We start from the raw sequence: 72,089 nt of genomic DNA, 5'->3' as shown, positions 1-72,089 counted from the left end.
CTTTACTTAAAGGAGACTAGAGTGGTAAATGTGTGTTATACAAGGCAGAATACCATTGAAATAGAGAAAGAAACACGTTCGGCATCTTTGGAAAGCCTTACACTTCACTGAAATGTAGTAATACACTCTATAACACAGTTGAGAGACAATGTTCAATAGCTGCCTCAGTACTTAACAGTGTGTAGGAAGTTGTTTGATAAAGTGGGCAAAGCTGATACTTGGACCAGAAGGCAGAATATAGGAAACTACATGAAAACATGATTAATTCAGTGAAAATGACTGTAAACAGATGTGAACTTGTTTAGAACAGCTGAAAGAGATTCTCCAAGTCAGTTCTTAGTGTAGAAAAGGTAGCTAAGATCTGGGAAATCCTTAATTCGAGTTAAGATTACATGAAACACTGTATGAATCCTATATTCTTTACTTAAAGGAGACTAGAGTGGTAAATGTGTGTTATACAAGGCAGAATACCATTGAAATAGAGAAAGAAACACGTTCGGCAGCTTTGGAAAGCCTTACACTTCACTGAAATGTAGTACTACACTCTATAACACAGTTGAGAGACAATGTTCAATAGCTGCCTCAGTACTTAACAGTGTGTAGGAAGTTGTTTGATAAAGTGGGCAAAGCTTATACTTGGACCAGAAGGCAGAATATAGGAAACTACATGAAAACATGATTAATTCAGTGAAAATGACTGTAAACAGATGAGAACTTGTTTAGAACAGCTGAAAGAGAATCTCCAAGTCAGTTCTTAGTGTAGAAAAGGTAGCTAAGAGAAGGAAAATCCTTAATTCCAGTTAAGATCACATGAAACACTGTATGAATCCTATATTCTTTACTTAAAGGAGACTAGAGTGGTAAATGTGTGTTATACAAGGCAGAATACCATTGAAATAGAGAAAGAAACACGTTCGGCAGCTTTGGAAAGCCTTACACTTCACTGAAATGTAGTACTACACTCTATAACACAGTTGAGAGACAATGTTCAATAGCTGCCTCAGTACTTAACAGTGTGTAGGAAGTTGTTTGATAAAGTGGGCAAAGCTGATACTTGGACCAGAAGGCAGAATATAGGAAACTACATGAAAACATGATTAATTCAGTGAAAATGACTGTAAACAGATGTGAACTTGTTTAGAACAGCTGAAAGAGATTCTCCAAGTCAGTTCTTAGTGTAGAAAAGGTAGCTAAGATCTGGGAAATCCTTAATTCGAGTTAAGATTAAATGAAACACTGTATGAATCCTATATTCTTTACTTAAAGGAGACTAGAGTGGTAAATGTGTGTTATACAAGGCAGAATACCATTGAAATAGAGAAAGAAACACGTTCGGCAGCTTTGGAAAGCCTTACACTTCACTGAAATGTAGTACTACACTCTATAACACAGTTGAGAGACAATGTTCAATAGCTGCCTCAGTACTTAACAGTGTGTAGGAAGTTGTTTGATAAAGTGGGCAAAGCTGATACTTGGACCAGAAGGCAGAATATAGGAAACTACATGAAAACATGATTAATTCAGTGAAAATGACTGTAAACAGATGTGAACTTGTTTAGAACAGCTGAAAGAGATTCTCCAAGTCAGTTCTTAGTGTAGAAAAGGTAGCTAAGATCTGGGAAATCCTTAATTCGAGTTAAGATTACATGAAACACTGTATGAATCCTATATTCTTTACTTAAAAGAGACTAGAGTGGTAAATGTGTGTTATACAAGGCAGAATACCATTGAAATAGAGAAAGAAACACGTTCGGCAGCTTTGGAAAGCCTTACACTTCACTGAAATGTAGTACTACACTCTATAACACAGTTGAGAGACAATGTTCAATAGCTGCCTCAGTACTTAACAGTGTGTAGGAAGTTGTTTGATAAAGTGGGCAAAGCTGATACTTGGACCAGAAGGCAGAATATAGGAAACTACATGAAAACATGATTAATTCAGTGAAAATGACTGTAAACAGATGTGAACTTGTTTAGAACAGCTGAAAGAGATTCTCCAAGTCAGTTCTTAGTGTAGAAAAGGTAGCTAATATCCGGGAAATCCTTAATTCGAGTTAAGATCACATGAAACACTGTATGAATCCTATATTCTTTACTTAAAGGAGACTAGAGTGGTAAATGTGTGTTATACAAGGCAGAATACCATTGAAATAGAGAAAGAAACACGTTCGGCAGCTTTGGAAAGCCTTACACTTCACTGAAATGTAGTAATACACTCTATAACACAGTTGAGAGACAATGTTCCCGAGCTGCCTCAGTTCATAACAGTGTGTAGGAAGTTGTTTGATAAAGTGGGCAAAGCTTATACTTGGACCAGAAGGCAGAATATAGGAAACTACATGAAAACATGATTAATTCAGTGAAAATGACTGTAAACAGATGTGAACTTGTTTAGAACAGCTGAAAGAGATTCTCCAAGTCAGTTCTTAGTGTAGAAAAGGTAGCTAATATCCGGGAAATCCTTAATTCGAGTTAAGATTACATGAAACACTGTATGAATCCTATATTCTTTACTTAAAGGAGACTAGAGTGGTAAATGTGTGTTATACAAGGCAGAATACCATTGAAATAGAGAAAGAAACACGTTCGGCAGCTTTGGAAAGCCTTACACTTCACTGAAATGTAGTACTACACTTTATATAACACAGTTGAGAGACAATGTTCCCTAGCTCCCTCAGTTCATAACAGTGTGTAGGAAGTTGTTTGATAAAGTGGGCAAAGCTTATACTTGGACCAGAAGGCAGAATATAGGAAACTACATGAAAACATGATTAATTCAGTGAAAATGACTGTAAACAGATGTGAACTTGTTTAGAACAGCTGAAAGAGATTCTCCAAGTCAGTTCTTAGTGTAGAAAAGGTAGCTAATATCCGGGAAATCCTTAATTCGAGTTAAGATTACATGAAACACTGTATGAATCCTATATTCTTTACTTAAAGGAGACTAGAGTGGTAAATGTGTGTTATACAAGGCAGAATACCATTGAAATAGAGAAAGAAACACGTTCGGCAGCTTTGGAAAGCCTTACACTTCACTGAAATGTAGTACTACACTTTATATAACACAGTTGAGAGACAATGTTCCCTAGCTCCCTCAGTTCATAACAGTGTGTAGGAAGTTGTTTGATAAAGTGGGCAAAGCTTATACTTGGGCCAGAAGGCAGAATATAGGAAACTACATGAAAACATGAATAATTCAGTGAAAATGACTGTAAACAGATGAGAACTTGTTTAGAACAGCTGAAAGAGAATCTCCAAGTCAGTTCTTAGTGTAGAAAAGGTAGGTAAGATAAGGAAAATCCTTAATTCCAGTTAAGATCACATGAAACACTGTATGAATCCTATATTCTTTACTTAAAGGAGACTAGAGTGGTAAATGTGTGTTATACAAGGCAGAATACCATTGAAATAGAGAAAGAAACACGTTCGGCAGCTTTGGAAAGCCTTAAACTTCACTGAAATGTAGTACTACACTCTATAACACAGTTGAGAGACAATGTTCAATAGCTGCCTCAGTACTTAACAGTGTGTAGGAAGTTGTTTGATAAAGTGGGCAAAGCTTATACTTGGACCAGAAGGCAGAATATAGGAAACTACATGAAAACATGATTAATTCAGTGAAAATGACTGTAAACAGATGTGAACTTGTTTAGAACAGCTGAAAGAGATTCTCCAAGTCAGTTCTTAGTGTAGAAAAGGTAGCTAAGATCTGGGAAATCCTTAATTCGAGTTAAGATTACATGAAACACTGTATGAATCCTATATTATTTACTTAAAGGAGACTAGAGTGGTAAATGTGTGTTATACAAGGCAGAATACCATTGAAATAGAGAAAGAAACACGTTCGGCAGCTTTGGAAAGCCTTACACTTCACTGAAATGTAGTACTACACTCTATAACACAGTTGAGAGACAATGTTCAATAGCTGCCTCAGTACTTAACAGTGTGTAGGAAGTTGTTTGATAAAGTGGGCAAAGCTTATACTTGGACCAGAAGGCAGAATATAGGAAACTACATGAAAACATGATTAATTCAGTGAAAATGACTGTAAACAGATGTGAACTTGTTTAGAACAGCTGAAAGAGATTCTCCAAGTCAGTTCTTAGTGTAGAAAAGGTAGCTAATATCCGGGAAATCCTTAATTCGAGTTAAGATTACATGAAACACTGTATGAATCCTATATTCTTTACTTAAAGGAGACTAGAGTGGTAAATGTGTGTTATACAAGGCAGAATACCATTGAAATAGAGAAAGAAACACGTTCGGCAGCTTTGGAAAGCCTTACACTTCACTGAAATGTAGTACTACACTTTATATAACACAGTTGAGAGACAATGTTCCCTAGCTCCCTCAGTTCATAACAGTGTGTAGGAAGTTGTTTGATAAAGTGGGCAAAGCTTATACTTGGGCCAGAAGGCAGAATATAGGAAACTACATGAAAACATGAATAATTCAGTGAAAATGACTGTAAACAGATGAGAACTTGTTTAGAACAGCTGAAAGAGATTCTCCAAGTCAGTTCTTAGTGTAGAAAAGGTAGCTAAGATCTGGGAAATCCTTAATTCGAGTTAAGATTACATGAAACACTGTATGAATCCTATATTCTTTACTTAAAGGAGACTAGAGTGGTAAATGTGTGTTATACAAGGCAGAATACCATTGAAATAGAGAAAGAAACACGTTCGGCAGCTTTGGAAAGCCTTACACTTCACTGAAATGTAGTACTACACTCTATAACACAGTTGAGAGAAAATGTTCAATAGCTGCCTCAGTACTTAACAGTGTGTAGGAAGTTGTTTGATAAAGTGGGCAAAGCTTATACTTGGACCAGAAGGCAGAATATAGGAAACTACATGAAAACATGATTAATTCAGTGAAAATGACTGTAAACAGATGAGAACTTGTTTAGAACAGCTGAAAGAGAATCTCCAAGTCAGTTCTTAGTGTAGAAAAGGTAGCTAAGATAAGGAAAATCCTTAATTCCAGTTAAGATCACATGAAACACTGTATGAATCCTATATTCTTTACTTAAAGGAGACTAGAGTGGTAAATGTGTGTTATACAAGGCAGAATACCATTGAAATAGAGAAAGAAACACGTTCGGCAGCTTTGGAAAGCCTTACACTTCACTGAAATGTAGTACTTCACTTTATATAACACAGTTGAGAGACAATGTTCCCTAGCTCCCTCAGTTCATAACAGTGTGTAGGAAGTTGTTTGATAAAGTGGGCAAAGCTTATACTTGGACCAGAAGGCAGAATATAGGAAACTACATGAAAACATGATTAATTCAGTGAAAATGACTGTAAACAGATGTGAACTTGTTTAGAACAGCTGAAAGAGATTCTCCAAGTCAGTTCTTAGTGTAGAAAAGGTAGCTAATATCCGGGAAATCCTTAATTCGAGTTAAGATTACATGAAACACTGTATGAATCCTATATTCTTTACTTAAAGGAGACTAGAGTGGTAAATGTGTGTTATACAAGGCAGAATACCATTGAAATAGAGAAAGAAACACGTTCGGCAGCTTTGGAAAGCCTTACACTTCACTGAAATGTAGTACTACACTTTATATAACACAGTTGAGAGACATTGTTCCCTAGCTCCCTCAGTTCATAACAGTGTGTAGGAAGTTGTTTGATAAAGTGGGCAAAGCTTATACTTGGACCAGAAGGCAGAATATAGGAAACTACATGAAAACATGATTAATTCAGTGAAAATGACTGTAAACAGATGTGAACTTGTTTAGAACAGCTGAAAGAGATTCTCCAAGTCAGTTCTTAGTGTAGAAAAGGTAGCTAATATCCGGGAAATCCTTAATTCGAGTTAAGATTACATGAAACACTGTATGAATCCTATATTCTTTACTTAAAGGAGACTAGAGTGGTAAATGTGTGTTATACAAGGCAGAATACCATTGAAATAGAGAAAGAAACACGTTCGGCAGCTTTGGAAAGCCTTACACTTCACTGAAATGTAGTACTACACTTTATATAACACAGTTGAGAGACAATGTTCCCTAGCTCCCTCAGTTCATAACAGTGTGTAGGAAGTTGTTTGATAAAGTGGGCAAAGCTTATACTTGGGCCAGAAGGCAGAATATAGGAAACTACATGAAAACATGAATAATTCAGTGAAAATGACTGTAAACAGATGAGAACTTGTTTAGAACAGCTGAAAGAGATTCTCCAAGTCAGTTCTTAGTGTAGAAAAGGTAGCTAATATCCGGGAAATCCTTAATTCGAGTTAAGATTACGTGAAACACTGTATGAATCCTATATTCTTTACTTAAAGGAGACTAGAGTGGTAAATGTGTGTTATACAAGGCAGAATACCATTGAAATAGAGAAAGAAACACGTTCGGCAGCTTTGGAAAGCCTTACACTTCACTGAAATGTAGTACTACACTTTATATAACACAGTTGAGAGACAATGTTCCCTAGCTCCCTCAGTTCATAACAGTGTGTAGGAAGTTGTTTGATAAAGTGGGCAAAGCTTATACTTGGACCAGAAGGCAGAATATAGGAAACTACATGAAAACATGATTAATTCAGTGAAAATGACTGTAAACAGATGTGAACTTGTTTAGAACAGCTGAAAGAGATTCTCCAAGTCAGTTCTTAGTGTAGAAAAGGTAGCTAATATCCGGGAAATCCTTAATTCGAGTTAAGATTACATGAAACACTGTATGAATCCTATATTCTTTACTTAAAGGAGACTAGAGTGGTAAATGTGTGTTATACAAGGCAGAATACCATTGAAATAGAGAAAGAAACACGTTCGGCAGCTTTGGAAAGCCTTACACTTCACTGAAATGTAGTACTACACTTTATATAACACAGTTGAGAGACAATGTTCCCTAGCTCCCTCAGTTCATAACAGTGTGTAGGAAGTTGTTTGATAAAGTGGGCAAAGCTTATACTTGGGCCAGAAGGCACAATATAGGAAACTACATGAAAACATGAATAATTCAGTGAAAATGACTGTAAACAGATGAGAACTTGTTTAGAACAGCTGAAAGAGAATCTCCAAGTCAGTTCTTAGTGTAGAAAAGGTAGCTAAGATAAGGAAAATCCTTAATTCCAGTTAAGATCACATGAAACACTGTATGAATCCTATATTCTTTACTTAAAGGAGACTAGAGTGGTAAATGTGTGTTATACAAGGCAGAATACCATTGAAATAGAGAAAGAAACACGTTCGGCAGCTTTGGAAAGCCTTACACTTCACTGAAATGTAGTACTACACTCTATAACACAGTTGAGAGACAATGTTCAATAGCTGCCTCAGTACTTAACAGTGTGTAGGAAGTTGTTTGATAAAGTGGGCAAAGCTTATACTTGGACCAGAAGGCAGAATATAGGAAACTACATGAAAACATGATTAATTCAGTGAAAATGACTGTAAACAGATGTGAACTTGTTTAGAACAGCTGAAAGAGATTCTCCAAGTCAGTTCTTAGTGTAGAAAAGGTAGCTAATATCCGGGAAATCCTTAATTCGAGTTAAGATTACGTGAAACACTGTATGAATCCTATATTCTTTACTTAAAGGAGACTAGAGTGGTAAATGTGTGTTATACAAGGCAGAATACCATTGAAATAGAGAAAGAAACACGTTCGGCAGCTTTGGAAAGCCTTACACTTCACTGAAATGTAGTACTACACTCTATAACACAGTTGAGAGACAATGTTCAATAGCTGCCTCAGTACTTAACAGTGTGTAGGAAGTTGTTTGATAAAGTGGGCAAAGCTTATACTTGGACCAGAAGGCAGAATATAGGAAACTACATGAAAACATGATTAATTCAGTGAAAATGACTGTAAACAGATGAGAACTTGTTTAGAACAGCTGAAAGAGAATCTCCAAGTCAGTTCTTAGTGTAGAAAAGGTAGCTAAGAGAAGGAAAATCCTTAATTCCAGTTAAGATCACATGAAACACTGTATGAATCCTATATTCTTTACTTAAAGGAGACTAGAGTGGTAAATGTGTGTTATACAAGGCAGAATACCATTGAAATAGAGAAAGAAACACGTTCGGCAGCTTTGGAAAGCCTTACACTTCACTGAAATGTAGTACTACACTCTATAACACAGTTGAGAGACAATGTTCAATAGCTGCCTCAGTACTTAACAGTGTGTAGGAAGTTGTTTGATAAAGTGGGCAAAGCTGATACTTGGACCAGAAGGCAGAATATAGGAAACTACATGAAAACATGATTAATTCAGTGAAAATGAATGTAAACAGATGTGAACTTGTTTAGAACAGCTGAAAGAGATTCTCCAAGTCAGTTCTTAGTGTAGAAAAGGTAGCTAAGATCTGGGAAATCCTTAATTCGAGTTAAGATTACATGAAACACTGTATGAATCCTATATTCTTTACTTAAAGGAGACTAGAGTGGTAAATGTGTGTTATACAAGGCAGAATACCATTGAAATAGAGAAAGAAACACGTTCGGCAGCTTTGGAAAGCCTTACACTTCACTGAAATGTAGTACTACACTCTATAACACAGTTGAGAGACAATGTTCAATAGCTGCCTCAGTACTTAACAGTGTGTAGGAAGTTGTTTGATAAAGTGGGCAAAGCTTATACTTGGACCAGAAGGCAGAATATAGGAAACTACATGAAAACATGATTAATTCAGTGAAAATGACTGTAAACAGATGAGAACTTGTTTAGAACAGCTGAAAGAGAATCTCCAAGTCAGTTCTTAGTGTAGAAAAGGTAGCTAAGAGAAGGAAAATCCTTAATTCCAGTTAAGATCACATGAAACACTGTATGAATCCTATATTCTTTACTTAAAGGAGACTAGAGTGGTAAATGTGTGTTATACAAGGCAGAATACCATTGAAATAGAGAAAGAAACACGTTCGGCAGCTTTGGAAAGCCTTACACTTCACTGAAATGTAGTACTACACTCTATAACACAGTTGAGAGACAATGTTCAATAGCTGCCTCAGTACTTAACAGTGTGTAGGAAGTTGTTTGATAAAGTGGGCAAAGCTGATACTTGGACCAGAAGGCAGAATATAGGAAACTACATGAAAACATGATTAATTCAGTGAAAATGACTGTAAACAGATGTGAACTTGTTTAGAACAGCTGAAAGAGATTCTCCAAGTCAGTTCTTAGTGTAGAAAAGGTAGCTAAGATCTGGGAAATCCTTAATTCGAGTTAAGATTACATGAAACACTGTATGAATCCTATATTCTTTACTTAAAGGAGACTAGAGTGGTAAATGTGTGTTATACAAGGCAGAATACCATTGAAATAGAGAAAGAAACACGTTCGGCAGCTTTGGAAAGCCTTACACTTCACTGAAATGTAGTACTACACTCTATAACACAGTTGAGAGACAATGTTCAATAGCTGCCTCAGTACTTAACAGTGTGTAGGAAGTTGTTTGATAAAGTGGGCAAAGCTGATACTTGGACCAGAAGGCAGAATATAGGAAACTACATGAAAATATGATTAATTCAGTGAAAATGACTGTAAACAGATGTGAACTTGTTTAGAACAGCTGAAAGAGATTCTCCAAGTCAGTTCTTAGTGTAGAAAAGGTAGCTAAGATCTGGGAAATCCTTAATTCGAGTTAAGATTACATGAAACACTGTATGAATCCTATATTCTTTACTTAAAAGAGACTAGAGTGGTAAATGTGTGTTATACAAGGCAGAATACCATTGAAATAGAGAAAGAAACACGTTCGGCAGCTTTGGAAAGCCTTACACTTCACTGAAATGTAGTACTACACTCTATAACACAGTTGAGAGACAATGTTCAATAGCTGCCTCAGTACTTAACAGTGTGTAGGAAGTTGTTTGATAAAGTGGGCAAAGCTGATACTTGGACCAGAAGGCAGAATATAGGAAACTACATGAAAACATGATTAATTCAGTGAAAATGACTGTAAACAGATGTGAACTTGTTTAGAACAGCTGAAAGAGGTTCTCCAAGTCAGTTCTTAGTGTAGAAAAGGTAGCTAAGATCTGGGAAATCCTTAATTCGAGTTAAGATTACATGAAACACTGTATGAATCCTATATTCTTTACTTAAAAGAGACTAGAGTGGTAAATGTGTGTTATACAAGGCAGAATACCATTGAAATAGAGAAAGAAACACGTTCGGCAGCTTTGGAAAGCCTTACACTTCACTGAAATGTAGTAATACACTCTATAACACAGTTGAGAGACAATGTTCCCGAGCTGCCTCAGTTCATAACAGTGTGTAGGAAGTTGTTTGATAAAGTGGGCAAAGCTTATACTTGGACCAGAAGGCACAATATAGGAAACTACATGAAAACATGATTAATTCAGTGAAAATGACTGTAAACAGATGTGAACTTGTTTAGAACAGCTGAAAGAGATTCTCCAAGTCAGTTCTTAGTGTAGAAAAGGTAGCTAATATCCGGGAAATCCTTAATTGGAGTTAAGATTACATGAAACACTGTATGAATCCTATATTCTTTACTTAAAGGAGACTAGAGTGATAAATGTGTGTTATACAAGGCAGAATACCATTGAAATAGAGAAAGAGACACGTTCGGTAGCTTTGGAAAGCCTTACACTTCACTGAAATGTAGTACTACACTTTATATAACACAGTTGAGAGACAATGTTCCCTAGCTCCCTCAGTTCATAACAGTGTGTAGGAAGTTGTTTGATAAAGTGGGCAAAGCTTATACTTGGGCCAGAAGGCAGAATATAGGAAACTACATGAAAACATGAATAATTCAGTGAAAATGACTGTAAACAGATGAGAACTTGTTTAGAACAGCTGAAAGAGAATCTCCAAGTCAGTTCTTAGTGTAGAAAAGGTAGCTAAGATAAGGAAAATCCTTAATTCCAGTTAAGATCACATGAAACACTGTATGAATCCTATATTCTTTACTTAAAGGAGACTAGAGTGGTAAATGTGTGTTATACAAGGCAGAATACCATTGAAATAGAGAAAGAAACACGTTCGGCAGCTTTGGAAAGCCTTACACTTCACTGAAATGTAGTACTACACTCTATAACACAGTTGAGAGACAATGTTCAATAGCTGCCTCAGTACTTAACAGTGTGTAGGAAGTTGTTTGATAAAGTGGGCAAAGCTGATACTTGGACCAGAAGGCAGAATATAGGAAACTACATGAAAACATGATTAATTCAGTGAAAATGACTGTAAACAGATGTGAACTTGTTTAGAACAGCTGAAAGAGATTCTCCAAGTCAGTTCTTAGTGTAGAAAAGGTAGCTAAGATCTGGGAAATCCTTAATTCGAGTTAAGATTACATGAAACACTGTATGAATCCTATATTCTTTACTTAAAGGAGACTAGAGTGGTAAATGTGTGTTATACAAGGCAGAATACCATTGAAATAGAGAAAGAAACACGTTCGGCAGCTTTGGAAAGCCTTACACTTCACTGAAATGTAGTACTACACTCTATAACACAGTTGAGAGACAATGTTCAATAGCTGCCTCAGTACTTAACAGTGTGTAGGAAGTTGTTTGATAAAGTGGGCAAAGCTTATACTTGGACCAGAAGGCAGAATATAGGAAACTACATGAAAACATGATTAATTCAGTGAAAATGACTGTAAACAGATGAGAACTTGTTTAGAACAGCTGAAAGAGAATCTCCAAGTCAGTTCTTAGTGTAGAAAAGGTAGCTAAGAGAAGGAAAATCCTTAATTCCAGTTAAGATCACATGAAACACTGTATGAATCCTATATTCTTTACTTAAAGGAGACTAGAGTGGTAAATGTGTGTTATACAAGGCAGAATACCATTGAAATAGAGAAAGAAACACGTTCGGCATCTTTGGAAAGCCTTACACTTCACTGAAATGTAGTACTACACTCTATAACACAGTTGAGAGACAATGTTCAATAGCTGCCTCAGTACTTAACAGTGTGTAGGAAGTTGTTTGATAAAGTGGGCAAAGCTGATACTTGGACCAGAAGGCAGAATATAGGAAACTACATGAAAACATGATTAATTCAGTGAAAATGACTGTAAACAGATGTGCACTTGTTTAGAACAGCTGAAAGAGATTCTCCAAGTCAGTTCTTAGTGTAGAAAAGGTAGCTAAGATCTGGGAAATCCTTAATTCGAGTTAAGATTACATGAAACACTGTATGAATCCTATATTCTTTACTTAAAGGAGACTAGAGTGGTAAATGTGTGTTATACAAGGCAGAATACCATTGAAATAGAGAAAGAAACACGTTCGGCAGCTTTGGAAAGCCTTACACTTCACTGAAATGTAGTACTACACTCTATAACACAGTTGAGAGACAATGTTCAATAGCTGCCTCAGTACTTAACAGTGTGTAGGAAGTTGTTTGATAAAGTGGGCAAAGCTTATACTTGGACCAGAAGGCAGAATATAGGAAACTACATGAAAACATGATTAATTCAGTGAAAATGACTGTAAACAGATGAGAACTTGTTTAGAACAGCTGAAAGAGAATCTCCAAGTCAGTTCTTAGTGTAGAAAAGGTAGCTAAGAGAAGGAAAATCCTTAATTCCAGTTAAGATCACATGAAACACTGTATGAATCCTATATTCTTTACTTAAAGGAGACTAGAGTGGTAAATGTGTGTTATACAAGGCAGAATACCATTGAAATAGAGAAAGAAACACGTTCGGCAGCTTTGGAAAGCCTTACACTTCACTGAAATGTAGTACTACACTCTATAACACAGTTGAGAGACAATGTTCAATAGCTGCCTCAGTACTTAACAGTGTGTAGGAAGTTGTTTGATAAAGTGGGCAAAGCTGATACTTGGACCAGAAGGCAGAATATAGGAAACTACATGAAAACATGATTAATTCAGTGAAAATGACTGTAAACAGATGTGAACTTGTTTAGAACAGCTGAAAGAGATTCTCCAAGTCAGTTCTTAGTGTAGAAAAGGTAGCTAAGATCTGGGAAATCCTTAATTCGAGTTAAGATTACATGAAACACTGTATGAATCCTATATTCTTTACTTAAAGGAGACTAGAGTGGTAAATGTGTGTTATACAAGGCAGAATACCATTGAAATAGAGAAAGAAACACGTTCGGCAGCTTTGGAAAGCCTTACACTTCACTGAAATGTAGTACTACACTCTATAACACAGTTGAGAGACAATGTTCAATAGCTGCCTCAGTACTTAACAGTGTGTAGGAAGTTGTTTGATAAAGTGGGCAAAGCTGATACTTGGACCAGAAGGCAGAATATAGGAAACTACATGAAAACATGATTAATTCAGTGAAAATGACTGTAAACAGATGTGAACTTGTTTAGAACAGCTGAAAGAGATTCTCCAAGTCAGTTCTTAGTGTAGAAAAGGTAGCTAAGATCTGGGAAATCCTTAATTCGAGTTAAGATTACATGAAACACTGTATGAATCCTATATTCTTTACTTAAAAGAGACTAGAGTGGTAAATGTGTGTTATACAAGGCAGAATACCATTGAAATAGAGAAAGAAACACGTTCGGCAGCTTTGGAAAGCCTTACACTTCACTGAAATGTAGTACTACACTTTATATAACACAGTTGAGAGACAATGTTCCCTAGCTCCCTCAGTTCATAACAGTGTGTAGGAAGTTGTTTGATAAAGTGGGCAAAGCTTATACTTGGGCCAGAAGGCAGAATATAGGAAACTACATGAAAACATGAATAATTCAGTGAAAATGACTGTAAACAGATGAGAACTTGTTTAGAACAGCTGAAAGAGATTCTCCAAGTCAGTTCTTAGTGTAGAAAAGGTAGCTAATATCCGGGAAATCCTTAATTCGAGTTAAGATTACGTGAAACACTGTATGAATCCTATATTCTTTACTTAAAGGAGACTAGAGTGGTAAATGTGTGTTATACAAGGCAGAATACCATTGAAATAGAGAAAGAAACACGTTCGGCAGCTTTGGAAAGCCTTACACTTCACTGAAATGTAGTACTACACTTTATATAACACAGTTGAGAGACAATGTTCCCTAGCTCCCTCAGTTCATAACAGTGTGTAGGAAGTTGTTTGATAAAGTGGGCAAAGCTTATACTTGGACCAGAAGGCAGAATATAGGAAACTACATGAAAACATGATTAATTCAGTGAAAATGACTGTAAACAGATGTGAACTTGTTTAGAACAGCTGAAAGAGATTCTCCAAGTCAGTTCTTAGTGTAGAAAAGGTAGCTAATATCCGGGAAATCCTTAATTCGAGTTAAGATTACATGAAACACTGTATGAATCCTATATTCTTTACTTAAAGGAGACTAGAGTGGTAAATGTGTGTTATACAAGGCAGAATACCATTGAAATAGAGAAAGAAACACGTTCGGCAGCTTTGGAAAGCCTTACACTTCACTGAAATGTAGTACTACACTTTATATAACACAGTTGAGAGACAATGTTCCCTAGCTCCCTCAGTTCATAACAGTGTGTAGGAAGTTGTTTGATAAAGTGGGCAAAGCTTATACTTGGGCCAGAAGGCACAATATAGGAAACTACATGAAAACATGAATAATTCAGTGAAAATGACTGTAAACAGATGAGAACTTGTTTAGAACAGCTGAAAGAGAATCTCCAAGTCAGTTCTTAGTGTAGAAAAGGTAGCTAAGATAAGGAAAATCCTTAATTCCAGTTAAGATCACATGAAACACTGTATGAATCCTATATTCTTTACTTAAAGGAGACTAGAGTGGTAAATGTGTGTTATACAAGGCAGAATACCATTGAAATAGAGAAAGAAACACGTTCGGCAGCTTTGGAAAGCCTTACACTTCACTGAAATGTAGTACTACACTCTATAACACAGTTGAGAGACAATGTTCAATAGCTGCCTCAGTACTTAACAGTGTGTAGGAAGTTGTTTGATAAAGTGGGCAAAGCTTATACTTGGACCAGAAGGCAGAATATAGGAAACTACATGAAAACATGATTAATTCAGTGAAAATGACTGTAAACAGATGTGAACTTGTTTAGAACAGCTGAAAGAGATTCTCCAAGTCAGTTCTTAGTGTAGAAAAGGTAGCTAATATCCGGGAAATCCTTAATTCGAGTTAAGATTACGTGAAACACTGTATGAATCCTATATTCTTTACTTAAAGGAGACTAGAGTGGTAAATGTGTGTTATACAAGGCAGAATACCATTGAAATAGAGAAAGAAACACGTTCGGCAGCTTTGGAAAGCCTTACACTTCACTGAAATGTAGTACTACACTCTATAACACAGTTGAGAGACAATGTTCAATAGCTGCCTCAGTACTTAACAGTGTGTAGGAAGTTGTTTGATAAAGTGGGCAAAGCTTATACTTGGACCAGAAGGCAGAATATAGGAAACTACATGAAAACATGATTAATTCAGTGAAAATGACTGTAAACAGATGAGAACTTGTTTAGAACAGCTGAAAGAGAATCTCCAAGTCAGTTCTTAGTGTAGAAAAGGTAGCTCAGAGAAGGAAAATCCTTAATTCCAGTTAAGATCACATGAAACACTGTATGAATCCTATATTCTTTACTTAAAGGAGACTAGAGTGGTAAATGTGTGTTATACAAGGCAGAATACCATTGAAATAGAGAAAGAAACACGTTCGGCAGCTTTGGAAAGCCTTACACTTCACTGAAATGTAGTACTACACTCTATAACACAGTTGAGAGACAATGTTCAATAGCTGCCTCAGTACTTAACAGTGTGTAGGAAGTTGTTTGATAAAGTGGGCAAAGCTGATACTTGGACCAGAAGGCAGAATATAGGAAACTACATGAAAACATGATTAATTCAGTGAAAATGACTGTAAACAGATGTGAACTTGTTTAGAACAGCTGAAAGAGATTCTCCAAGTCAGTTCTTAGTGTAGAAAAGGTAGCTAAGATCTGGGAAATCCTTAATTCGAGTTAAGATTACATGAAACACTGTATGAATCCTATATTCTTTACTTAAAGGAGACTAGAGTGGTAAATGTGTGTTATACAAGGCAGAATACCATTGAAATAGAGAAAGAAACACGTTCGGCAGCTTTGGAAAGCCTTACACTTCACTGAAATGTAGTACTACACTCTATAACACAGTTGAGAGACAATGTTCAATAGCTGCCTCAGTACTTAACAGTGTGTAGGAAGTTGTTTGATAAAGTGGGCAAAGCTTATACTTGGACCAGAAGGCAGAATATAGGAAACTACATGAAAACATGATTAATTCAGTGAAAATGACTGTAAACAGATGAGAACTTGTTTAGAACAGCTGAAAGAGAATCTCCAAGTCAGTTCTTAGTGTAGAAAAGGTAGCTAAGAGAAGGAAAATCCTTAATTCCAGTTAAGATCACATGAAACACTGTATGAATCCTATATTCTTTACTTAAAGGAGACTAGAGTGGTAAATGTGTGTTATACAAGGCAGAATACCATTGAAATAGAGAAAGAAACACGTTCGGCAGCTTTGGAAAGCCTTACACTTCACTGAAATGTAGTACTACACTCTATAACACAGTTGAGAGACAATGTTCAATAGCTGCCTCAGTACTTAACAGTGTGTAGGAAGTTGTTTGATAAAGTGGGCAAAGCTGATACTTGGACCAGAAGGCAGAATATAGGAAACTACATGAAAACATGATTAATTCAGTGAAAATGACTGTAAACAGATGTGAACTTGTTTAGAACAGCTGAAAGAGATTCTCCAAGTCAGTTCTTAGTGTAGAAAAGGTAGCTAAGATCTGGGAAATCCTTAATTCGAGTTAAGATTACATGAAACACTGTATGAATCCTATATTCTTTACTTAAAGGAGACTAGAGTGGTAAATGTGTGTTATACAAGGCAGAATACCATTGAAATAGAGAAAGAAACACGTTCGGCAGCTTTGGAAAGCCTTACACTTCACTGAAATGTAGTACTACACTCTATAACACAGTTGAGAGACAATGTTCAATAGCTGCCTCAGTACTTAACAGTGTGTAGGAAGTTGTTTGATAAAGTGGGCAAAGCTGATACTTGGACCAGAAGGCAGAATATAGGAAACTACATGAAAATATGATTAATTCAGTGAAAATGACTGTAAACAGATGTGAACTTGTTTAGAACAGCTGAAAGAGATTCTCCAAGTCAGTTCTTAGTGTAGAAAAGGTAGCTAAGATCTGGGAAATCCTTAATTCGAGTTAAGATTACATGAAACACTGTATGAATCCTATATTCTTTACTTAAAAGAGACTAGAGTGGTAAATGTGTGTTATACAAGGCAGAATACCATTGAAATAGAGAAAGAAACACGTTCGGCAGCTTTGGAAAGCCTTACACTTCACTGAAATGTAGTACTACACTCTATAACACAGTTGAGAGACAATGTTCAATAGCTGCCTCAGTACTTAACAGTGTGTAGGAAGTTGTTTGATAAAGTGGGCAAAGCTGATACTTGGACCAGAAGGCAGAATATAGGAAACTACATGAAAACATGATTAATTCAGTGAAAATGACTGTAAACAGATGTGAACTTGTTTAGAACAGCTGAAAGAGGTTCTCCAAGTCAGTTCTTAGTGTAGAAAAGGTAGCTAAGATCTGGGAAATCCTTAATTCGAGTTAAGATTACATGAAACACTGTATGAATCCTATATTCTTTACTTAAAAGAGACTAGAGTGGTAAATGTGTGTTATACAAGGCAGAATACCATTGAAATAGAGAAAGAAACACGTTCGGCAGCTTTGGAAAGCCTTACACTTCACTGAAATGTAGTAATACACTCTATAACACAGTTGAGAGACAATGTTCCCGAGCTGCCTCAGTTCATAACAGTGTGTAGGAAGTTGTTTGATAAAGTGGGCAAAGCTTATACTTGGACCAGAAGGCACAATATAGGAAACTACATGAAAACATGATTAATTCAGTGAAAATGACTGTAAACAGATGTGAACTTGTTTAGAACAGCTGAAAGAGATTCTCCAAGTCAGTTCTTAGTGTAGAAAAGGTAGCTAATATCCGGGAAATCCTTAATTGGAGTTAAGATTACATGAAACACTGTATGAATCCTATATTCTTTACTTAAAGGAGACTAGAGTGGTAAATGTGTGTTATACAAGGCAGAATACCATTGAAATAGAGAAAGAAACACGTTCGGCAGCTTTGGAAAGCTTTACACTTCACTGAAATGTAGTAATACACTCTATAACACAGTTGAGAGACAATGTTCCCGAGCTGCCTCAGTTCATAACAGTGTGTAGGAAGTTGTTTGATAAAGTGGGCAAAGCTTATACTTGGACCAGAAGGCACAATATAGGAAACTACATGAAAACATGATTAATTCAGTGAAAATGACTGTAAACAGATGTGAACTTGTTTAGAACAGCTGAAAGAGATTCTCCAAGTCAGTTCTTAGTGTAGAAAAGGTAGCTAATATCCGGGAAATCCTTAATTCGAGTTAAGATTACATGAAACACTGTATGAATCCTATATTCTTTACTTAAAGGAGACTAGAGTGGTAAATGTGTGTTATACAAGGCAGAATACCATTGAAATAGAGAAAGAAACACGTTCGGCAGCTTTGGAAAGCCTTACACTTCACTGAAATGTAGTACTACACTTTATATAACACAGTTGAGAGACAATGTTCCCTAGCTCCCTCAGTTCATAACAGTGTGTAGGAAGTTGTTTGATAAAGTGGGCAAAGCTTATACTTGGACCAGAAGGCAGAATATAGGAAACTACATGAAAACATGATTAATTCAGTGAAAATGACTGTAAACAGATGTGAACTTGTTTAGAACAGCTGAAAGAGATTCTCCAAGTCAGTTCTTAGTGTAGAAAAGGTAGCTAATATCCGGGAAATCCTTAATTCGAGTTAAGATTACATGAAACACTGTATGAATCCTATATTCTTTACTTAAAGGAGACTAGAGTGGTAAATGTGTGTTATACAAGGCAGAATACCATTGAAATAGAGAAAGAAACACGTTCGGCAGCTTTGGAAAGCCTTACACTTCACTGAAATGTAGTACTACACTTTATATAACACAGTTGAGAGACATTGTTCCCTAGCTCCCTCAGTTCATAACAGTGTGTAGGAAGTTGTTTGATAAAGTGGGCAAAGCTTATACTTGGACCAGAAGGCAGAATATAAGAAACTACATGAAAACATGATTATTCAGTGAAAATGACTGTAAACAGATGTGAACTTGTTTAGAACAGCTGAAAGAGATTCTCCAAGTCAGTTCTTAGTGTAGAAAAGGTAGCTAATATCCGGGAAATCCTTAATTCGAGTTAAGATTACATGAAACACTGTATGAATCCTATATTCTTTACTTAAAGGAGACTAGAGTGGTAAATGTGTGTTATACAAGGCAGAATACCATTGAAATAGAGAAAGAAACACGTTCGGCAGCTTTGGAAAGCCTTACACTTCACTGAAATGTAGTACTACACTTTATATAACACAGTTGAGAGACAATGTTCCCTAGCTCCCTCAGTTCATAACAGTGTGTAGGAAGTTGTTTGATAAAGTGGGCAAAGCTTATACTTGGGCCAGAAGGCAGAATATAGGAAACTACATGAAAACATGATTAATTCAGTGAAAATGACTGTAAACAGATGTGAACTTGTTTAGAACAGCTGAAAGAGATTCTCCAAGTCAGTTCTTAGTGTAGAAAAGGTAGCTAAGATCTGGGAAATCCTTAATTCGAGTTAAGATTACATGAAACACTGTATGAATCCTATATTCTTTACTTAAAGGAGACTAGAGTGGTAAATGTGTGTTATACAAGGCAGAATACCATTGAAATAGAGAAAGAAACACGTTCGGCAGCTTTGGAAAGCCTTACACTTCACTGAAATGTAGTACTACACTCTATAACACAGTTGAGAGACAATGTTCAATAGCTGCCTCAGTACTTAACAGTGTGTAGGAAGTTGTTTGATAAAGTGGGCAAAGCTGATACTTGGACCAGAAGGCAGAATATAGGAAACTACATGAAAACATGATTAATTCAGTGAAAATGACTGTAAACAGATGTGAACTTGTTTAGAACAGCTGAAAGAGATTCTCCAAGTCAGTTCTTAGTGTAGAAAAGGTAGCTAATATCCGGGAAATCCTTAATTCGAGTTAAGATTACGTGAAACACTGTATGAATCCTATATTCTTTACTTAAAGGAGACTAGAGTGGTAAATGTGTGTTATACAAGGCAGAATACCATTGAAATAGAGAAAGAAACACGTTCGGCAGCTTTGGAAAGCCTTACACTTCACTGAAATGTAGTACTACACTCTATAACACAGTTGAGAGACAATGTTCAATAGCTGCCTCAGTACTTAACAGTGTGTAGGAAGTTGTTTGATAAAGTGGGCAAAGCTTATACTTGGACCAGAAGGCAGAATATAGGAAACTACATGAAAACATGATTAATTCAGTGAAAATGACTGTAAACAGATGAGAACTTGTTTAGAACAGCTGAAAGAGAATCTCCAAGTCAGTTCTTAGTGTAGAAAAGGTAGCTAAGAGAAGGAAAATCCTTAATTCCAGTTAAGATCACATGAAACACTGTATGAATCCTATATTCTTTACTTAAAGGAGACTAGAGTGGTAAATGTGTGTTATACAAGGCAGAATACCATTGAAATAGAGAAAGAAACACGTTCGGCAGCTTTGGAAAGCCTTACACTTCACTGAAATGTAGTACTACACTCTATAACACAGTTGAGAGACAATGTTCAATAGCTGCCTCAGTACTTAACAGTGTGTAGGAAGTTGTTTGATAAAGTGGGCAAAGCTGATACTTGGACCAGAAGGCAGAATATAGGAAACTACATGAAAACATGATTAATTCAGTGAAAATGACTGTAAACAGATGTGAACTTGTTTAGAACAGCTGAAAGAGATTCTCCAAGTCAGTTCTTAGTGTAGAAAAGGTAGCTAAGATCTGGGAAATCCTTAATTCGAGTTAAGATTACATGAAACACTGTATGAATCCTATATTCTTTACTTAAAGGAGACTAGAGTGGTAAATGTGTGTTATACAAGGCAGAATACCATTGAAATAGAGAAAGAAACACGTTCGGCAGCTTTGGAAAGCCTTACACTTCACTGAAATGTAGTACTACACTCTATAACACAGTTGAGAGACAATGTTCAATAGCTGCCTCAGTACTTAACAGTGTGTAGGAAGTTGTTTGATAAAGTGGGCAAAGCTTATACTTGGACCAGAAGGCAGAATATAGGAAACTACATGAAAACATGATTAATTCAGTGAAAATGACTGTAAACAGATGAGAACTTGTTTAGAACAGCTGAAAGAGAATCTCCAAGTCAGTTCTTAGTGTAGAAAAGGTAGCTAAGAGAAGGAAAATCCTTAATTCCAGTTAAGATCACATGAAACACTGTATGAATCCTATATTCTTTACTTAAAGGAGACTAGAGTGGTAAATGTGTGTTATACAAGGCAGAATACCATTGAAATAGAGAAAGAAACACGTTCGGCAGCTTTGGAAAGCCTTACACTTCACTGAAATGTAGTACTACACTCTATAACACAGTTGAGAGACAATGTTCAATAGCTGCCTCAGTACTTAACAGTGTGTAGGAAGTTGTTTGATAAAGTGGGCAAAGCTGATACTTGGACCAGAAGGCAGAATATAGGAAACTACATGAAAACATGATTAATTCAGTGAAAATGACTGTAAACAGATGTGAACTTGTTTAGAACAGCTGAAAGAGATTCTCCAAGTCAGTTCTTAGTGTAGAAAAGGTAGCTAATATCCGGGAAATCCTTAATTCGAGTTAAGATCACATGAAACACTGTATGAATCCTATATTCTTTACTTAAAGGAGACTAGAGTGGTAAATGTGTGTTATACAAGGCAGAATACCATTGAAATAGAGAAAGAAACACGTTCGGCAGCTTTGGAAAGCTTTACACTTCACTGAAATGTAGTAATACACTCTATAACACAGTTGAGAGACAATGTTCCCGAGCTGCCTCAGTTCATAACAGTGTGTAGGAAGTTGTTTGATAAAGTGGGCAAAGCTTATACTTGGACCAGAAGGCACAATATAGGAAACTACATGAAAACATGATTAATTCAGTGAAAATGACTGTAAACAGATGTGAACTTGTTTAGAACAGCTGAAAGAGATTCTCCAAGTCAGTTCTTAGTGTAGAAAAGGTAGCTAATATCCGGGAAATCCTTAATTCGAGTTAAGATTACATGAAACACTGTATGAATCCTATATTCTTTACTTAAAGGAGACTAGAGTGGTAAATGTGTGTTATACAAGGCAGAATACCATTGAAATAGAGAAAGAAACACGTTCGGCAGCTTTGGAAAGCCTTACACTTCACTGAAATGTAGTACTACACTTTATATAACACAGTTGAGAGACAATGTTCCCTAGCTCCCTCAGTTCATAACAGTGTGTAGGAAGTTGTTTGATAAAGTGGGCAAAGCTTATACTTGGACCAGAAGGCAGAATATAGGAAACTACATGAAAACATGATTAATTCAGTGAAAATGACTGTAAACAGATGTGAACTTGTTTAGAACAGCTGAAAGAGATTCTCCAAGTCAGTTCTTAGTGTAGAAAAGGTAGCTAATATCCGGGAAATCCTTAATTCGAGTTAAGATTACATGAAACACTGTATGAATCCTATATTCTTTACTTAAAGGAGACTAGAGTGGTAAATGTGTGTTATACAAGGCAGAATACCATTGAAATAGAGAAAGAAACACGTTCGGCAGCTTTGGAAAGCCTTACACTTCACTGAAATGTAGTACTACACTTTATATAACACAGTTGAGAGACATTGTTCCCTAGCTCCCTCAGTTCATAACAGTGTGTAGGAAGTTGTTTGATAAAGTGGGCAAAGCTTATACTTGGACCAGAAGGCAGAATATAAGAAACTACATGAAAACATGATTATTCAGTGAAAATGACTGTAAACAGATGTGAACTTGTTTAGAACAGCTGAAAGAGATTCTCCAAGTCAGTTCTTAGTGTAGAAAAGGTAGCTAATATCCGGGAAATCCTTAATTCGAGTTAAGATTACATGAAACACTGTATGAATCCTATATTCTTTACTTAAAGGAGACTAGAGTGGTAAATGTGTGTTATACAAGGCAGAATACCATTGAAATAGAGAAAGAAACACGTTCGGCAGCTTTGGAAAGCCTTACACTTCACTGAAATGTAGTACTACACTTTATATAACACAGTTGAGAGACAATGTTCCCTAGCTCCCTCAGTTCATAACAGTGTGTAGGAAGTTGTTTGATAAAGTGGGCAAAGCTTATACTTGGGCCAGAAGGCAGAATATAGGAAACTACATGAAAACATGATTAATTCAGTGAAAATGACTGTAAACAGATGTGAACTTGTTTAGAACAGCTGAAAGAGATTCTCCAAGTCAGTTCTTAGTGTAGAAAAGGTAGCTAAGATCTGGGAAATCCTTAATTCGAGTTAAGATTACATGAAACACTGTATGAATCCTATATTCTTTACTTAAAGGAGACTAGAGTGGTAAATGTGTGTTATACAAGGCAGAATACCATTGAAATAGAGAAAGAAACACGTTCGGCAGCTTTGGAAAGCCTTACACTTCACTGAAATGTAGTACTACACTCTATAACACAGTTGAGAGACAATGTTCAATAGCTGCCTCAGTACTTAACAGTGTGTAGGAAGTTGTTTGATAAAGTGGGCAAAGCTGATACTTGGACCAGAAGGCAGAATATAGGAAACTACATGAAAACATGATTAATTCAGTGAAAATGACTGTAAACAGATGTGAACTTGTTTAGAACAGCTGAAAGAGATTCTCCAAGTCAGTTCTTAGTGTAGAAAAGGTAGCTAATATCCGGGAAATCCTTAATTCGAGTTAAGATTACGTGAAACACTGTATGAATCCTATATTCTTTACTTAAAGGAGACTAGAGTGGTAAATGTGTGTTATACAAGGCAGAATACCATTGAAATAGAGAAAGAAACACGTTCGGCAGCTTTGGAAAGCCTTACACTTCACTGAAATGTAGTACTACACTCTATAACACAGTTGAGAGACAATGTTCAATAGCTGCCTCAGTACTTAACAGTGTGTAGGAAGTTGTTTGATAAAGTGGGCAAAGCTTATACTTGGACCAGAAGGCAGAATATAGGAAACTACATGAAAACATGATTAATTCAGTGAAAATGACTGTAAACAGATGAGAACTTGTTTAGAACAGCTGAAAGAGAATCTCCAAGTCAGTTCTTAGTGTAGAAAAGGTAGCTAAGAGAAGGAAAATCCTTAATTCCAGTTAAGATCACATGAAACACTGTATGAATCCTATATTCTTTACTTAAAGGAGACTAGAGTGGTAAATGTGTGTTATACAAGGCAGAATACCATTGAAATAGAGAAAGAAACACGTTCGGCAGCTTTGGAAAGCCTTACACTTCACTGAAATGTAGTACTACACTCTATAACACAGTTGAGAGACAATGTTCAATAGCTGCCTCAGTACTTAACAGTGTGTAGGAAGTTGTTTGATAAAGTGGGCAAAGCTGATACTTGGACCAGAAGGCAGAATATAGGAAACTACATGAAAACATGATTAATTCAGTGAAAATGACTGTAAACAGATGTGAACTTGTTTAGAACAGCTGAAAGAGATTCTCCAAGTCAGTTCTTAGTGTAGAAAAGGTAGCTAAGATCTGGGAAATCCTTAATTCGAGTTAAGATTACATGAAACACTGTATGAATCCTATATTCTTTACTTAAAGGAGACTAGAGTGGTAAATGTGTGTTATACAAGGCAGAATACCATTGAAATAGAGAAAGAAACACGTTCGGCAGCTTTGGAAAGCCTTACACTTCACTGAAATGTAGTACTACACTCTATAACACAGTTGAGAGACAATGTTCAATAGCTGCCTCAGTACTTAACAGTGTGTAGGAAGTTGTTTGATAAAGTGGGCAAAGCTTATACTTGGACCAGAAGGCAGAATATAGGAAACTACATGAAAACATGATTAATTCAGTGAAAATGACTGTAAACAGATGAGAACTTGTTTAGAACAGCTGAAAGAGAATCTCCAAGTCAGTTCTTAGTGTAGAAAAGGTAGCTAAGAGAAGGAAAATCCTTAATTCCAGTTAAGATCACATGAAACACTGTATGAATCCTATATTCTTTACTTAAAGGAGACTAGAGTGGTAAATGTGTGTTATACAAGGCAGAATACCATTGAAATAGAGAAAGAAACACGTTCGGCAGCTTTGGAAAGCCTTACACTTCACTGAAATGTAGTACTACACTCTATAACACAGTTGAGAGACAATGTTCAATAGCTGCCTCAGTACTTAACAGTGTGTAGGAAGTTGTTTGATAAAGTGGGCAAAGCTGATACTTGGACCAGAAGGCAGAATATAGGAAACTACATGAAAACATGATTAATTCAGTGAAAATGACTGTAAACAGATGTGAACTTGTTTAGAACAGCTGAAAGAGATTCTCCAAGTCAGTTCTTAGTGTAGAAAAGGTAGCTAATATCCGGGAAATCCTTAATTCGAGTTAAGATCACATGAAACACTGTATGAATCCTATATTCTTTACTTAAAGGAGACTAGAGTGGTAAATGTGTGTTATACAAGGCAGAATACCATTGAAATAGAGAAAGAAACACGTTCGGCAGCTTTGGAAAGCTTTACACTTCACTGAAATGTAGTAATACACTCTATAACACAGTTGAGAGACAATGTTCCCGAGCTGCCTCAGTTCATAACAGTGTGTAGGAAGTTGTTTGATAAAGTGGGCAAAGCTTATACTTGGACCAGAAGGCACAATATAGGAAACTACATGAAAACATGATTAATTCAGTGAAAATGACTGTAAACAGATGTGAACTTGTTTAGAACAGCTGAAAGAGATTCTCCAAGTCAGTTCTTAGTGTAGAAAAGGTAGCTAATATCCGGGAAATCCTTAATTCGAGTTAAGATTACATGAAACACTGTATGAATCCTATATTCTTTACTTAAAGGAGACTAGAGTGGTAAATGTGTGTTATACAAGGCAGAATACCATTGAAATAGAGAAAGAAACACGTTCGGCAGCTTTGGAAAGCCTTACACTTCACTGAAATGTAGTACTACACTTTATATAACACAGTTGAGAGACAATGTTCCCTAGCTCCCTCAGTTCATAACAGTGTGTAGGAAGTTGTTTGATAAAGTGGGCAAAGCTTATACTTGGACCAGAAGGCAGAATATAGGAAACTACATGAAAACATGATTAATTCAGTGAAAATGACTGTAAACAGATGTGAACTTGTTTAGAACAGCTGAAAGAGATTCTCCAAGTCAGTTCTTAGTGTAGAAAAGGTAGCTAATATCCGGGAAATCCTTAATTCGAGTTAAGATTACATGAAACACTGTATGAATCCTATATTCTTTACTTAAAGGAGACTAGAGTGGTAAATGTGTGTTATACAAGGCAGAATACCATTGAAATAGAGAAAGAAACACGTTCGGCAGCTTTGGAAAGCCTTACACTTCACTGAAATGTAGTACTACACTTTATATAACACAGTTGAGAGACATTGTTCCCTAGCTCCCTCAGTTCATAACAGTGTGTAGGAAGTTGTTTGATAAAGTGGGCAAAGCTTATACTTGGACCAGAAGGCAGAATATAAGAAACTACATGAAAACATGATTATTCAGTGAAAATGACTGTAAACAGATGTGAACTTGTTTAGAACAGCTGAAAGAGATTCTCCAAGTCAGTTCTTAGTGTAGAAAAGGTAGCTAATATCCGGGAAATCCTTAATTCGAGTTAAGATTACATGAAACACTGTATGAATCCTATATTCTTTACTTAAAGGAGACTAGAGTGGTAAATGTGTGTTATACAAGGCAGAATACCATTGAAATAGAGAAAGAAACACGTTCGGCAGCTTTGGAAAGCCTTACACTTCACTGAAATGTAGTACTACACTTTATATAACACAGTTGAGAGACAATGTTCCCTAGCTCCCTCAGTTCATAACAGTGTGTAGGAAGTTGTTTGATAAAGTGGGCAAAGCTTATACTTGGGCCAGAAGGCAGAATATAGGAAACTACATGAAAACATGATTAATTCAGTGAAAATGACTGTAAACAGATGTGAACTTGTTTAGAACAGCTGAAAGAGATTCTCCAAGTCAGTTCTTAGTGTAGAAAAGGTAGCTAAGATCTGGGAAATCCTTAATTCGAGTTAAGATTACATGAAACACTGTATGAATCCTATATTCTTTACTTAAAGGAGACTAGAGTGGTAAATGTGTGTTATACAAGGCAGAATACCATTGAAATAGAGAAAGAAACACGTTCGGCAGCTTTGGAAAGCCTTACACTTCACTGAAATGTAGTACTACACTCTATAACACAGTTGAGAGACAATGTTCAATAGCTGCCTCAGTACTTAACAGTGTGTAGGAAGTTGTTTGATAAAGTGGGCAAAGCTGATACTTGGACCAGAAGGCAGAATATAGGAAACTACATGAAAACATGATTAATTCAGTGAAAATGACTGTAAACAGATGTGAACTTGTTTAGAACAGCTGAAAGAGATTCTCCAAGTCAGTTCTTAGTGTAGAAAAGGTAGCTAATATCCGGGAAATCCTTAATTCGAGTTAAGATTACGTGAAACACTGTATGAATCCTATATTCTTTACTTAAAGGAGACTAGAGTGGTAAATGTGTGTTATACAAGGCAGAATACCATTGAAATAGAGAAAGAAACACGTTCGGCAGCTTTGGAAAGCCTTACACTTCACTGAAATGTAGTACTACACTCTATAACACAGTTGAGAGACAATGTTCAATAGCTGCCTCAGTACTTAACAGTGTGTAGGAAGTTGTTTGATAAAGTGGGCAAAGCTTATACTTGGACCAGAAGGCAGAATATAGGAAACTACATGAAAACATGATTAATTCAGTGAAAATGACTGTAAACAGATGAGAACTTGTTTAGAACAGCTGAAAGAGAATCTCCAAGTCAGTTCTTAGTGTAGAAAAGGTAGCTAAGAGAAGGAAAATCCTTAATTCCAGTTAAGATCACATGAAACACTGTATGAATCCTATATTCTTTACTTAAAGGAGACTAGAGTGGTAAATGTGTGTTATACAAGGCAGAATACCATTGAAATAGAGAAAGAAACACGTTCGGCAGCTTTGGAAAGCCTTACACTTCACTGAAATGTAGTACTACACTCTATAACACAGTTGAGAGACAATGTTCAATAGCTGCCTCAGTACTTAACAGTGTGTAGGAAGTTGTTTGATAAAGTGGGCAAAGCTGATACTTGGACCAGAAGGCAGAATATAGGAAACTACATGAAAACATGATTAATTCAGTGAAAATGACTGTAAACAGATGTGAACTTGTTTAGAACAGCTGAAAGAGATTCTCCAAGTCAGTTCTTAGTGTAGAAAAGGTAGCTAAGATCTGGGAAATCCTTAATTCGAGTTAAGATTACATGAAACACTGTATGAATCCTATATTCTTTACTTAAAGGAGACTAGAGTGGTAAATGTGTGTTATACAAGGCAGAATACCATTGAAATAGAGAAAGAAACACGTTCGGCAGCTTTGGAAAGCCTTACACTTCACTGAAATGTAGTACTACACTCTATAACACAGTTGAGAGACAATGTTCAATAGCTGCCTCAGTACTTAACAGTGTGTAGGAAGTTGTTTGATAAAGTGGGCAAAGCTTATACTTGGACCAGAAGGCAGAATATAGGAAACTACATGAAAACATGATTAATTCAGTGAAAATGACTGTAAACAGATGAGAACTTGTTTAGAACAGCTGAAAGAGAATCTCCAAGTCAGTTCTTAGTGTAGAAAAGGTAGCTAAGAGAAGGAAAATCCTTAATTCCAGTTAAGATCACATGAAACACTGTATGAATCCTATATTCTTTACTTAAAGGAGACTAGAGTGGTAAATGTGTGTTATACAAGGCAGAATACCATTGAAATAGAGAAAGAAACACGTTCGGCAGCTTTGGAAAGCCTTACACTTCACTGAAATGTAGTACTACACTCTATAACACAGTTGAGAGACAATGTTCAATAGCTGCCTCAGTACTTAACAGTGTGTAGGAAGTTGTTTGATAAAGTGGGCAAAGCTGATACTTGGACCAGAAGGCAGAATATAGGAAACTACATGAAAACATGATTAATTCAGTGAAAATGACTGTAAACAGATGTGAACTTGTTTAGAACAGCTGAAAGAGATTCTCCAAGTCAGTTCTTAGTGTAGAAAAGGTAGCTAAGATCTGGGAAATCCTTAATTCGAGTTAAGATTACATGAAACACTGTATGAATCCTATATTCTTTACTTAAAGGAGACTAGAGTGGTAAATGTGTGTTATACAAGGCAGAATACCATTGAAATAGAGAAAGAAACACGTTCGGCAGCTTTGGAAAGCCTTACACTTCACTGAAATGTAGTACTACACTCTATAACACAGTTGAGAGACAATGTTCAATAGCTGCCTCAGTACTTAACAGTGTGTAGGAAGTTGTTTGATAAAGTGGGCAAAGCTGATACTTGGACCAGAAGGCAGAATATAGGAAACTACATGAAAATATGATTAATTCAGTGAAAATGACTGTAAACAGATGTGAACTTGTTTAGAACAGCTGAAAGAGATTCTCCAAGTCAGTTCTTAGTGTAGAAAAGGTAGCTAAGATCTGGGAAATCCTTAATTCGAGTTAAGATTACATGAAACACTGTATGAATCCTATATTCTTTACTTAAAAGAGACTAGAGTGGTAAATGTGTGTTATACAAGGCAGAATACCATTGAAATAGAGAAAGAAACACGTTCGGCAGCTTTGGAAAGCCTTACACTTCACTGAAATGTAGTACTACACTCTATAACACAGTTGAGAGACAATGTTCAATAGCTGCCTCAGTACTTAACAGTGTGTAGGAAGTTGTTTGATAAAGTGGGCAAAGCTGATACTTGGACCAGAAGGCAGAATATAGGAAACTACATGAAAACATGATTAATTCAGTGAAAATGACTGTAAACAGATGTGAACTTGTTTAGAACAGCTGAAAGAGGTTCTCCAAGTCAGTTCTTAGTGTAGAAAAGGTAGCTAAGATCTGGGAAATCCTTAATTCGAGTTAAGATTACATGAAACACTGTATGAATCCTATATTCTTTACTTAAAAGAGACTAGAGTGGTAAATGTGTGTTATACAAGGCAGAATACCATTGAAATAGAGAAAGAAACACGTTCGGCAGCTTTGGAAAGCCTTACACTTCACTGAAATGTAGTAATACACTCTATAACACAGTTGAGAGACAATGTTCCCGAGCTGCCTCAGTTCATAACAGTGTGTAGGAAGTTGTTTGATAAAGTGGGCAAAGCTTATACTTGGACCAGAAGGCACAATATAGGAAACTACATGAAAACATGATTAATTCAGTGAAAATGACTGTAAACAGATGTGAACTTGTTTAGAACAGCTGAAAGAGATTCTCCAAGTCAGTTCTTAGTGTAGAAAAGGTAGCTAATATCCGGGAAATCCTTAATTGGAGTTAAGATTACATGAAACACTGTATGAATCCTATATTCTTTACTTAAAGGAGACTAGAGTGATAAATGTGTGTTATACAAGGCAGAATACCATTGAAATAGAGAAAGAGACACGTTCGGTAGCTTTGGAAAGCCTTACACTTCACTGAAATGTAGTACTACACTTTATATAACACAGTTGAGAGACAATGTTCCCTAGCTCCCTCAGTTCATAACAGTGTGTAGGAAGTTGTTTGATAAAGTGGGCAAAGCTTATACTTGGGCCAGAAGGCAGAATATAGGAAACTACATGAAAACATGAATAATTCAGTGAAAATGACTGTAAACAGATGAGAACTTGTTTAGAACAGCTGAAAGAGAATCTCCAAGTCAGTTCTTAGTGTAGAAAAGGTAGCTAAGATAAGGAAAATCCTTAATTCCAGTTAAGATCACATGAAACACTGTATGAATCCTATATTCTTTACTTAAAGGAGACTAGAGTGGTAAATGTGTGTTATACAAGGCAGAATACCATTGAAATAGAGAAAGAAACACGTTCGGCAGCTTTGGAAAGCCTTACACTTCACTGAAATGTAGTACTACACTCTATAACACAGTTGAGAGACAATGTTCAATAGCTGCCTCAGTACTTAACAGTGTGTAGGAAGTTGTTTGATAAAGTGGGCAAAGCTGATACTTGGACCAGAAGGCAGAATATAGGAAACTACATGAAAACATGATTAATTCAGTGAAAATGACTGTAAACAGATGTGAACTTGTTTAGAACAGCTGAAAGAGATTCTCCAAGTCAGTTCTTAGTGTAGAAAAGGTAGCTAAGATCTGGGAAATCCTTAATTCGAGTTAAGATTACATGAAACACTGTATGAATCCTATATTCTTTACTTAAAGGAGACTAGAGTGGTAAATGTGTGTTATACAAGGCAGAATACCATTGAAATAGAGAAAGAAACACGTTCGGCAGCTTTGGAAAGCCTTACACTTCACTGAAATGTAGTACTACACTCTATAACACAGTTGAGAGACAATGTTCAATAGCTGCCTCAGTACTTAACAGTGTGTAGGAAGTTGTTTGATAAAGTGGGCAAAGCTTATACTTGGACCAGAAGGCAGAATATAGGAAACTACATGAAAACATGATTAATTCAGTGAAAATGACTGTAAACAGATGAGAACTTGTTTAGAACAGCTGAAAGAGAATCTCCAAGTCAGTTCTTAGTGTAGAAAAGGTAGCTAAGAGAAGGAAAATCCTTAATTCCAGTTAAGATCACATGAAACACTGTATGAATCCTATATTCTTTACTTAAAGGAGACTAGAGTGGTAAATGTGTGTTATACAAGGCAGAATACCATTGAAATAGAGAAAGAAACACGTTCGGCATCTTTGGAAAGCCTTACACTTCACTGAAATGTAGTACTACACTCTATAACACAGTTGAGAGACAATGTTCAATAGCTGCCTCAGTACTTAACAGTGTGTAGGAAGTTGTTTGATAAAGTGGGCAAAGCTGATACTTGGACCAGAAGGCAGAATATAGGAAACTACATGAAAACATGATTAATTCAGTGAAAATGACTGTAAACAGATGTGAACTTGTTTAGAACAGCTGAAAGAGATTCTCCAAGTCAGTTCTTAGTGTAGAAAAGGTAGCTAAGATCTGGGAAATCCTTAATTCGAGTTAAGATTACATGAAACACTGTATGAATCCTATATTCTTTACTTAAAGGAGACTAGAGTGGTAAATGTGTGTTATACAAGGCAGAATACCATTGAAATAGAGAAAGAAACACGTTCGGCAGCTTTGGAAAGCCTTACACTTCACTGAAATGTAGTACTACACTCTATAACACAGTTGAGAGACAATGTTCAATAGCTGCCTCAGTACTTAACAGTGTGTAGGAAGTTGTTTGATAAAGTGGGCAAAGCTTATACTTGGACCAGAAGGCAGAATATAGGAAACTACATGAAAACATGATTAATTCAGTGAAAATGACTGTAAACAGATGAGAACTTGTTTAGAACAGCTGAAAGAGAATCTCCAAGTCAGTTCTTAGTGTAGAAAAGGTAGCTAAGAGAAGGAAAATCCTTAATTCCAGTTAAGATCACATGAAACACTGTATGAATCCTATATTCTTTACTTAAAGGAGACTAGAGTGGTAAATGTGTGTTATACAAGGCAGAATACCATTGAAATAGAGAAAGAAACACGTTCGGCAGCTTTGGAAAGCCTTACACTTCACTGAAATGTAGTACTACACTCTATAACACAGTTGAGAGACAATGTTCAATAGCTGCCTCAGTACTTAACAGTGTGTAGGAAGTTGTTTGATAAAGTGGGCAAAGCTGATACTTGGACCAGAAGGCAGAATATAGGAAACTACATGAAAACATGATTAATTCAGTGAAAATGACTGTAAACAGATGTGAACTTGTTTAGAACAGCTGAAAGAGATTCTCCAAGTCAGTTCTTAGTGTAGAAAAGGTAGCTAAGATCTGGGAAATCCTTAATTCGAGTTAAGATTACATGAAACACTGTATGAATCCTATATTCTTTACTTAAAGGAGACTAGAGTGGTAAATGTGTGTTATACAAGGCAGAATACCATTGAAATAGAGAAAGAAACACGTTCGGCAGCTTTGGAAAGCCTTACACTTCACTGAAATGTAGTACTACACTCTATAACACAGTTGAGAGACAATGTTCAATAGCTGCCTCAGTACTTAACAGTGTGTAGGAAGTTGTTTGATAAAGTGGGCAAAGCTGATACTTGGACCAGAAGGCAGAATATAGGAAACTACATGAAAACATGATTAATTCAGTGAAAATGACTGTAAACAGATGTGAACTTGTTTAGAACAGCTGAAAGAGATTCTCCAAGTCAGTTCTTAGTGTAGAAAAGGTAGCTAAGATCTGGGAAATCCTTAATTCGAGTTAAGATTACATGAAACACTGTATGAATCCTATATTCTTTACTTAAAAGAGACTAGAGTGGTAAATGTGTGTTATACAAGGCAGAATACCATTGAAATAGAGAAAGAAACACGTTCGGCAGCTTTGGAAAGCCTTACACTTCACTGAAATGTAGTACTACACTCTATAACACAGTTGAGAGACAATGTTCAATAGCTGCCTCAGTACTTAACAGTGTGTAGGAAGTTGTTTGATAAAGTGGGCAAAGCTGATACTTGGACCAGAAGGCAGAATATAGGAAACTACATGAAAACATGATTAATTCAGTGAAAATGACTGTAAACAGATGTGAACTTGTTTAGAACAGCTGAAAGAGATTCTCCAAGTCAGTTCTTAGTGTAGAAAAGGTAGCTAATATCCGGGAAATCCTTAATTCGAGTTAAGATCACATGAAACACTGTATGAATCCTATATTCTTTACTTAAAGGAGACTAGAGTGGTAAATGTGTGTTATACAAGGCAGAATACCATTGAAATAGAGAAAGAAACACGTTCGGCAGCTTTGGAAAGCTTTACACTTCACTGAAATGTAGTAATACACTCTATAACACAGTTGAGAGACAATGTTCCCGAGCTGCCTCAGTTCATAACAGTGTGTAGGAAGTTGTTTGATAAAGTGGGCAAAGCTTATACTTGGACCAGAAGGCACAATATAGGAAACTACATGAAAACATGATTAATTCAGTGAAAATGACTGTAAACAGATGTGAACTTGTTTAGAACAGCTGAAAGAGATTCTCCAAGTCAGTTCTTAGTGTAGAAAAGGTAGCTAATATCCGGGAAATCCTTAATTCGAGTTAAGATTACATGAAACACTGTATGAATCCTATATTCTTTACTTAAAGGAGACTAGAGTGGTAAATGTGTGTTATACAAGGCAGAATACCATTGAAATAGAGAAAGAAACACGTTCGGTAGCTTTGGAAAGCCTTACACTTCACTGAAATGTAGTACTACACTTTATATAACACAGTTGAGAGACAATGTTCCCTAGCTCCCTCAGTTCATAACAGTGTGTAGGAAGTTGTTTGATAAAGTGGGCAAAGCTTATACTTGGGCCAGAAGGCAGAATATAGGAAACTACATGAAAACATGAATAATTCAGTGAAAATGACTGTAAACAGATGAGAACTTGTTTAGAACAGCTGAAAGAGAATCTCCAAGTCAGTTCTTAGTGTAGAAAAGGTAGCTAAGATAAGGAAAATCCTTAATTCCAGTTAAGATCACATGAAACACTGTATGAATCCTATATTCTTTACTTAAAGGAGACTAGAGTGGTAAATGTGTGTTATACAAGGCAGAATACCATTGAAATAGAGAAAGAAACACGTTCGGCAGCTTTGGAAAGCCTTACACTTCACTGAAATGTAGTACTACACTCTATAACACAGTTGAGAGACAATGTTCAATAGCTGCCTCAGTACTTAACAGTGTGTAGGAAGTTGTTTGATAAAGTGGGCAAAGCTGATACTTGGACCAGAAGGCAGAATATAGGAAACTACATGAAAACATGATTAATTCAGTGAAAATGACTGTAAACAGATGTGAACTTGTTTAGAACAGCTGAAAGAGATTCTCCAAGTCAGTTCTTAGTGTAGAAAAGGTAGCTAAGATCTGGGAAATCCTTAATTCGAGTTAAGATTACATGAAACACTGTATGAATCCTATATTCTTTACTTAAAGGAGACTAGAGTGGTAAATGTGTGTTATACAAGGCAGAATACCATTGAAATAGAGAAAGAAACACGTTCGGCAGCTTTGGAAAGCCTTACACTTCACTGAAATGTAGTACTACACTCTATAACACAGTTGAGAGACAATGTTCAATAGCTGCCTCAGTACTTAACAGTGTGTAGGAAGTTGTTTGATAAAGTGGGCAAAGCTTATACTTGGACCAGAAGGCAGAATATAGGAAACTACATGAAAACATGATTAATTCAGTGAAAATGACTGTAAACAGATGAGAACTTGTTTAGAACAGCTGAAAGAGAATCTCCAAGTCAGTTCTTAGTGTAGAAAAGGTAGCTAAGAGAAGGAAAATCCTTAATTCCAGTTAAGATCACATGAAACACTGTATGAATCCTATATTCTTTACTTAAAGGAGACTAGAGTGGTAAATGTGTGTTATACAAGGCAGAATACCATTGAAATAGAGAAAGAAACACGTTCGGCATCTTTGGAAAGCCTTACACTTCACTGAAATGTAGTACTACACTCTATAACACAGTTGAGAGACAATGTTCAATAGCTGCCTCAGTACTTAACAGTGTGTAGGAAGTTGTTTGATAAAGTGGGCAAAGCTGATACTTGGACCAGAAGGCAGAATATAGGAAACTACATGAAAACATGATTAATTCAGTGAAAATGACTGTAAACAGATGTGAACTTGTTTAGAACAGCTGAAAGAGATTCTCCAAGTCAGTTCTTAGTGTAGAAAAGGTAGCTAAGATCTGGGAAATCCTTAATTCGAGTTAAGATTACATGAAACACTGTATGAATCCTATATTCTTTACTTAAAGGAGACTAGAGTGGTAAATGTGTGTTATACAAGGCAGAATACCATTGAAATAGAGAAAGAAACACGTTCGGCAGCTTTGGAAAGCCTTACACTTCACTGAAATGTAGTACTACACTCTATAACACAGTTGAGAGACAATGTTCAATAGCTGCCTCAGTACTTAACAGTGTGTAGGAAGTTGTTTGATAAAGTGGGCAAAGCTTATACTTGGACCAGAAGGCAGAATATAGGAAACTACATGAAAACATGATTAATTCAGTGAAAATGACTGTAAACAGATGAGAACTTGTTTAGAACAGCTGAAAGAGAATCTCCAAGTCAGTTCTTAGTGTAGAAAAGGTAGCTAAGAGAAGGAAAATCCTTAATTCCAGTTAAGATCACATGAAACACTGTATGAATCCTATATTCTTTACTTAAAGGAGACTAGAGTGGTAAATGTGTGTTATACAAGGCAGAATACCATTGAAATAGAGAAAGAAACACGTTCGGCAGCTTTGGAAAGCCTTACACTTCACTGAAATGTAGTACTACACTCTATAACACAGTTGAGAGACAATGTTCAATAGCTGCCTCAGTACTTAACAGTGTGTAGGAAGTTGTTTGATAAAGTGGGCAAAGCTGATACTTGGACCAGAAGGCAGAATATAGGAAACTACATGAAAACATGATTAATTCAGTGAAAATGACTGTAAACAGATGTGAACTTGTTTAGAACAGCTGAAAGAGATTCTCCAAGTCAGTTCTTAGTGTAGAAAAGGTAGCTAAGATCTGGGAAATCCTTAATTCGAGTTAAGATTACATGAAACACTGTATGAATCCTATATTCTTTACTTAAAGGAGACTAGAGTGGTAAATGTGTGTTATACAAGGCAGAATACCATTGAAATAGAGAAAGAAACACGTTCGGCAGCTTTGGAAAGCCTTACACTTCACTGAAATGTAGTACTACACTCTATAACACAGTTGAGAGACAATGTTCAATAGCTGCCTCAGTACTTAACAGTGTGTAGGAAGTTGTTTGATAAAGTGGGCAAAGCTGATACTTGGACCAGAAGGCAGAATATAGGAAACTACATGAAAACATGATTAATTCAGTGAAAATGACTGTAAACAGATGTGAACTTGTTTAGAACAGCTGAAAGAGATTCTCCAAGTCAGTTCTTAGTGTAGAAAAGGTAGCTAAGATCTGGGAAATCCTTAATTCGAGTTAAGATTACATGAAACACTGTATGAATCCTATATTCTTTACTTAAAAGAGACTAGAGTGGTAAATGTGTGTTATACAAGGCAGAATACCATTGAAATAGAGAAAGAAACACGTTCGGCAGCTTTGGAAAGCCTTACACTTCACTGAAATGTAGTACTACACTCTATAACACAGTTGAGAGACAATGTTCAATAGCTGCCTCAGTACTTAACAGTGTGTAGGAAGTTGTTTGATAAAGTGGGCAAAGCTGATACTTGGACCAGAAGGCAGAATATAGGAAACTACATGAAAACATGATTAATTCAGTGAAAATGACTGTAAACAGATGTGAACTTGTTTAGAACAGCTGAAAGAGATTCTCCAAGTCAGTTCTTAGTGTAGAAAAGGTAGCTAATATCCGGGAAATCCTTAATTCGAGTTAAGATCACATGAAACACTGTATGAATCCTATATTCTTTACTTAAAGGAGACTAGAGTGGTAAATGTGTGTTATACAAGGCAGAATACCATTGAAATAGAGAAAGAAACACGTTCGGCAGCTTTGGAAAGCTTTACACTTCACTGAAATGTAGTAATACACTCTATAACACAGTTGAGAGACAATGTTCCCGAGCTGCCTCAGTTCATAACAGTGTGTAGGAAGTTGTTTGATAAAGTGGGCAAAGCTTATACTTGGACCAGAAGGCACAATATAGGAAACTACATGAAAACATGATTAATTCAGTGAAAATGACTGTAAACAGATGTGAACTTGTTTAGAACAGCTGAAAGAGATTCTCCAAGTCAGTTCTTAGTGTAGAAAAGGTAGCTAATATCCGGGAAATCCTTAATTCGAGTTAAGATTACATGAAACACTGTATGAATCCTATATTCTTTACTTAAAGGAGACTAGAGTGGTAAATGTGTGTTATACAAGGCAGAATACCATTGAAATAGAGAAAGAAACACGTTCGGCAGCTTTGGAAAGCCTTACACTTCACTGAAATGTAGTACTACACTTTATATAACACAGTTGAGAGACAATGTTCCCTAGCTCCCTCAGTTCATAACAGTGTGTAGGAAGTTGTTTGATAAAGTGGGCAAAGCTTATACTTGGACCAGAAGGCAGAATATAGGAAACTACATGAAAACATGATTAATTCAGTGAAAATGACTGTAAACAGATGTGAACTTGTTTAGAACAGCTGAAAGAGATTCTCCAAGTCAGTTCTTAGTGTAGAAAAGGTAGCTAATATCCGGGAAATCCTTAATTCGAGTTAAGATTACATGAAACACTGTATGAATCCTATATTCTTTACTTAAAGGAGACTAGAGTGGTAAATGTGTGTTATACAAGGCAGAATACCATTGAAATAGAGAAAGAAACACGTTCGGCAGCTTTGGAAAGCCTTACACTTCACTGAAATGTAGTACTACACTTTATATAACACAGTTGAGAGACATTGTTCCCTAGCTCCCTCAGTTCATAACAGTGTGTAGGAAGTTGTTTGATAAAGTGGGCAAAGCTTATACTTGGACCAGAAGGCAGAATATAAGAAACTACATGAAAACATGATTATTCAGTGAAAATGACTGTAAACAGATGTGAACTTGTTTAGAACAGCTGAAAGAGATTCTCCAAGTCAGTTCTTAGTGTAGAAAAGGTAGCTAATATCCGGGAAATCCTTAATTCGAGTTAAGATTACATGAAACACTGTATGAATCCTATATTCTTTACTTAAAGGAGACTAGAGTGGTAAATGTGTGTTATACAAGGCAGAATACCATTGAAATAGAGAAAGAAACACGTTCGGCAGCTTTGGAAAGCCTTACACTTCACTGAAATGTAGTACTACACTTTATATAACACAGTTGAGAGACAATGTTCCCTAGCTCCCTCAGTTCATAACAGTGTGTAGGAAGTTGTTTGATAAAGTGGGCAAAGCTTATACTTGGGCCAGAAGGCAGAATATAGGAAACTACATGAAAACATGATTAATTCAGTGAAAATGACTGTAAACAGATGTGAACTTGTTTAGAACAGCTGAAAGAGATTCTCCAAGTCAGTTCTTAGTGTAGAAAAGGTAGCTAAGATCTGGGAAATCCTTAATTCGAGTTAAGATTACATGAAACACTGTATGAATCCTATATTCTTTACTTAAAGGAGACTAGAGTGGTAAATGTGTGTTATACAAGGCAGAATACCATTGAAATAGAGAAAGAAACACGTTCGGCAGCTTTGGAAAGCCTTACACTTCACTGAAATGTAGTACTACACTCTATAACACAGTTGAGAGACAATGTTCAATAGCTGCCTCAGTACTTAACAGTGTGTAGGAAGTTGTTTGATAAAGTGGGCAAAGCTGATACTTGGACCAGAAGGCAGAATATAGGAAACTACATGAAAACATGATTAATTCAGTGAAAATGACTGTAAACAGATGTGAACTTGTTTAGAACAGCTGAAAGAGATTCTCCAAGTCAGTTCTTAGTGTAGAAAAGGTAGCTAAGATCTGGGAAATCCTTAATTCGAGTTAAGATTACATGAAACACTGTATGAATCCTATATTCTTTACTTAAAAGAGACTAGAGTGGTAAATGTGTGTTATACAAGGCAGAATACCATTGAAATAGAGAAAGAAACACGTTCGGCAGCTTTGGAAAGCCTTACACTTCACTGAAATGTAGTACTACACTCTATAACACAGTTGAGAGACAATGTTCAATAGCTGCCTCAGTACTTAACAGTGTGTAGGAAGTTGTTTGATAAAGTGGGCAAAGCTTATACTTGGGCCAGAAGGCAGAATATAGGAAACTACATGAAAACATGAATAATTCAGTGAAAATGACTGTAAACAGATGTGAACTTGTTTAGAACAGCTGAAAGAGATTCTCCAAGTCAGTTCTTAGTGTAGAAAAGGTAGCTAATATCCGGGAAATCCTTAATTCGAGTTAAGATCACATGAAACACTGTATGAATCCTATATTCTTTACTTAAAGGAGACTAGAGTGGTAAATGTGTGTTATACAAGGCAGAATACCATTGAAATAGAGAAAGAAACACGTTCGGCAGCTTTGGAAAGCCTTACACTTCACTGAAATGTAGTAATACACTCTATAACACAGTTGAGAGACAATGTTCCCGAGCTGCCTCAGTTCATAACAGTGTGTAGGAAGTTGTTTGATAAAGTGGGCAAAGCTTATACTTGGACCAGAAGGCACAATATAGGAAACTACATGAAAACATGATTAATTCAGTGAAAATGACTGTAAACAGATGTGAACTTGTTTAGAACAGCTGAAAGAGATTCTCCAAGTCAGTTCTTAGTGTAGAAAAGGTAGCTAATATCCGGGAAATCCTTAATTCGAGTTAAGATTACATGAAACACTGTATGAATCCTATATTCTTTACTTAAAGGAGACTAGAGTGGTAAATGTGTGTTATACAAGGCAGAATACCATTGAAATAGAGAAAGAAACACGTTCGGCAGCTTTGGAAAGCCTTACACTTCACTGAAATGTAGTACTACACTTTATATAACACAGTTGAGAGACAATGTTCCCTAGCTCCCTCAGTTCATAACAGTGTGTAGGAAGTTGTTTGATAAAGTGGGCAAAGCTTATACTTGGACCAGAAGGCAGAATATAGGAAACTACATGAAAACATGATTAATTCAGTGAAAATGACTGTAAACAGATGTGAACTTGTTTAGAACAGCTGAAAGAGATTCTCCAAGTCAGTTCTTAGTGTAGAAAAGGTAGCTAATATCCGGGAAATCCTTAATTCGAGTTAAGATTACATGAAACACTGTATGAATCCTATATTCTTTACTTAAAGGAGACTAGAGTGGTAAATGTGTGTTATACAAGGCAGAATACCATTGAAATAGAGAAAGAAACACGTTCGGCAGCTTTGGAAAGCCTTACACTTCACTGAAATGTAGTACTACACTTTATATAACACAGTTGAGAGACATTGTTCCCTAGCTCCCTCAGTTCATAACAGTGTGTAGGAAGTTGTTTGATAAAGTGGGCAAAGCTTATACTTGGACCAGAAGGCAGAATATAAGAAACTACATGAAAACATGATTAATTCAGTGAAAATGACTGTAAACAGATGTGAACTTGTTTAGAACAGCTGAAAGAGATTCTCCAAGTCAGTTCTTAGTGTAGAAAAGGTAGCTAATATCCGGGAAATCCTTAATTCGAGTTAAGATTACATGAAACACTGTATGAATCCTATATTCTTTACTTAAAGGAGACTAGAGTGGTAAATGTGTGTTATACAAGGCAGAATACCATTGAAATAGAGAAAGAAACACGTTCGGCAGCTTTGGAAAGCCTTACACTTCACTGAAATGTAGTACTACACTTTATATAACACAGTTGAGAGACAATGTTCCCTAGCTCCCTCAGTTCATAACAGTGTGTAGGAAGTTGTTTGATAAAGTGGGCAAAGCTTATACTTGGGCCAGAAGGCAGAATATAGGAAACTACATGAAAACATGATTAATTCAGTGAAAATGACTGTAAACAGATGTGAACTTGTTTAGAACAGCTGAAAGAGATTCTCCAAGTCAGTTCTTAGTGTAGAAAAGGTAGCTAAGATCTGGGAAATCCTTAATTCGTGTTAAGATTACATGAAACACTGTATGAATCCTATATTCTTTACTTAAAGGAGACTAGAGTGGTAAATGTGTGTTATACAAGGCAGAATACCATTGAAATAGAGAAAGAAACACGTTCGGCAGCTTTGGAAAGCCTTACACTTCACTGAAATGTAGTACTACACTCTATAACACAGTTGAGAGACAATGTTCAATAGCTGCCTCAGTACTTAACAGTGTGTAGGAAGTTGTTTGATAAAGTGGGCAAAGCTGATACTTGGACCAGAAGGCAGAATATAGGAAACTACATGAAAACATGATTAATTCAGTGAAAATGACTGTAAACAGATGTGAACTTGTTTAGAACAGCTGAAAGAGATTCTCCAAGTCAGTTCTTAGTGTAGAAAAGGTAGCTAAGATCTGGGAAATCCTTAATTCGAGTTAAGATTACATGAAACACTGTATGAATCCTATATTCTTTACTTAAAAGAGACTAGAGTGGTAAATGTGTGTTATACAAGGCAGAATACCATTGAAATAGAGAAAGAAACACGTTCGGCAGCTTTGGAAAGCCTTACACTTCACTGAAATGTAGTACTACACTCTATAACACAGTTGAGAGACAATGTTCAATAGCTGCCTCAGTACTTAACAGTGTGTAGGAAGTTGTTTGATAAAGTGGGCAAAGCTTATACTTGGGCCAGAAGGCAGAATATAGGAAACTACATGAAAACATGAATAATTCAGTGAAAATGACTGTAAACAGATGAGAACTTGTTTAGAACAGCTGAAAGAGAATCTCCAAGTCAGTTCTTAGTGTAGAAAAGGTAGCTAAGATAAGGAAAATCCTTAATTCCAGTTAAGATCACATGAAACACTGTATGAATCCTATATTCTTTACTTAAAGGAGACTAGAGTGGTAAATGTGTGTTATACAAGGCAGAATACCATTGAAATAGAGAAAGAAACACGTTCGGCAGCTTTGGAAAGCCTTACACTTCACTGAAATGTAGTACTACACTCTATAACACAGTTGAGAGACAATGTTCAATAGCTGCCTCAGTACTTAACAGTGTGTAGGAAGTTGTTTGATAAAGTGGGCAAAGCTGATACTTGGACCAGAAGGCAGAATATAGGAAACTACATGAAAACATGATTAATTCAGTGAAAATGACTGTAAACAGATGTGAACTTGTTTAGAACAGCTGAAAGAGATTCTCCAAGTCAGTTCTTAGTGTAGAAAAGGTAGCTAAGATCTGGGAAATCCTTAATTCGAGTTAAGATTACATGAAACACTGTATGAATCCTATATTCTTTACTTAAAGGAGACTAGAGTGGTAAATGTGTGTTATACAAGGCAGAATACCATTGAAATAGAGAAAGAAACACGTTCCGCAGCTTTGGAAAGCCTTACACTTCACTGAAATGTAGTACTACACTCTATAACACAGTTGAGAGACAATGTTCAATAGCTGCCTCAGTACTTAACAGTGTGTAGGAAGTTGTTTGATAAAGTGGGCAAAGCTTATACTTGGACCAGAAGGCAGAATATAGGAAACTACATGAAAACATGATTAATTCAGTGAAAATGACTGTAAACAGATGAGAACTTGTTTAGAACAGCTGAAAGAGAATCTCCAAGTCAGTTCTTAGTGTAGAAAAGGTAGCTAAGATAAGGAAAATCCTTAATTCCAGTTAAGACCACATGAAACACTGTATGAATCCTATATTCTTTACTTAAAGGAGACTAGAGTGGTAAATGTGTGTTATACAAGGCAGAATACCATTGAAATAGAGAAAGAAACACGTTCGGCAGCTTTGGAAAGCCTTACACTTCACTGAAATGTAGTACTACACTTTATATAACACAGTTGAGAGACAATGTTCCCTAGCTCCCTCAGTTCATAACAGTGTGTAGGAAGTTGTTTGATAAAGTGGGCAAAGCTTATACTTGGACCAGAAGGCAGAATATAGGAAACTACATGAAAACATGATTAATTCAGTGAAAATGACTGTAAACAGATGTGAACTTGTTTAGAACAGCTGAAAGAGATTCTCCAAGTCAGTTCTTAGTGTTGAAAAGGTAGCTAATATCCGGGAAATCCTTAATTCGAGTTAAGATTACATGAAACACTGTATGAATCCTATATTCTTTACTTAAAGGAGACTAGAGTGGTAAATGTGTGTTATACAAGGCAGAATACCATTGAAATAGAGAAAGAAACACGTTCGGCAGCTTTGGAAAGCCTTACACTTCACTGAAATGTAGTACTACACTTTATATAACACAGTTGAGAGACAATGTTCCCTAGCTCCCTCAGTTCATAACAGTGTGTAGGAAGTTGTTTGATAAAGTGGGCAAAGCTTATACTTGGGCCAGAAGGCAGAATATAGGAAACTACATGAAAACATGAATAATTCAGTGAAAATGACTGTAAACAGATGAGAACTTGTTTAGAACAGCTGAAAGAGAATCTCCAAGTCAGTTCTTAGTGTAGAAAAGGTAGCTAAGATAAGGAAAATCCTTAATTCCAGTTAAGATCACATGAAACACTGTATGAATCCTATATTCTTTACTTAAAGGAGACTAGAGTGGTAAATGTGTGTTATACAAGGCAGAATACCATTGAAATAGAGAAAGAAACACGTTCGGCAGCTTTGGAAAGCCTTACACTTCACTGAAATGTAGTACTACACTCTATAACACAGTTGAGAGACAATGTTCAATAGCTGCCTCAGTACTTAACAGTGTGTAGGAAGTTGTTTGATAAAGTGGGCAAAGCTTATACTTGGACCAGAAGGCAGAATATAGGAAACTACATGAAAACATGATTAATTCAGTGAAAATGACTGTAAACAGATGTGAACTTGTTTAGAACAGCTGAAAGAGATTCTCCAAGTCAGTTCTTAGTGTAGAAAAGGTAGCTAATATCCGGGAAATCCTTAATTCGAGTTAAGATTACATGAAACACTGTATGAATCCTATATTCTTTACTTAAAGGAGACTAGAGTGGTAAATGTGTGTTATACAAGGCAGAATACCATTGAAATAGAGAAAGAAACACGTTCGGCAGCTTTGGAAAGCCTTACACTTCACTGAAATGTAGTACTACACTTTATATAACACAGTTGAGAGACAATGTTCCCTAGCTCCCTCAGTTCATAACAGTGTGTAGGAAGTTGTTTGATAAAGTGGGCAAAGCTTATACTTGGACCAGAAGGCAGAATATAGGAAACTACATGAAAACATGATTAATTCAGTGAAAATGACTGTAAACAGATGTGAACTTGTTTAGAACAGCTGAAAGAGATTCTCCAAGTCAGTTCTTAGTGTAGAAAAGGTAGCTAATATCCGGGAAATCCTTAATTCGAGTTAAGATTACATGAAACACTGTATGAATCCTATATTCTTTACTTAAAGGAGACTAGAGTGGTAAATGTGTGTTATACAAGGCAGAATACCATTGAAATAGAGAAAGAAACACGTTCGGCAGCTTTGGAAAGCCTTACACTTCACTGAAATGTAGTACTACACTTTATATAACACAGTTGAGAGACAATGTTCCCTAGCTCCCTAAGTTCATAACAGTGTGTAGGAAGTTGTTTGATAAAGTGGGCAAAGCTTATACTTGGGCCAGAAGGCAGAATATAGGAAACTACATGAAAACATGAATAATTCAGTGAAAATGACTGTAAACAGATGAGAACTTGTTTAGAACAGCTGAAAGAGATTCTCCAAGTCAGTTCTTAGTGTAGAAAAGGTAGCTAAGATCTGGGAAATCCTTAATTCGAGTTAAGATTACATGAAACACTGTATGAATCCTATATTCTTTACTTAAAGGAGACTAGAGTGGTAAATGTGTGTTATACAAGGCAGAATACCATTGAAATAGAGAAAGAAACACGTTCGGCAGCTTTGGAAAGCCTTACACTTCACTGAAATGTAGTACTACACTCTATAACACAGTTGAGAGACAATGTTCAATAGCTGCCTCAGTACTTAACAGTGTGTAGGAAGTTGTTTGATAAAGTGGGCAAAGCTTATACTTGGACCAGAAGGCAGAATATAGGAAACTACATGAAAACATGATTAATTCAGTGAAAATGACTGTAAACAGATGAGAACTTGTTTAGAACAGCTGAAAGAGAATCTCCAAGTCAGTTCTTAGTGTAGAAAAGGTAGCTAAGATAAGGAAAATCCTTAATTCCAGTTAAGACCACATGAAACACTGTATGAATCCTATATTCTTTACTTAAAGGAGACTAGAGTGGTAAATGTGTGTTATACAAGGCAGAATACCATTGAAATAGAGAAAGAAACACGTTCGGCAGCTTTGGAAAGCCTTACACTTCACTGAAATGTAGTACTACACTTTATATAACACAGTTGAGAGACAATGTTCCCTAGCTCCCTCAGTTCATAACAGTGTGTAGGAAGTTGTTTGATAAAGTGGGCAAAGCTTATACTTGGACCAGAAGGCAGAATATAGGAAACTACATGAAAACATGATTAATTCAGTGAAAATGACTGTAAACAGATGTGAACTTGTTTAGAACAGCTGAAAGAGATTCTCCAAGTCAGTTCTTAGTGTAGAAAAGGTAGCTAATATCCGGGAAATCCTTAATTCGAGTTAAGATTACATGAAACACTGTATGAATCCTATATTCTTTACTTAAAGGAGACTAGAGTGGTAAATGTGTGTTATACAAGGCAGAATACCATTGAAATAGAGAAAGAAACACGTTCGGCAGCTTTGGAAAGCCTTACACTTCACTGAAATGTAGTACTACACTTTATATAACACAGTTGAGAGACAATGTTCCCTAGCTCCCTCAGTTCATAACAGTGTGTAGGAAGTCGTTTGATAAAGTGGGCAAAGCTTATACTTGGGCCAGAAGGCAGAATATAGGAAACTACATGAAAACATGAATAATTCAGTGAAAATGACTGTAAACAGATGAGAACTTGTTTAGAACAGCTGAAAGAGAATCTCCAAGTCAGTTCTTAGTGTAGAAAACGTAGCTAAGATAAGGAAAATCCTTAATTCCAGTTAAGATCACATGAAACACTGTATGAATCCTATATTCTTTACTTAAAGGAGACTAGAGTGGTAAATGTGTGTTATACAAGGCAGAATACCATTGAAATAGAGAAAGAAACACGTTCGGCAGCTTTGGAAAGCCTTACACTTCACTGAAATGTAGTACTACACTCTATAACACAGTTGAGAGACAATGTTCAATAGCTGCCTCAGTACTTAACAGTGTGTAGGAAGTTGTTTGATAAAGTGGGCAAAGCTTATACTTGGACCAGAAGGCAGAATATAGGAAACTACATGAAAACATGATTAATTCAGTGAAAATGACTGTAAACAGATGTGAACTTGTTTAGAACAGCTGAAAGAGATTCTCCAAGTCAGTTCTTAGTGTAGAAAATGTAGCTAATATCCGGGAAATCCTTAATTCGAGTTAAGATTACATGAAACACTGTATGAATCCTATATTCTTTACTTAAAGGAGACTAGAGTGGTAAATGTGTGTTATACAAGGCAGAATACCATTGAAATAGAGAAAGAAACACGTTCGGCAGCTTTGGAAAGCCTTACACTTCACTGAAATGTAGTACTACACTTTATATAACACAGTTGAGAGACAATGTTCCCTAGCTCCCTCAGTTCATAACAGTGTGTAGGAAGTTGTTTGATAAAGTGGGCAAAGCTTATACTTGGACCAGAAGGCAGAATATAGGAAACTACATGAAAACATGATTAATTCAGTGAAAATGACTGTAAACAGATGTGAACTTGTTTAGAACAGCTGAAAGAGATTCTCCAAGTCAGTTCTTAGTGTAGAAAAGGTAGCTAATATCCGGGAAATCCTTAATTCGAGTTAAGATTACATGAAACACTGTATGAATCCTATATTCTTTACTTAAAGGAGACTAGAGTGGTAAATGTGTGTTATACAAGGCAGAATACCATTGAAATAGAGAAAGAAACACGTTCGGCAGCTTTGGAAAGCCTTACACTTCACTGAAATGTAGTACTACACTTTATATAACACAGTTGAGAGACAATGTTCCCTAGCTCCCTCAGTTCATAACAGTGTGTAGGAAGTTGTTTGATAAAGTGGGCAAAGCTTATACTTGGGCCAGAAGGCACAATATAGGAAACTACATGAAAACATGAATAATTCAGTGAAAATGACTGTAAACAGATGAGAACTTGTTTAGAACAGCTGAAAGAGAATCTCCAAGTCAGTTCTTAGTGTAGAAAAGGTAGCTAAGATAAGGAAAATCCTTAATTCCAGTTAAGATCACATGAAACACTGTATGAATCCTATATTCTTTACTTAAAGGAGACTAGAGTGGTAAATGTGTGTTATACAAGGCAGAATACCATTGAAATAGAGAAAGAAACACGTTCGGCAGCTTTGGAAAGCCTTACACTTCACTGAAATGTAGTACTACACTCTATAACACAGTTGAGAGACAATGTTCAATAGCTGCCTCAGTACTTAACAGTGTGTAGGAAGTTGTTTGATAAAGTGGGCAAAGCTGATACTTGGACCAGAAGGCAGAATATAGGAAACTACATGAAAACATGATTAATTCAGTGAAAATGACTGTAAACAGATGTGAACTTGTTTAGAACAGCTGAAAGAGATTCTCCAAGTCAGTTCTTAGTGTAGAAAAGGTAGCTAAGATCTGGGAAATCCTTAATTCGAGTTAAGATTACATGAAACACTGTATGAATCCTATATTCTTTACTTAAAGGAGACTAGAGTGGTAAATGTGTGTTATACAAGGCAGAATACCATTGAAATAGAGAAAGAAACACGTTCGGCAGCTTTGGAAAGCCTTACACTTCACTGAAATGTAGTACTACACTCTATAACACAGTTGAGAGACAATGTTCAATAGCTGCCTCAGTACTTAACAGTGTGTAGGAAGTTGTTTGATAAAGTGGGCAAAGCTTATACTTGGACCAGAAGGCAGAATATAGGAAACTACATGAAAACATGATTAATTCAGTGAAAATGACTGTAAACAGATGAGAACTTGTTTAGAACAGCTGAAAGAGAATCTCCAAGTCAGTTCTTAGTGTAGAAAAGGTAGCTAAGATAAGGAAAATCCTTAATTCCAGTTAAGACCACATGAAACACTGTATGAATCCTATATTGTTTACTTAAAGGAGACTAGAGTGGTAAATGTGTGTTATACAAGGCAGAATACCATTGAAATAGAGAAAGAAACACGTTCGGCAGCTTTGGAAAGCCTTACACTTCACTGAAATGTAGTACTACACTCTATAACACAGTTGAGAGACAATGTTCAATAGCTGCCTCAGTACTTAACAGTGTGTAGGAAGTTGTTTGATAAAGTGGGCAAAGCTTATACTTGGACCAGAAGGCAGAATATAGGAAACTACATGAAAACATGATTAATTCAGTGAAAATGACTGTAAACAGATGTGAACTTGTTTAGAACAGCTGAAAGAGATTCTCCAAGTCAGTTCTTAGTGTAGAAAAGGTAGCTAAGATAAGGAAAATCCTTAATTCCAGTTAAGATCACATGAAACACTGTATGAATCCTATATTCTTTACTTAAAGGAGACTAGAGTGGTAAATGTGTGTTATACAAGGCAGAATACCATTGAAATAGAGAAAGAAACACGTTCGGCAGCTTTGGAAAGCCTTACACTTCACTGAAATGTAGTACTACACTCTATAACACAGTTGAGAGACAATGTTCAATAGCTGCCTCAGTACTTAACAGTGTGTAGGAAGTTGTTTGATAAAGTGGGCAAAGCTGATACTTGGACCAGAAGGCAGAATATAGGAAACTACATGAAAACATGATTAATTCAGTGAAAATGACTGTAAACAGATGTGAACTTGTTTAGAACAGCTGAAAGAGATTCTCCAAGTCAGTTCTTAGTGTAGAAAAGGTAGCTAAGATCTGGGAAATCCTTAATTCGAGTTAAGATTACATGAAACACTGTATGAATCCTATATTCTTTACTTAAAGGAGACTAGAGTGGTAAATGTGTGTTATACAAGGCAGAATACCATTGAAATAGAGAAAGAAACACGTTCGGCAGCTTTGGAAAGCCTTACACTTCACTGAAATGTAGTACTACACTCTATAACACAGTTGAGAGACAATGTTCAATAGCTGCCTCAGTACTTAACAGTGTGTAGGAAGTTGTTTGATAAAGTGGGCAAAGCTGATACTTGGACCAGAAGGCAGAATATAGGAAACTACATGAAAACATGATTAATTCAGTGAAAATGACTGTAAACAGATGTGAACTTGTTTAGAACAGCTGAAAGAGATTCTCCAAGTCAGTTCTTAGTGTAGAAAAGGTAGCTAATATCCGGGAAATCCTTAATTCGAGTTAAGATCACATGAAACACTGTATGAATCCTATATTCTTTACTTAAAGGAGACTAGAGTGGTAAATGTGTGTTATACAAGGCAGAATACCATTGAAATAGAGAAAGAAACACGTTCGGCAGCTTTGGAAAGCCTTACACTTCACTGAAATGTAGTACTACACTTTATATAACACAGTTGAGAGACAATGTTCCCTAGCTCCCTCAGTTCATAACAGTGTGTAGGAAGTTGTTTGATAAAGTGGGCAAAGCTTATACTTGGACCAGAAGGCAGAATATAGGAAACTACATGAAAACATGATTAATTCAGTGAAAATGACTGTAAACAGATGTGAACTTGTTTAGAACAGCTGAAAGAGATTCTCCAAGTCAGTTCTTAGTGTAGAAAAGGTAGCTAATATCCGGGAAATCCTTAATTCGAGTTAAGATTACATGAAACACTGTATGAATCCTATATTCTTTACTTAAAGGAGACTAGAGTGGTAAATGTGTGTTATACAAGGCAGAATACCATTGAAATAGAGAAAGAAACACGTTCGGCAGCTTTGGAAAGCCTTACACTTCACTGAAATGTAGTACTACACTTTATATAACACAGTTGAGAGACAATGTTCCCTAGCTCCCTCAGTTCATAACAGTGTGTAGGAAGTCGTTTGATAAAGTGGGCAAAGCTTATACTTGGGCCAGAAGGCAGAATATAGGAAACTACATGAAAACATGAATAATTCAGTGAAAATGACTGTAAACAGATGAGAACTTGTTTAGAACAGCTGAAAGAGAATCTCCAAGTCAGTTCTTAGTGTAGAAAACGTAGCTAAGATAAGGAAAATCCTTAATTCCAGTTAAGATCACATGAAACACTGTATGAATCCTATATTCTTTACTTAAAGGAGACTAGAGTGGTAAATGTGTGTTATACAAGGCAGAATACCATTGAAATAGAGAAAGAAACACGTTCGGCAGCTTTGGAAAGCCTTACACTTCACTGAAATGTAGTACTACACTCTATAACACAGTTGAGAGACAATGTTCAATAGCTGCCTCAGTACTTAACAGTGTGTAGGAAGTTGTTTGATAAAGTGGGCAAAGCTTATACTTGGACCAGAAGGCAGAATATAGGAAACTACATGAAAACATGATTAATTCAGTGAAAATGACTGTAAACAGATGTGAACTTGTTTAGAACAGCTGAAAGAGATTCTCCAAGTCAGTTCTTAGTGTAGAAAATGTAGCTAATATCCGGGAAATCCTTAATTCGAGTTAAGATTACATGAAACACTGTATGAATCCTATATTCTTTACTTAAAGGAGACTAGAGTGGTAAATGTGTGTTATACAAGGCAGAATACCATTGAAATAGAGAAAGAAACACGTTCGGCAGCTTTGGAAAGCCTTACACTTCACTGAAATGTAGTACTACACTTTATATAACACAGTTGAGAGACAATGTTCCCTAGCTCCCTCAGTTCATAACAGTGTGTAGGAAGTTGTTTGATAAAGTGGGCAAAGCTTATACTTGGACCAGAAGGCAGAATATAGGAAACTACATGAAAACATGATTAATTCAGTGAAAATGACTGTAAACAGATGTGAACTTGTTTAGAACAGCTGAAAGAGATTCTCCAAGTCAGTTCTTAGTGTAGAAAAGGTAGCTAATATCCGGGAAATCCTTAATTCGAGTTAAGATTACATGAAACACTGTATGAATCCTATATTCTTTACTTAAAGGAGACTAGAGTGGTAAATGTGTGTTATACAAGGCAGAATACCATTGAAATAGAGAAAGAAACACGTTCGGCAGCTTTGGAAAGCCTTACACTTCACTGAAATGTAGTACTACACTTTATATAACACAGTTGAGAGACAATGTTCCCTAGCTCCCTCAGTTCATAACAGTGTGTAGGAAGTTGTTTGATAAAGTGGGCAAAGCTTATACTTGGGCCAGAAGGCACAATATAGGAAACTACATGAAAACATGAATAATTCAGTGAAAATGACTGTAAACAGATGAGAACTTGTTTAGAACAGCTGAAAGAGAATCTCCAAGTCAGTTCTTAGTGTAGAAAAGGTAGCTAAGATAAGGAAAATCCTTAATTCCAGTTAAGATCACATGAAACACTGTATGAATCCTATATTCTTTACTTAAAGGAGACTAGAGTGGTAAATGTGTGTTATACAAGGCAGAATACCATTGAAATAGAGAAAGAAACACGTTCGGCAGCTTTGGAAAGCCTTACACTTCACTGAAATGTAGTACTACACTCTATAACACAGTTGAGAGACAATGTTCAATAGCTGCCTCAGTACTTAACAGTGTGTAGGAAGTTGTTTGATAAAGTGGGCAAAGCTGATACTTTGACCAGAAGGCAGAATATAGGAAACTACATGAAAACATGATTAATTCAGTGAAAATGACTGTAAACAGATGTGAACTTGTTTAGAACAGCTGAAAGAGATTCTCCAAGTCAGTTCTTAGTGTAGAAAAGGTAGCTAAGATCTGGGAAATCCTTAATTCGAGTTAAGATTACATGAAACACTGTATGAATCCTATATTCTTTACTTAAAGGAGACTAGAGTGGTAAATGTGTGTTATACAAGGCAGAATACCATTGAAATAGAGAAAGAAACACGTTCGGCAGCTTTGGAAAGCCTTACACTTCACTGAAATGTAGTACTACACTCTATAACACAGTTGAGAGACAATGTTCAATAGCTGCCTCAGTACTTAACAGTGTGTAGGAAGTTGTTTGATAAAGTGGGCAAAGCTTATACTTGGACCAGAAGGCAGAATATAGGAAACTACATGAAAACATGATTAATTCAGTGAAAATGACTGTAAACAGATGAGAACTTGTTTAGAACAGCTGAAAGAGAATCTCCAAGTCAGTTCTTAGTGTAGAAAAGGTAGCTAAGATAAGGAAAATCCTTAATTCCAGTTAAGACCACATGAAACACTGTATGAATCCTATATTGTTTACTTAAAGGAGACTAGAGTGGTAAATGTGTGTTATACAAGGCAGAATACCATTGAAATAGAGAAAGAAACACGTTCGGCAGCTTTGGAAAGCCTTACACTTCACTGAAATGTAGTACTACACTCTATAACACAGTTGAGAGACAATGTTCAATAGCTGCCTCAGTACTTAACAGTGTGTAGGAAGTTGTTTGATAAAGTGGGCAAAGCTTATACTTGGACCAGAAGGCAGAATATAGGAAACTACATGAAAACATGATTAATTCAGTGAAAATGACTGTAAACAGATGTGAACTTGTTTAGAACAGCTGAAAGAGATTCTCCAAGTCAGTTCTTAGTGTAGAAAAGGTAGCTAAGATAAGGAAAATCCTTAATTCCAGTTAAGATCACATGAAACACTGTATGAATCCTATATTCTTTACTTAAAGGAGACTAGAGTGGTAAATGTGTGTTATACAAGGCAGAATACCATTGAAATAGAGAAAGAAACACGTTCGGCAGCTTTGGAAAGCCTTACACTTCACTGAAATGTAGTACTACACTCTATAACACAGTTGAGAGACAATGTTCAATAGCTGCCTCAGTACTTAACAGTGTGTAGGAAGTTGTTTGATAAAGTGGGCAAAGCTGATACTTGGACCAGAAGGCAGAATATAGGAAACTACATGAAAACATGATTAATTCAGTGAAAATGACTGTAAACAGATGTGAACTTGTTTAGAACAGCTGAAAGAGATTCTCCAAGTCAGTTCTTAGTGTAGAAAAGGTAGCTAAGATCTGGGAAATCCTTAATTCGAGTTAAGATTACATGAAACACTGTATGAATCCTATATTCTTTACTTAAAGGAGACTAGAGTGGTAAATGTGTGTTATACAAGGCAGAATACCATTGAAATAGAGAAAGAAACACGTTCGGCAGCTTTGGAAAGCCTTACACTTCACTGAAATGTAGTACTACACTCTATAACACAGTTGAGAGACAATGTTCAATAGCTGCCTCAGTACTTAACAGTGTGTAGGAAGTTGTTTGATAAAGTGGGCAAAGCTGATACTTGGACCAGAAGGCAGAATATAGGAAACTACATGAAAACATGATTAATTCAGTGAAAATGACTGTAAACAGATGTGAACTTGTTTAGAACAGCTGAAAGAGATTCTCCAAGTCAGTTCTTAGTGTAGAAAAGGTAGCTAATATCCGGGAAATCCTTAATTCGAGTTAAGATCACATGAAACACTGTATGAATCCTATATTCTTTACTTAAAGGAGACTAGAGTGGTAAATGTGTGTTATACAAGGCAGAATACCATTGAAATAGAGAAAGAAACACGTTCGGCAGCTTTGGAAAGCCTTACACTTCACTGAAATGTAGTAATACACTCTATAACACAGTTGAGAGACAATGTTCCCGAGCTGCCTCAGTTCATAACAGTGTGTAGGAAGTTGTTTGATAAAGTGGGCAAAGCTTATACTTGGACCAGAAGGCACAATATAGGAAACTACATGAAAACATGATTAATTCAGTGAAAATGACTGTAAACAGATGTGAACTTGTTTAGAACAGCTGAAAGAGATTCTCCAAGTCAGTTCTTAGTGTAGAAAAGGTAGCTAATATCCGGGAAATCCTTAATTCGAGTTAAGATTACATGAAACACTGTATGAATCCTATATTCTTTACTTAAAGGAGACTAGAGTGGTAAATGTGTGTTATACAAGGCAGAATACCATTGAAATAGAGAAAGAAACACGTTCGGCAGCTTTGGAAAGCCTTACACTTCACTGAAATGTAGTACTACACTTTATATAACACAGTTGAGAGACAATGTTCCCTAGCTCCCTCAGTTCATAACAGTGTGTAGGAAGTTGTTTGATAAAGTGGGCAAAGCTTATACTTGGACCAGAAGGCAGAATATAGGAAACTACATGAAAACATGATTAATTCAGTGAAAATGACTGTAAACAGATGTGAACTTGTTTAGAACAGCTGAAAGAGATTCTCCAAGTCAGTTCTTAGTGTAGAAAAGGTAGCTAATATCCGGGAAATCCTTAATTCGAGTTAAGATTACATGAAACACTGTATGAATCCTATATTCTTTACTTAAAGGAGACTAGAGTGGTAAATGTGTGTTATACAAGGCAGAATACCATTGAAATAGAGAAAGAAACACGTTCGGCAGCTTTGGAAAGCCTTACACTTCACTGAAATGTAGTACTACACTTTATATAACACAGTTGAGAGACATTGTTCCCTAGCTCCCTCAGTTCATAACAGTGTGTAGGAAGTTGTTTGATAAAGTGGGCAAAGCTTATACTTGGACCAGAAGGCAGAATATAGGAAACTACATGAAAACATGATTAATTCAGTGAAAATGACTGTAAACAGATGTGAACTTGTTTAGAACAGCTGAAAGAGATTCTCCAAGTCAGTTCTTAGTGTAGAAAAGGTAGCTAATATCCGGGAAATCCTTAATTCGAGTTAAGATTACATGAAACACTGTATGAATCCTATATTCTTTACTTAAAGGAGACTAGAGTGGTAAATGTGTGTTATACAAGGCAGAATACCATTGAAATAGAGAAAGAAACACGTTCGGCAGCTTTGGAAAGCCTTACACTTCACTGAAATGTAGTACTACACTTTATATAACACAGTTGAGAGACAATGTTCCCTAGCTCCCTCAGTTCATAACAGTGTGTAGGAAGTTGTTTGATAAAGTGGGCAAAGCTTATACTTGGGCCAGAAGGCAGAATATAGGAAACTACATGAAAACATGAATAATTCAGTGAAAATGACTGTAAACAGATGAGAACTTGTTTAGAACAGCTGAAAGAGAATCTCCAAGTCAGTTCTTAGTGTAGAAAAGGTAGCTAAGATAAGGAAAATCCTTAATTCCAGTTAAGATCACATGAAACACTGTATGAATCCTATATTCTTTACTTAAAGGAGACTAGAGTGGTAAATGTGTGTTATACAAGGCAGAATACCATTGAAATAGAGAAAGAAACACGTTCGGCAGCTTTGGAAAGCCTTACACTTCACTGAAATGTAGTACTACACTCTATAACACAGTTGAGAGACAATGTTCAATAGCTGCCTCAGTACTTAACAGTGTGTAGGAAGTTGTTTGATAAAGTGGGCAAAGCTGATACTTGGACCAGAAGGCAGAATATAGGAAACTACATGAAAACATGATTAATTCAGTGAAAATGACTGTAAACAGATGTGAACTTGTTTAGAACAGCTGAAAGAGATTCTCCAAGTCAGTTCTTAGTGTAGAAAAGGTAGCTAAGATCTGGGAAATCCTTAATTCGAGTTAAGATTACATGAAACACTGTATGAATCCTATATTCTTTACTTAAAAGAGACTAGAGTGGTAAATGTGTGTTATACAAGGCAGAATACCATTGAAATAGAGAAAGAAACACGTTCGGCAGCTTTGGAAAGCCTTACACTTCACTGAAATGTAGTACTACACTCTATAACACAGTTGAGAGACAATGTTCAATAGCTGCCTCAGTACTTAACAGTGTGTAGGAAGTTGTTTGATAAAGTGGGCAAAGCTGATACTTGGACCAGAAGGCAGAATATAGGAAACTACATGAAAACATGATTAATTCAGTGAAAATGACTGTAAACAGATGTGAACTTGTTTAGAACAGCTGAAAGAGATTCTCCAAGTCAGTTCTTAGTGTAGAAAAGGTAGCTAATATCCGGGAAATCCTTAATTCGAGTTAAGATCACATGAAACACTGTATGAATCCTATATTCTTTACTTAAAGGAGACTAGAGTGGTAAATGTGTGTTATACAAGGCAGAATACCATTGAAATAGAGAAAGAAACACGTTCGGCAGCTTTGGAAAGCCTTACACTTCACTGAAATGTAGTAATACACTCTATAACACAGTTGAGAGACAATGTTCCCGAGCTGCCTCAGTTCATAACAGTGTGTAGGAAGTTGTTTGATAAAGTGGGCAAAGCTTATACTTGGACCAGAAGGCACAATATAGGAAACTACATGAAAACATGATTAATTCAGTGAAAATGACTGTAAACAGATGTGAACTTGTTTAGAACAGCTGAAAGAGATTCTCCAAGTCAGTTCTTAGTGTAGAAAAGGTAGCTAATATCCGGGAAATCCTTAATTCGAGTTAAGATTACATGAAACACTGTATGAATCCTATATTCTTTACTTAAAGGAGACTAGAGTGGTAAATGTGTGTTATACAAGGCAGAATACCATTGAAATAGAGAAAGAAACACGTTCGGCAGCTTTGGAAAGCCTTACACTTCACTGAAATGTAGTACTACACTTTATATAACACAGTTGAGAGACAATGTTCCCTAGCTCCCTCAGTTCATAACAGTGTGTAGGAAGTTGTTTGATAAAGTGGGCAAAGCTTATACTTGGGCCAGAAGGCAGAATATAGGAAACTACATGAAAACATGAATAATTCAGTGAAAATGACTGTAAACAGATGAGAACTTGTTTAGAACAGCTGAAAGAGAATCTCCAAGTCAGTTCTTAGTGTAGAAAAGGTAGCTAAGATAAGGAAAATCCTTAATTCCAGTTAAGATCACATGAAACACTGTATGAATCCTATATTCTTTACTTAAAGGAGACTAGAGTGGTAAATGTGTGTTATACAAGGCAGAATACCATTGAAATAGAGAAAGAAACACGTTCGGCAGCTTTGGAAAGCCTTACACTTCACTGAAATGTAGTACTACACTCTATAACACAGTTGAGAGACAATGTTCAATAGCTGCCTCAGTACTTAACAGTGTGTAGGAAGTTGTTTGATAAAGTGGGCAAAGCTGATACTTGGACCAGAAGGCAGAATATAGGAAACTACATGAAAACATGATTAATTCAGTGAAAATGACTGTAAACAGATGTGAACTTGTTTAGAACAGCTGAAAGAGATTCTCCAAGTCAGTTCTTAGTGTAGAAAAGGTAGCTAAGATCTGGGAAATCCTTAATTCGAGTTAAGATTACATGAAACACTGTATGAATCCTATATTCTTTACTTAAAAGAGACTAGAGTGGTAAATGTGTGTTATACAAGGCAGAATACCATTGAAATAGAGAAAGAAACACGTTCGGCAGCTTTGGAAAGCCTTACACTTCACTGAAATGTAGTACTACACTCTATAACACAGTTGAGAGACAATGTTCAATAGCTGCCTCAGTACTTAACAGTGTGTAGGAAGTTGTTTGATAAAGTGGGCAAAGCTGATACTTGGACCAGAAGGCAGAATATAGGAAACTACATGAAAACATGATTAATTCAGTGAAAATGACTGTAAACAGATGTGAACTTGTTTAGAACAGCTGAAAGAGATTCTCCAAGTCAGTTCTTAGTGTAGAAAAGGTAGCTAATATCCGGGAAATCCTTAATTCGAGTTAAGATCACATGAAACACTGTATGAATCCTATATTCTTTACTTAAAGGAGACTAGAGTGGTAAATGTGTGTTATACAAGGCAGAATACCATTGAAATAGAGAAAGAAACACGTTCGGCAGCTTTGGAAAGCCTTACACTTCACTGAAATGTAGTAATACACTCTATAACACAGTTGAGAGACAATGTTCCCGAGCTGCCTCAGTTCATAACAGTGTGTAGGAAGTTGTTGGATAAAGTGGGCAAAGCTTATACTTGGACCAGAAGGCACAATATAGGAAACTACATGAAAACATGATTAATTCAGTGAAAATGACTGTAAACAGATGTGAACTTGTTTAGAACAGCTGAAAGAGATTCTCCAAGTCAGTTCTTAGTGTAGAAAAGGTAGCTAATATCCGGGAAATCCTTAATTCGAGTTAAGATTACATGAAACACTGTATGAATCCTATATTCTTTACTTAAAGGAGACTAGAGTGGTAAATGTGTGTTATACAAGGCAGAATACCATTGAAATAGAGAAAGAAACACGTTCGGCAGCTTTGGAAAGCCTTACACTTCACTGAAATGTAGTACTACACTTTATATAACACAGTTGAGAGACAATGTTCCCTAGCTCCCTCAGTTCATAACAGTGTGTAGGAAGTTGTTTGATAAAGTGGGCAAAGCTTATACTTGGACCAGAAGGCAGAATATAGGAAACTACATGAAAACATGATTAATTCAGTGAAAATGACTGTAAACAGATGTGAACTTGTTTAGAACAGCTGAAAGAGATTCTCCAAGTCAGTTCTTAGTGTAGAAAAGGTAGCTAATATCCGGGAAATCCTTAATTCGAGTTAAGATTACATGAAACACTGTATGAATCCTATATTCTTTACTTAAAGGAGACTAGAGTGGTAAATGTGTGTTATACAAGGCAGAATACCATTGAAATAGAGAAAGAAACACGTTCGGCAGCTTTGGAAAGCCTTACACTTCACTGAAATGTAGTACTACACTTTATATAACACAGTTGAGAGACAATGTTCCCTAGCTCCCTCAGTTCATAACAGTGTGTAGGAAGTTGTTTGATAAAGTGGGCAAAGCTTATACTTGGGCCAGAAGGCAGAATATAGGAAACTACATGAAAACATGAATAATTCAGTGAAAATGACTGTAAACAGATGAGAACTTGTTTAGAACAGCTGAAAGAGAATCTCCAAGTCAGTTCTTAGTGTAGAAAAGGTAGGTAAGATAAGGAAAATCCTTAATTCCAGTTAAGATCACATGAAACACTGTATGAATCCTATATTCTTTACTTAAAGGAGACTAGAGTGGTAAATGTGTGTTATACAAGGCAGAATACCATTGAAATAGAGAAAGAAACACGTTCGGCAGCTTTGGAAAGCCTTAAACTTCACTGAAATGTAGTACTACACTCTATAACACAGTTGAGAGACAATGTTCAATAGCTGCCTCAGTACTTAACAGTGTGTAGGAAGTTGTTTGATAAAGTGGGCAAAGCTTATACTTGGACCAGAAGGCAGAATATAGGAAACTACATGAAAACATGATTAATTCAGTGAAAATGACTGTAAACAGATGTGAACTTGTTTAGAACAGCTGAAAGAGATTCTCCAAGTCAGTTCTTAGTGTAGAAAAGGTAGCTAAGATCTGGGAAATCCTTAATTCGAGTTAAGATTACATGAAACACTGTATGAATCCTATATTATTTACTTAAAGGAGACTAGAGTGGTAAATGTGTGTTATACAAGGCAGAATACCATTGAAATAGAGAAAGAAACACGTTCAGCAGCTTTGAAAGGCCTTACACTTCACTGAAATGTAGTACTACACTCTATAACACAGTTGAGAGACAATGTTCAATAGCTGCCTCAGTACTTAACAGTGTGTAGGAAGTTGTTTGATAAAGTGGGCAAAGCTTATACTTGGACCAGAAGGCAGAATATAGGAAACTACATGAAAACATGATTAATTCAGTGAAAATGACTGTAAACAGATGTGAACTTGTTTAGAACAGCTGAAAGAGATTCTCCAAGTCAGTTCTTAGTGTAGAAAAGGTAGCTAATATCCGGGAAATCCTTAATTCGAGTTAAGATTACATGAAACACTGTATGAATCCTATATTCTTTACTTAAAGGAGACTAGAGTGGTAAATGTGTGTTATACAAGGCAGAATACCATTGAAATAGAGAAAGAAACACGTTCGGCAGCTTTGGAAAGCCTTACACTTCACTGAAATGTAGTACTACACTTTATATAACACAGTTGAGAGACAATGTTCCCTAGCTCCCTCAGTTCATAACAGTGTGTAGGAAGTTGTTTGATAAAGTGGGCAAAGCTTATACTTGGGCCAGAAGGCAGAATATAGGAAACTACATGAAAACATGAATAATTCAGTGAAAATGACTGTAAACAGATGAGAACTTGTTTAGAACAGCTGAAAGAGATTCTCCAAGTCAGTTCTTAGTGTAGAAAAGGTAGCTAAGATCTGGGAAATCCTTAATTCGAGTTAAGATTACATGAAACACTGTATGAATCCTATATTCTTTACTTAAAGGAGACTAGAGTGGTAAATGTGTGTTATACAAGGCAGAATACCATTGAAATAGAGAAAGAAACACGTTCGGCAGCTTTGGAAAGCCTTACACTTCACTGAAATGTAGTACTACACTCTATAACACAGTTGAGAGACAATGTTCAATAGCTGCCTCAGTACTTAACAGTGTGTAGGAAGTTGTTTGATAAAGTGGGCAAAGCTTATACTTGGACCAGAAGGCAGAATATAGGAAACTACATGAAAACATGATTAATTCAGTGAAAATGACTGTAAACAGATGAGAACTTGTTTAGAACAGCTGAAAGAGAATCTCCAAGTCAGTTCTTAGTGTAGAAAAGGTAGCTAAGATAAGGAAAATCCTTAATTCCAGTTAAGATCACATGAAACACTGTATGAATCCTATATTCTTTACTTAAAGGAGACTAGAGTGGTAAATGTGTGTTATACAAGGCAGAATACCATTGAAATAGAGAAAGAAACACGTTCGGCAGCTTTGGAAAGCCTTACACTTCACTGAAATGTAGTACTACACTTTATATAACACAGTTGAGAGACAATGTTCCCTAGCTCCCTCAGTTCATAACAGTGTGTAGGAAGTTGTTTGATAAAGTGGGCAAAGCTTATACTTGGGCCAGAAGGCAGAATATAGGAAACTACATGAAAACATGAATAATTCAGTGAAAATGACTGTAAACAGATGAGAACTTGTTTAGAACAGCTGAAAGAGAATCTCCAAGTCAGTTCTTAGTGTAGAAAAGGTAGCTAAGATAAGGAAAATCCTTAATTCCAGTTAAGATCACATGAAACACTGTATGAATCCTATATTCTTTACTTAAAGGAGACTAGAGTGGTAAATGTGTGTTATACAAGGCAGAATACCATTGAAATAGAGAAAGAAACACGTTCGGCAGCTTTGGAAAGCCTTACACTTCACTGAAATGTAGTACTACACTCTATAACACAGTTGAGAGACAATGTTCAATAGCTGCCTCAGTACTTAACAGTGTGTAGGAAGTTGTTTGATAAAGTGGGCAAAGCTGATACTTGGACCAGAAGGCAGAATATAGGAAACTACATGAAAACATGATTAATTCAGTGAAAATGACTGTAAACAGATGTGAACTTGTTTAGAACAGCTGAAAGAGATTCTCCAAGTCAGTTCTTAGTGTAGAAAAGGTAGCTAAGATCTGGGAAATCCTTAATTCGAGTTAAGATTACATGAAACACTGTATGAATCCTATATTCTTTACTTAAAAGAGACTAGAGTGGTAAATGTGTGTTATACAAGGCAGAATACCATTGAAATAGAGAAAGAAACACGTTCGGCAGCTTTGGAAAGCCTTACACTTCACTGAAATGTAGTACTACACTCTATAACACAGTTGAGAGACAATGTTCAATAGCTGCCTCAGTACTTAACAGTGTGTAGGAAGTTGTTTGATAAAGTGGGCAAAGCTGATACTTGGACCAGAAGGCAGAATATAGGAAACTACATGAAAACATGATTAATTCAGTGAAAATGACTGTAAACAGATGTGAACTTGTTTAGAACAGCTGAAAGAGATTCTCCAAGTCAGTTCTTAGTGTAGAAAAGGTAGCTAATATCCGGGAAATCCTTAATTCGAGTTAAGATCACATGAAACACTGTATGAATCCTATATTCTTTACTTAAAGGAGACTAGAGTGGTAAATGTGTGTTATACAAGGCAGAATACCATTGAAATAGAGAAAGAAACACGTTCGGCAGCTTTGGAAAGCCTTACACTTCACTGAAATGTAGTAATACACTCTATAACACAGTTGAGAGACAATGTTCCCGAGCTGCCTCAGTTCATAACAGTGTGTAGGAAGTTGTTGGATAAAGTGGGCAAAGCTTATACTTGGACCAGAAGGCACAATATAGGAAACTACATGAAAACATGATTAATTCAGTGAAAATGACTGTAAACAGATGTGAACTTGTTTAGAACAGCTGAAAGAGATTCTCCAAGTCAGTTCTTAGTGTAGAAAAGGTAGCTAATATCCGGGAAATCCTTAATTCGAGTTAAGATTACATGAAACACTGTATGAATCCTATATTCTTTACTTAAAGGAGACTAGAGTGGTAAATGTGTGTTATACAAGGCAGAATACCATTGAAATAGAGAAAGAAACACGTTCGGCAGCTTTGGAAAGCCTTACACTTCACTGAAATGTAGTACTACACTTTATATAACACAGTTGAGAGACAATGTTCCCTAGCTCCCTCAGTTCATAACAGTGTGTAGGAAGTTGTTTGATAAAGTGGGCAAAGCTTATACTTGGACCAGAAGGCAGAATATAGGAAACTACATGAAAACATGATTAATTCAGTGAAAATGACTGTAAACAGATGTGAACTTGTTTAGAACAGCTGAAAGAGATTCTCCAAGTCAGTTCTTAGTGTAGAAAAGGTAGCTAATATCCGGGAAATCCTTAATTCGAGTTAAGATTACATGAAACACTGTATGAATCCTATATTCTTTACTTAAAGGAGACTAGAGTGGTAAATGTGTGTTATACAAGGCAGAATACCATTGAAATAGAGAAAGAAACACGTTCGGCAGCTTTGGAAAGCCTTACACTTCACTGAAATGTAGTACTACACTTTATATAACACAGTTGAGAGACAATGTTCCCTAGCTCCCTCAGTTCATAACAGTGTGTAGGAAGTTGTTTGATAAAGTGGGCAAAGCTTATACTTGGGCCAGAAGGCAGAATATAGGAAACTACATGAAAACATGAATAATTCAGTGAAAATGACTGTAAACAGATGAGAACTTGTTTAGAACAGCTGAAAGAGAATCTCCAAGTCAGTTCTTAGTGTAGAAAAGGTAGGTAAGATAAGGAAAATCCTTAATTCCAGTTAAGATCACATGAAACACTGTATGAATCCTATATTCTTTACTTAAAGGAGACTAGAGTGGTAAATGTGTGTTATACAAGGCAGAATACCATTGAAATAGAGAAAGAAACACGTTCGGCAGCTTTGGAAAGCCTTAAACTTCACTGAAATGTAGTACTACACTCTATAACACAGTTGAGAGACAATGTTCAATAGCTGCCTCAGTACTTAACAGTGTGTAGGAAGTTGTTTGATAAAGTGGGCAAAGCTTATACTTGGACCAGAAGGCAGAATATAGGAAACTACATGAAAACATGATTAATTCAGTGAAAATGACTGTAAACAGATGTGAACTTGTTTAGAACAGCTGAAAGAGATTCTCCAAGTCAGTTCTTAGTGTAGAAAAGGTAGCTAAGATCTGGGAAATCCTTAATTCGAGTTAAGATTACATGAAACACTGTATGAATCCTATATTATTTACTTAAAGGAGACTAGAGTGGTAAATGTGTGTTATACAAGGCAGAATACCATTGAAATAGAGAAAGAAACACGTTCAGCAGCTTTGAAAGGCCTTACACTTCACTGAAATGTAGTACTACACTCTATAACACAGTTGAGAGACAATGTTCAATAGCTGCCTCAGTACTTAACAGTGTGTAGGAAGTTGTTTGATAAAGTGGGCAAAGCTTATACTTGGACCAGAAGGCAGAATATAGGAAACTACATGAAAACATGATTAATTCAGTGAAAATGACTGTAAACAGATGTGAACTTGTTTAGAACAGCTGAAAGAGATTCTCCAAGTCAGTTCTTAGTGTAGAAAAGGTAGCTAATATCCGGGAAATCCTTAATTCGAGTTAAGATTACATGAAACACTGTATGAATCCTATATTCTTTACTTAAAGGAGACTAGAGTGGTAAATGTGTGTTATACAAGGCAGAATACCATTGAAATAGAGAAAGAAACACGTTCGGCAGCTTTGGAAAGCCTTACACTTCACTGAAATGTAGTACTACACTTTATATAACACAGTTGAGAGACAATGTTCCCTAGCTCCCTCAGTTCATAACAGTGTGTAGGAAGTTGTTTGATAAAGTGGGCAAAGCTTATACTTGGGCCAGAAGGCAGAATATAGGAAACTACATGAAAACATGAATAATTCAGTGAAAATGACTGTAAACAGATGAGAACTTGTTTAGAACAGCTGAAAGAGATTCTCCAAGTCAGTTCTTAGTGTAGAAAAGGTAGCTAAGATCTGGGAAATCCTTAATTCGAGTTAAGATTACATGAAACACTGTATGAATCCTATATTCTTTACTTAAAGGAGACTAGAGTGGTAAATGTGTGTTATACAAGGCAGAATACCATTGAAATAGAGAAAGAAACACGTTCGGCAGCTTTGGAAAGCCTTACACTTCACTGAAATGTAGTACTACACTCTATAACACAGTTGAGAGACAATGTTCAATAGCTGCCTCAGTACTTAACAGTGTGTAGGAAGTTGTTTGATAAAGTGGGCAAAGCTTATACTTGGACCAGAAGGCAGAATATAGGAAACTACATGAAAACATGATTAATTCAGTGAAAATGACTGTAAACAGATGAGAACTTGTTTAGAACAGCTGAAAGAGAATCTCCAAGTCAGTTCTTAGTGTAGAAAAGGTAGCTAAGATAAGGAAAATCCTTAATTCCAGTTAAGATCACATGAAACACTGTATGAATCCTATATTCTTTACTTAAAGGAGACTAGAGTGGTAAATGTGTGTTATACAAGGCAGAATACCATTGAAATAGAGAAAGAAACACGTTCGGCAGCTTTGGAAAGCCTTACACTTCACTGAAATGTAGTACTTCACTTTATATAACACAGTTGAGAGACAATGTTCCCTAGCTCCCTCAGTTCATAACAGTGTGTAGGAAGTTGTTTGATAAAGTGGGCAAAGCTTATACTTGGACCAGAAGGCAGAATATAGGAAACTACATGAAAACATGATTAATTCAGTGAAAATGACTGTAAACAGATGTGAACTTGTTTAGAACAGCTGAAAGAGATTCTCCAAGTCAGTTCTTAGTGTAGAAAAGGTAGCTAATATCCGGGAAATCCTTAATTCGAGTTAAGATTACATGAAACACTGTATGAATCCTATATTCTTTACTTAAAGGAGACTAGAGTGGTAAATGTGTGTTATACAAGGCAGAATACCATTGAAATAGAGAAAGAAACACGTTCGGCAGCTTTGGAAAGCCTTACACTTCACTGAAATGTAGTACTACACTTTATATAACACAGTTGAGAGACATTGTTCCCTAGCTCCCTCAGTTCATAACAGTGTGTAGGAAGTTGTTTGATAAAGTGGGCAAAGCTTATACTTGGACCAGAAGGCAGAATATAGGAAACTACATGAAAACATGATTAATTCAGTGAAAATGACTGTAAACAGATGTGAACTTGTTTAGAACAGCTGAAAGAGATTCTCCAAGTCAGTTCTTAGTGTAGAAAAGGTAGCTAATATCCGGGAAATCCTTAATTCGAGTTAAGATTACATGAAACACTGTATGAATCCTATATTCTTTACTTAAAGGAGACTAGAGTGGTAAATGTGTGTTATACAAGGCAGAATACCATTGAAATAGAGAAAGAAACACGTTCGGCAGCTTTGGAAAGCCTTACACTTCACTGAAATGTAGTACTACACTTTATATAACACAGTTGAGAGACAATGTTCCCTAGCTCCCTCAGTTCATAACAGTGTGTAGGAAGTTGTTTGATAAAGTGGGCAAAGCTTATACTTGGGCCAGAAGGCAGAATATAGGAAACTACATGAAAACATGAATAATTCAGTGAAAATGACTGTAAACAGATGAGAACTTGTTTAGAACAGCTGAAAGAGAATCTCCAAGTCAGTTCTTAGTGTAGAAAACGTAGCTAAGATAAGGAAAATCCTTAATTCCAGTTAAGATCACATGAAACACTGTATGAATCCTATATTCTTTACTTAAAGGAGACTAGAGTGGTAAATGTGTGTTATACAAGGCAGAATACCATTGAAATAGAGAAAGAAACACGTTCGGCAGCTTTGGAAAGCCTTACACTTCACTGAAATGTAGTACTACACTCTATAACACAGTTGAGAGACAATGTTCAATAGCTGCCTCAGTACTTAACAGTGTGTAGGAAGTTGTTTGATAAAGTGGGCAAAGCTTATACTTGGACCAGAAGGCAGAATATAGGAAACTACATGAAAACATGATTAATTCAGTGAAAATGACTGTAAACAGATGTGAACTTGTTTAGAACAGCTGAAAGAGATTCTCCAAGTCAGTTCTTAGTGTAGAAAATGTAGCTAATATCCGGGAAATCCTTAATTCGAGTTAAGATTACATGAAACACTGTATGAATCCTATATTCTTTACTTAAAGGAGACTAGAGTGGTAAATGTGTGTTATACAAGGCAGAATACCATTGAAATAGAGAAAGAAACACGTTCGGCAGCTTTGGAAAGCCTTACACTTCACTGAAATGTAGTACTACACTTTATATAACACAGTTGAGAGACAATGTTCCCTAGCTCCCTCAGTTCATAACAGTGTGTAGGAAGTTGTTTGATAAAGTGGGCAAAGCTTATACTTGGACCAGAAGGCAGAATATAGGAAACTACATGAAAACATGATTAATTCAGTGAAAATGACTGTAAACAGATGTGAACTTGTTTAGAACAGCTGAAAGAGATTCTCCAAGTCAGTTCTTAGTGTAGAAAAGGTAGCTAATATCCGGGAAATCCTTAATTCGAGTTAAGATTACATGAAACACTGTATGAATCCTATATTCTTTACTTAAAGGAGACTAGAGTGGTAAATGTGTGTTATACAAGGCAGAATACCATTGAAATAGAGAAAGAAACACGTTCGGCAGCTTTGGAAAGCCTTACACTTCACTGAAATGTAGTACTACACTTTATATAACACAGTTGAGAGACAATGTTCCCTAGCTCCCTCAGTTCATAACAGTGTGTAGGAAGTTGTTTGATAAAGTGGGCAAAGCTTATACTTGGGCCAGAAGGCACAATATAGGAAACTACATGAAAACATGAATAATTCAGTGAAAATGACTGTAAACAGATGAGAACTTGTTTAGAACAGCTGAAAGAGAATCTCCAAGTCAGTTCTTAGTGTAGAAAAGGTAGCTAAGATAAGGAAAATCCTTAATTCCAGTTAAGATCACATGAAACACTGTATGAATCCTATATTCTTTACTTAAAGGAGACTAGAGTGGTAAATGTGTGTTATACAAGGTAGAATACCATTGAAATAGAGAAAGAAACACGTTCGGCAGCTTTGGAAAGCCTTACACTTCACTGAAATGTAGTACTACACTCTATAACACAGTTGAGAGACAATGTTCAATAGCTGCCTCAGTACTTAACAGTGTGTAGGAAGTTGTTTGATAAAGTGGGCAAAGCTGATACTTGGACCAGAAGGCAGAATATAGGAAACTACATGAAAACATGATTAATTCAGTGAAAATGACTGTAAACAGATGTGAACTTGTTTAGAACAGCTGAAAGAGATTCTCCAAGTCAGTTCTTAGTGTAGAAAAGGTAGCTAAGATCTGGGAAATCCTTAATTCGAGTTAAGATTACATGAAACACTGTATGAATCCTATATTCTTTACTTAAAGGAGACTAGAGTGGTAAATGTGTGTTATACAAGGCAGAATACCATTGAAATAGAGAAAGAAACACGTTCGGCAGCTTTGGAAAGCCTTACACTTCACTGAAATGTAGTACTACACTCTATAACACAGTTGAGAGACAATGTTCAATAGCTGCCTCAGTACTTAACAGTGTGTAGGAAGTTGTTTGATAAAGTGGGCAAAGCTTATACTTGGACCAGAAGGCAGAATATAGGAAACTACATGAAAACATGATTAATTCAGTGAAAATGACTGTAAACAGATGAGAACTTGTTTAGAACAGCTGAAAGAGAATCTCCAAGTCAGTTCTTAGTGTAGAAAAGGTAGCTAAGATAAGGAAAATCCTTAATTCCAGTTAAGACCACATGAAACACTGTATGAATCCTATATTGTTTACTTAAAGGAGACTAGAGTGGTAAATGTGTGTTATACAAGGCAGAATACCATTGAAATAGAGAAAGAAACACGTTCGGCAGCTTTGGAAAGCCTTACACTTCACTGAAATGTAGTACTACACTCTATAACACAGTTGAGAGACAATGTTCAATAGCTGCCTCAGTACTTAACAGTGTGTAGGAAGTTGTTTGATAAAGTGGGCAAAGCTTATACTTGGACCAGAAGGCAGAATATAGGAAACTACATGAAAACATGATTAATTCAGTGAAAATGACTGTAAACAGATGTGAACTTGTTTAGAACAGCTGAAAGAGATTCTCCAAGTCAGTTCTTAGTGTAGAAAAGGTAGCTAAGATAAGGAAAATCCTTAATTCCAGTTAAGATCACATGAAACACTGTATGAATCCTATATTCTTTACTTAAAGGAGACTAGAGTGGTAAATGTGTGTTATACAAGGCAGAATACCATTGAAATAGAGAAAGAAACACGTTCGGCAGCTTTGGAAAGCCTTACACTTCACTGAAATGTAGTACTACACTCTATAACACAGTTGAGAGACAATGTTCAATAGCTGCCTCAGTACTTAACAGTGTGTAGGAAGTTGTTTGATAAAGTGGGCAAAGCTGATACTTGGACCAGAAGGCAGAATATAGGAAACTACATGAAAACATGATTAATTCAGTGAAAATGACTGTAAACAGATGTGAACTTGTTTAGAACAGCTGAAAGAGATTCTCCAAGTCAGTTCTTAGTGTAGAAAAGGTAGCTAAGATCTGGGAAATCCTTAATTCGAGTTAAGATTACATGAAACACTGTATGAATCCTATATTCTTTACTTAAAGGAGACTAGAGTGGTAAATGTGTGTTATACAAGGCAGAATACCATTGAAATAGAGAAAGAAACACGTTCGGCAGCTTTGGAAAGCCTTACACTTCACTGAAATGTAGTACTACACTCTATAACACAGTTGAGAGACAATGTTCAATAGCTGCCTCAGTACTTAACAGTGTGTAGGAAGTTGTTTGATAAAGTGGGCAAAGCTGATACTTGGACCAGAAGGCAGAATATAGGAAACTACATGAAAACATGATTAATTCAGTGAAAATGACTGTAAACAGATGTGAACTTGTTTAGAACAGCTGAAAGAGATTCTCCAAGTCAGTTCTTAGTGTAGAAAAGGTAGCTAATATCCGGGAAATCCTTAATTCGAGTTAAGATCACATGAAACACTGTATGAATCCTATATTCTTTACTTAAAGGAGACTAGAGTGGTAAATGTGTGTTATACAAGGCAGAATACCATTGAAATAGAGAAAGAAACACGTTCGGCAGCTTTGGAAAGCCTTACACTTCACTGAAATGTAGTAATACACTCTATAACACAGTTGAGAGACAATGTTCCCGAGCTGCCTCAGTTCATAACAGTGTGTAGGAAGTTGTTTGATAAAGTGGGCAAAGCTTATACTTGGACCAGAAGGCACAATATAGGAAACTACATGAAAACATGATTAATTCAGTGAAAATGACTGTAAACAGATGTGAACTTGTTTAGAACAGCTGAAAGAGATTCTCCAAGTCAGTTCTTAGTGTAGAAAAGGTAGCTAATATCCGGGAAATCCTTAATTCGAGTTAAGATTACATGAAACACTGTATGAATCCTATATTCTTTACTTAAAGGAGACTAGAGTGGTAAATGTGTGTTATACAAGGCAGAATACCATTGAAATAGAGAAAGAAACACGTTCGGCAGCTTTGGAAAGCCTTACACTTCACTGAAATGTAGTAATACACTCTATAACACAGTTGAGAGACAATGTTCCCGAGCTGCCTCAGTTCATAACAGTGTGTAGGAAGTTGTTTGATAAAGTGGGCAAAGCTTATACTTGGACCAGAAGGCAGAATATAGGAAACTACATGAAAACATGATTAATTCAGTGAAAATGACTGTAAACAGATGTGAACTTGTTTAGAACAGCTGAAAGAGATTCTCCAAGTCAGTTCTTAGTGTAGAAAAGGTAGCTAATATCCGGGAAATCCTTAATTCGAGTTAAGATTACATGAAACACTGTATGAATCCTATATTCTTTACTTAAAGGAGACTAGAGTGGTAAATGTGTGTTATACAAGGCAGAATACCATTGAAATAGAGAAAGAAACACGTTCGGCAGCTTTGGAAAGCCTTACACTTCACTGAAATGTAGTACTACACTTTATATAACACAGTTGAGAGACATTGTTCCCTAGCTCCCTCAGTTCATAACAGTGTGTAGGAAGTTGTTTGATAAAGTGGGCAAAGCTTATACTTGGACCAGAAGGCAGAATATAGGAAACTACATGAAAACATGATTAATTCAGTGAAAATGACTGTAAACAGATGTGAACTTGTTTAGAACAGCTGAAAGAGATTCTCCAAGTCAGTTCTTAGTGTAGAAAAGGTAGCTAATATCCGGGAAATCCTTAATTCGAGTTAAGATTACATGAAACACTGTATGAATCCTATATTCTTTACTTAAAGGAGACTAGAGTGGTAAATGTGTGTTATACAAGGCAGAATACCATTGAAATAGAGAAAGAAACACGTTCGGCAGCTTTGGAAAGCCTTACACTTCACTGAAATGTAGTACTACACTTTATATAACACAGTTGAGAGACAATGTTCCCTAGCTCCCTCAGTTCATAACAGTGTGTAGGAAGTTGTTTGATAAAGTGGGCAAAGCTTATACTTGGGCCAGAAGGCAGAATATAGGAAACTACATGAAAACATGAATAATTCAGTGAAAATGACTGTAAACAGATGAGAACTTGTTTAGAACAGCTGAAAGAGAATCTCCAAGTCAGTTCTTAGTGTAGAAAAGGTAGCTAAGATAAGGAAAATCCTTAATTCCAGTTAAGATCACATGAAACACTGTATGAATCCTATATTCTTTACTTAAAGGAGACTAGAGTGGTAAATGTGTGTTATACAAGGCAGAATACCATTGAAATAGAGAAAGAAACACGTT

This window comes from Pipistrellus hanaki (assembly GCF_964339955.1).
Source record: "Pipistrellus hanaki genome assembly, contig: scaffold_23, whole genome shotgun sequence".
Classification (NCBI taxonomy): Eukaryota; Metazoa; Chordata; class Mammalia; order Chiroptera; family Vespertilionidae; genus Pipistrellus; species Pipistrellus hanaki.
Note: the sequence above shows the minus strand (reverse complement) of the source record.